General features: G+C 41.5%; 1 long non-coding RNA gene and 1 other non-coding gene across 3 annotated transcripts; one reads left to right on the top strand and one right to left on the bottom strand.

Annotated features, from left to right (window-relative positions):
• Positions 1-38,069: 38,069 nt before the first annotated feature.
• Positions 38,070-63,070, bottom strand: LOC133249281 (uncharacterized). 2 transcript variants are annotated; one of them, XR_009736897.1, is made up of 3 exons: positions 62,850-63,070; positions 50,907-51,012; positions 38,070-40,191 (listed from the first exon to the last, which is right to left on the bottom strand). It is a non-coding gene; the product is annotated as an uncharacterized LOC133249281 (long non-coding RNA). The 2 variants fall into 2 exon arrangements; XR_009736898.1 differs by lacking the exon at positions 38,070-40,191 and adding an exon at positions 50,479-50,677.
• On the top strand, positions 44,963-45,034 carry TRNAW-CCA (transfer RNA tryptophan (anticodon CCA)). Its single transcript has one exon. It is a non-coding gene; the product is annotated as a tRNA-Trp (tRNA).
• Positions 63,071-72,089: the final 9,019 nt, after the last annotated feature.

Genomic DNA, 72,089 nt, shown 5'->3' with positions numbered 1-72,089 from the left:
CGTCAATTCCTTACAGTGTCACTACAGGGAAGTGTGGTGCTGAACTAAGTAAATTTGGAAAAGAGTAGAATCTGTAAAACCAAAGGCCAAAGGAACTACACATAAGCACTGTATGCTAGTTGATAAAGCCATTCCGCACGAGTGTGTGATGAATAATTCTGATGTTACTGTAGATGTACAGTGGAATTAAACAAGTAAATGGGTGGCGCAAAGTGGGAGTCAACTTTCATTACACGTAGATCATCGTTGATAGATACGTGTATGTGCATAAGTGATGTGTGCGTAGATGGTTCTTTGCTTAGTCAACTGAGAAAGCTCTAAAGAAACAACACTCCACTCATCATAACAAGTATACCTAACGCCCAGATCTTGGTTTCTTATGCCACTTGCAATAATAGTAACCAGAGTTCCTTGGAATAATAGCTGACCTAAAGACTAGCAAAGAAATATACAAGATGAGCCTGGAGCATATCGTGACAGAAAGTGAGGGAGTACAAAAAACAAAGCAAAACAAACACAGCAAAATACCACATTCATGTCATTCTGTCCAAGGAGCACAAGAGCCAAGTGAAAGAGTTCCCATGGCCGAAGATGGAACAATTTGAGCAGCAGAGTAAAGTAGTATTGGATTATCACAAGTATAAAATAAATATCTGTGAGTCCATACTGATACATAAATGATTGAATAAATAAATAAATGGGAGAAGAGATATCTCCCATGAAGAAGAATTCCAAATAATTTAAGTCTCAAGGTCAGGGACCATAAATCCTCACTCCTTAAATGTGGGCTGTGCATATCTCCTTCCAGATATACATTATGGAAATAGAGAGAAAAAAAAACTTTACAGCTAGTAAGCTTGACAAATGCTACCTCAGTCAGGTAATCAAGATTGACATCAACTGTGATAAGTCATGTTGATGGTTGGTAGTCTTAATGTGATGTGATGTGATGAAAATGACCCTTTACCTCTGTGATCTTCCTCCAAAACCCTTGGCTCCAATTGAATCATGAGAAATACATCAAATTCCAATAGAGGGATAACCTACAAAATACCTGAGCAGTACTCAAAACTGACAAGATAATCAAAAACAGGGAAAGTCTGATGGCCAACAAACACATCAAAAGATGCTTAACATCAATCACTGTTAGAGAAGTGAAAATCAAAGCTACAATGAGGTATCAACTCACACTAGTCAGAATGGCCATCATCAAAAAATGTACAAACAATAAATGTTGAAGAGGGTGTGGAGCAGAGAGAACCCTTTTGTACTGTTGATAGGAATGTAAATTGATGCAGCCAGTATGGAGAAAAGTATGGAGGTAAAAAACTAAAAACTACCATATGACCCAGAAATCCCACTACGGGGCATGCACCCTGAGAAAACCATAGTTCAAAAAGACACATGTACCCCAATGTTCATTGCAGCACTATTTACAATAACCAGGACATGGAAATAGCCTAGATGTCCATCAACAGATGAATGGGTAAAAAAGATACGGTTCATATAGACAATGGAATATTATTCAGCCATAAAAAAGAGTGAAATTGGATCATTTGTCATTGTGTGGATGAATGTAGAGTCTGTTATACAGAAAGTGAGTCAGAAAGAGAAAAAGAAATATATATTAATGCATATATATGGAATCTAGAAAAATGGTACAAATGAACCTATTTGCAGGGCGGGAATAGAGATGCAGATATAGAGAACAAACACGTGGACACAGGGGAGGGAGTGGGAAGGGGAGGGGAGGAGGAACTGAGGGCGTAGCATGGACATATACACTGCCGTGTGTAAAATAGATTGCCAGTGGGAAGCTGCTGTAGACCACAGGGAGGCTCAGCAGGGAGGAGACATATGTATACTTACAACTGGTCCCTGTTGTTATATAGCAGAAACTAACAACATCGTAAAGCAATTATATGCCAATTAAAAAAGAAGGAAAGTCTGAGTCACTGTCACAGCCAAGAAGAGCCGAAGGAGGACATCTAGGACAGCTAAATGCAGTGTGATATCCTGGATGGGAGCCTGGAGCATAGAAAGAAATTAGGCAAAAACTAAGAAAATCTGAATACACTGTGCACTACAGTTAATAATAAAATATCAGTATTTGTTCATTAGCTGTAGCGCCGTACCCTGTAAGGTAAGTGTTAACAATAGGGAAAACTGGGTGTGCGGGTATTTGTGAACTCTCTGTACCATGTACTTAATTTTTCTGTAAATATAAAACTGTTTTAATAAAATGAAAGAATCCTGACACCATAGAGCAAACGTGCTTCTTTCTTGTGCTAAATTCCAAATGTGGGGCTTCCTTGACAGTCCAGGGGTTAAGGATCCACCTGCCAGTGCCAGAGAAGGCAATGGCACCCCACTCCAGTACTCTTGCCTGGCAAATCCCATGGATGGGGGAGCCTGGCGGGCTGCAGTCCATGGGGTCACTAAGAGTGGGACATGACTGAGCGACTTCACTTTCACTTTTCACTTTCATGCATTGGAGAAGGAAATTGCAACCCACACCAGTGTTCTTGCCTGGAGAATCCCAGGGACGGGGGAGCTTTAGTAGCCAACTAAATTTGTCACCAGAGCCCCAGCTTCACTGGTATCCATGTGCTTTCTGCTTCCACCTGTCACCTCCCTTCCGTAATTAATTTCCTTATTCCTTTCTGGTAGTCGGTGAGGGAAAATAACATGTCCTGAACTGACTTTTCAGTATGTATTTCTGAGACTCTTAATAGAAAAATTGTCAGTCCTATCTGGTTTCTTTTGTAGCTATTAACCAAAGAGTTTCCTACAACAGTTGAAAAAGTTTCCTGAGCAATTCATTTGCCAGCCTCCCCTACCATTCTACTTAATGTTGGCACCACTGGAAGGAGTCATGCTTCTGGAGGGACATGTTATAGCAGCATTTCTCTCCTGAGAAGATGATTCAATAGAGTGTTTTCTGATTCTGAATAAGATAGCATAAGGCCTCGCTTCCTGACATCATGTACTGGGCTCTTTCAGACAGCAAGACATAGAGACATGCTGGGGCTACCTCAGTTAATGGGGTTTCATTTTAAATATGGGTGGAGAAAGGGAAATAGGAAGTGTTTTCAGCAGCCACACAACCAGGATAATGAAGAAACAGCATCCTAGGGCTCCGTGTAATGGAAACTCATTTGTTCTCTGCTTCTGCGTCTACTGCTCCTACCCCTAACAACTAACTGACTGATTTTCCCGCATTCAAACTATCCAAGGGACAGGATCTAACTTGGCCTGCCTATCACAACCCAGTTTAGACTACTTTTGGTAAAAGCTCTTGTGCTAGGCTGTAACACAGTGCTCTTGCTGGCCACCCTGTAGATAGCTGGCTTTGGGTCAGATGCCCATGCGAGTCTACTCACCTGCAACCAGGAGATGGGGGCATACAGACAAAAGTACAACAATTAATTAGCTCCAACCAGTCCATCCTAAAGGAGATCAGTCTTGGGTGTTCATTGGAAGGACTGATGTTGAAGCTGAGACTCCAATACTTTGGCCACCTGATGTGAAAAGCTGACTCATTTGAAAAGACCCTGATGCTGGGAAAGATTGAGGGCAGGAGGAGAATGGGATGAGAGAGGATGAGACGGTTGGATGGCATCACAATGTCCATCACCATGGACAAGGGTTTGGTTGGACTCCAGGAATTGGTGATGGACAGGGAGGCCTGGTGTGCTGAGGTTCATGGGATCACAATTCCTTTGGAAATACCAGTTCTTAGTAATGTTCATGTATGTTTTGAAAAAAAAGAGGGGGGTGATATGTCCCAGGGTAAATCTCATTCAACAGATATTTATAAGTGATTACTAAGTACCAGGCATGGTTCTATGCACTTAAATGCTTGGAAATGCCAGGTTAAACAAAATCAATATTTTGTATATTGGAAAATCCTTACTGCTTTTCAGTTCAGTTCAGTTCAGTCGCTCAGTCGTGTCCAACTCTTTGCGACCCCATGAATCACAGCACGCCAGGCCTCCCTGTCCATCACCATCTCCCAGAGTTCACTCAAACTCATGTCCATCAAGTCAGTGATGCCATCCAGCCATCTCATCCTCTGTCATCCCCTGTTCCTCCTGCCCCCAATTCCTCCCAGCATCAGAGTCTTTTCCAATGAGTCAACTCTTCGCATGAAGTGGCCAAAGTACTGGAGTTTCAGCTTTAGCATCATTCCTTCCAAAGAATACCCAGGGCTGATCTCCTTCAGAATGGACTGGTTGGATCTCCGGCAGTCCAGGGGACTCTCAAGAGTCTTCTCCAACACCACAGTTCAAAAGCATCAATTCTTCAGCGCTCAGCTTTCTTCACAGTCCAACTCTCACATCCATACATGACCACAGGAAAAACCATAGCCTTGACTAGACGGACCTTTGTTGGCAAAGTAATGTCTCTGCTTTTCAATATGCTGTTTAGGTTGGTCATAACTTTCCTTCCAAGGAGGAAACGGGTTCTAATTTCATGGCTGCAGTCACCATCTGCTTTTAGGATTCCATTATAAACCCAAGAGAAGGGCTATCATTTGCACTGTCACCTGAAAGGCATTTCTTAAGCTACAGATAACACAAAGGATGCATCTGGAGAAATATTCAGTTTTGCCCTTGAAGATCCAGGAAATGATATTGTCTAAGGACACATGGACTGATGTAGCTAAACTCCACTGGGTGCCTCCACTCCCTTCTGAATCTTCCATCCTAGTACTCACTGCCTGTGTTGTCTCCCGCACTGAATCCGGGCTGACCCTGTGGTTTACTTTGGCTAACAGAATGTGGCTGAAGTGACTGTGTATCTGTTCCGGCTTACACCTGGCAACTTAAGGAGTCTGGCCACCTTGCCCGAAGAATTACATGGAGACACACGTGGAGAAGACCAAGGAACCCAGCCAGCAGGGGGAACCAAAGCACCAAATATCTGACCCTATGAGAGCCATTCCAGCCAATCAGTCCAATCTATCCAAGTGACTAATGTGAGTGAAGCAGGCATCCTGCATATTCCAGTCCAGTACTAGTAGTGAAATCAATAAGCCATAGATAAATCCCAATCCACAAATTATGTGAGCTCAGTCATGTCTGACTCTTTGCCACCCAATGGACTTGTGCCCACCAGGCTTCTCTGTCCATAGGATTCTTCAGGCAAGAATACCAGAATTCTTGAGAATTCTGGAAATTCTCTTTCTGAGGAAAGAATGCCATATCCTCCTCGGGAATGTGAGGCATAACAAAATGGTGGTTGTTTTAAGCCAGTAAGTTTTGAAGTAATATTTTAAAAACAATAGATAAACAAAGAAATATATTAAATGTTTTGGAAAAAGTATTGCATAATCTTAACATATTGTGCCTAAACCACATTTGTAAACACATGTTTCTGCTTCAGAAATGACCTATTTTAGAGAAATACATTATTTATTTATAAATATTTAAATAATTTCACTGTTTACTGAAGGAAAGTTACATGGCTCAGACTAGCCTGAAGTTAAAACTCCCGTCGCATTCCTCCCCTCCATTCTATGCAAAACAAAGAACTCTCTCACCCAAAGAAAAAAAATGGACATCGAGGTTGATTACGCTCAGCTCCCAGCCAGTCCAGCCTCTGGCTGATTTCCAGAATTCCTTGCCCCAGCAGTTTAAGAGATAACTACTCTGAACAACCTTGGAGAAGAACAGGCCCCCTTAAGACAGTAGATTTCCACATATATGTCTATATATACTTACTCTTTTCTTCAGTTAGTGCATCAGCTCACTAATCTGACTGCTGCCCCTTCTTGCCTCATTAAAGGCGATCTGTTCCTGTAAAGTGCAAGTCTCATTCTTTTTCTGAACCTCGCCTTCTCTAATTCCTTTACCCTACATTTACTACAATCATTTGCTTTCACTTCCTTTTGAAGGGGCTTCCCAGGTGGCGCTAGTGGTAAAAGAACCCACCAGCTAATGCAGGAGACATAAGAGATGCAGGTTCCATCCCTGAGTCAGGAAGATCCGCCAGGAGGAGGGCATGGCAACCCACTCCAGTATTCTTACCTGGAAAATCCCATGGACAGAGGAGCCTGGTGGGCTACAGTGCATGGAGTCGCAAAGAATCGGACATGACCGAAGTGACTTAGCACGCACGAACTTTTGAAAATAACCACTTTATCAGTAAAAATCACAAGTCAAATACATAAAGGAAGTTATAAAATATTTAATCACAGAGAAGCCAATTTAATTGTGCATATTTCTTATAGAAAACAAAATTAAAATACTTCCATACTATAAGGAACCAAGAAAATTGGATTGAACCTGAGACATCCATTAGTCTTTAATAGGCAAATCTAATTTAAAAGCGTGTGTGCTTATTTTAGGCTGCAACAAATATCAATAGCAATTAGGAAATTATAAATTCATAACATAAATCAAGGTCCTAATTTCAGAGATAGAACATTATCCTGTTATTTACAGGCTTGGGGATACTCAGAATTTGCCCTAAGAATATAAAGTGCTAACCACAGTTAAATACAGTTCTCTTTCTTTCCTCCTCCTCCTCTCCCCTTTCCTTCTGCCCAGCCTTCCCTCGTCCCTAATCCTTTTCTCCCCTGATGTCCAGAATACTAGGTAGGTCACACTAATCTGAGTCTTTGTAAGGTGGTGTTCTGAGAAACACATAGATTCATTTCACGTAAGGTAGTCAGAAGACCAGAAGCTGTGTTGTGTGTGTATGTGTGTGTGTGTTAGTCAGTCAGTTATGTCCGACTTTTGCGACCCCATGGACTGTCAGGCTCCTCTGTCCACGGAATTTTCCATGCAAGAATATTGGATTGGTTTGCCATTTCCTTCTCCAGGGGATCTTCCTGACCCAGGGATTGAACCATTGAACCATGTCTCCTGTATCTTCTGTATTAATTCTTTACCACTGGGCCACCTGGGAAGAGCCTGAACTTTATCCTGCTGGTGCCTTAATCTTGGACTTACCAGCCTCCAGAACCATGAGAGAGAAATGTCTGTTTATCAGCCACTCAGTCTGAGGCATTTTATTACAACCAACTGAACAGACCAAGATGGTACATATGTCTATAGTTTCTCCAGGGCACTCATTTATGTCTCATTTTGTAATTTATGCAGAAAAACAACTCAAGAACTAGATTCTTAATATATCTAGGTACCGTACAGTACCTTTAACAAAAATATTTCCCCCAAAGTACATTAGATTTAAATTAGTGATAATGATCTGTCTACATCAATACAACAGCTGCTCTTAAGTACAGTGGAAACTGATTTATGATTAGAAGAAGAAGGACAGGTAAAACTAGGCACTGAAAGCTAAAAGATGAAACAAAGTGAGGTACTATTGTGATTTGATAGTGCTCATAAATTCTTACAGAAGACAGAGAGTTGCAAGTCTGCCTGAACTTACGTTACTCCTCTATTAAACATGTGTGTACACCCCAGCATTTAACCTGTAATAGTCAGATGTAGGGGAAAAATGGAAAGGTCAAACCTGTAGAGACCTATAGGTTAAAAAGAAACAAAATTAATGCAACTAACTCATATGCTGACCTCCAAACACTGGGAAGCAAGAAACAGCAAAATATTTCTCTGTTGCTTTCAAGAGTAAATCTAGATAAAGCAAAAAATACAGAAAAATATATGCAAGTATGTTCTCTCTCATCAAATCATAAAAAGGTCTCCAAGGGAGAGTTTTACCTAATGAAAATAAAAATAAATGCAAGAAAAGTGTAAGGACTATGGAAATGACAACTAGGTGTCAGAGAAATGTACTAGCAGAGCAACTGGTCCAAGAATCATATTACTGAGATTTTACAGTTGACTCCCTTCATGTGCTTTTTCTGGTTTTCCACTAACACTCTTTCCATGTCTAGACAGCTTCCTGCCTTTTGATCCACCTCCATGTGGCAGAAGTCAGAAGACTCACTCCCTTGGCTCACTCACAACTAGGCTGCAGGCATGGAACCTAGGCTTCCCAAGCACACACAACCACAGGAGACATTAAAGCATACATGAGCTATGTGGCAAGGCAGAGCTGCAGGAATTCCATTCTGGGGGCAAAGGTAGCTGCTGAGATGTCATCTCCTGTGGTCAGAAGACGGAAGTCCTGGCATCTCAAGTCCACAGTGAGTGGTGTGCCCTGTACAGTCAAGTTTCACTGAAGCCTTCACTGGCACAATGTGGTGATGTGGTTTGGGCATTGTTTCTGACTGTGTGGCCTCTCAACCTGGCTCTCTAGTCCTCCGAAGATTCTCTGAGCTATCCAACATTCCTTAGGAACTGTCCTTTTTTCTTCTTCTTAACCTATCGAGAGCAGTTTGTTTGCTTTATAAACCAAGAGCCTGAATAATGCATGCACTCCATTCCATTTGCTAGGGCTGCCATAACTAAGTACCCTAGACGGGGTGGCTTAAACAGCAAAAATGTATCTTCTCATATTTCTGGAAGTGAGAAGTTTGAGATCAACCTGTTACCAGGGATGGTTTCTTCTGAGGCTTCTCCCTCGACTTTTAGCTGGCTGTGTTTTTCCTGTGTCTTCACAGGGTCTCGCCAGTAAGTGTTCACACCCAGATTTCCTTTTCTTGTTGGATTAGGGCCCAATCCAATGACCTTCTATTACCTTAATCACCTCTTTGAAGACCTTATCTCTAAATACAGCCACATTCTGGGGTCCTGGGAGTGAGGACTTCAACATATGAATGGGACACGGGGTGGGGTGATGCAACTCAACCCACACACAGTTGTGCTGGTGAGAGGAAAGGGGACCGACAGTTGAGAGAAGAAATTGACCACTACTGAAGCTGATATACACACTCTACAAAAGAAAACGGAACACTGTAATATGTCTATACCTAAGACATGTATGTGCTAAACTTTAGCAAGAAAATAGCACAGGGCACTTCCCTGGTGGTCCAGCGGTCAAGAATCTGCCTTGTGATACAGGGGACTCAGGTTCAATCCCTGGACGGGGAACTGAGATCCCATATGCCAGGGGGCAAATAAGCCCACTCGCAGCAGCTGGAGAACCAGCACACCGCAGTGAAAGACCTCAAGTGCTGCAACCAAGATCCGATGCGGCCAAACAGATAAATAAATACTGCTTAAAAAGAGCATGACACAGATGTAAAAGGGAACACTGAGCCATTGTTAGATGAGGTGATCAGTTTAAACCCCAGATCTAGATAATAAAAATAATAAAATTTGGTCAGAATTCTTTGGATAGTTGACTAAACCTTCTACCTAACATTACATGCTGACCCCGGCTCAAGTTCTACTTATTTTAGAAGGAAGTACATAGTATGTGGGTTAAGAGTATGAACACTGGAAACAGCTTCTTGGTTTAGACAAATCAATAACGAGGGTTTGCGACTTACCAAACTCTGTAAACTTTCTGTACCTCAATTTTCTCATGCTTAAAACAGGGGTAACAGTAATTATAGGAGTCAAATATATACTACATGCAAAGCATTTATAATAGCTGGTACTCACTAAGTCCTCAACAGATGGTAACTTTTCATTATCTAAAACAAAAATCCTTCAAAAGTTGTAAATGCACAATACATTTTATTCTTTAAATTTCCCATCCAATACATTTCAAAGACTGCTACTTTTCTACTGCTTCAAAGATTTGACCCTCCGCCTTCTCACATTCTTTATTCTCTCTAAAGGGTCTTAAGCTGCTGCTGCTAAGTTGCTTCAGTCGTGTCCAACTCTGTGCGACCCCATAGACGGCAGCCCACCAGGCTCCCCCGTCCCTGGGATTCTCCAGGCAAGAACACTGCAGTGGGTTGCCATTTCCTTCTCCAATGCACGAAAGTGAAATTGAAAGTGAAGTCGCTCAGTCATGTCCAACTCTTTTCAACCCCATGGACTGCAGCCCACCAGGCTCCTCCATCCATGGGATTTTCCAGGCAAGGGTACTGGAGTGGGGTGCCATCGCCTTCTAAAGAGTCTTATGCATTTGCCATTTTCTCTGTCCATTGTCTATCCTGATTCATTGCTGTCTTTACATGTATGTATACACATCTTTAGTAACCTTCTCCTTTCTCTCCTTAATTTTAAAAACTTCTCAGTTACCTCAGAAAACTCTCTTGATCTCTGGCTCCAATTTCAAAGAGTCACTATATTTTGAAATAATATGTTTCAGTTCAGTCACTCAGTCGTGTTAGACTCTTTGCGACCCCATGAATCACAGCACGCCAGGCCTCCCTGTCCATCACCATCTCCCAGAGTTCACTCAAACTCACATCCATCAAGTCAGTGATGCCATCCAGCCATCTCATCCTCTGTTGTCCTCTTCTCCTCCTGCCTCCAATCCCTCCCAGCATCAGAGTCTTTTCCAATGAGTCAACTCTTCACATGAGGTGGCCAAAGTACTGGAGTTTCAGCTTTAGCATCATTCCTTCCAAAGAAATCCCAGGGCTGATCTCTTTCAGAATGGACTGGTTGGATCTCCTTGCAGTCCAAGGGGCTCTCAAGAGTCTTCTCCAACACCACAGTTCAAAAGCATCAATTCTTCGGCACTCAGCTTTCTTCACAGTCCAACTCTCACATCCATACATGACCACTGGAAAAACCATAGCCTTGACTAGACGGACCTTTGTTGGCAAAGTAATGTCTCTGCTTTTCAATATGCTATCTAGGTTGGTCATAACCTTCCTTCCAAGGAGTAAGCTTCTTTTAATTTCATGGCTGCAATCACCATCTGCAGTGATTTTGGAGCCCCCCAAAATAAAGTCTGACACTGTTTTCACTGTTTCCCCATCTATTTCCCATGAAGTGATGGGACCAGATTACACTAATTTTGTGGGGCCAATTCTAAAAGTGAACACTAGATGGCAACATTCCTATATTGTGCTGTTTTCCCAGGACAGTTTCTGACCATGGCAAATGTTGAGAGCCTCAAAATGGAACTGCATGATTCTTTGTTTGCCTGTTTGTTTTAAAAATCAAATAAGACTTTGGATCTTTCCATAAAGGATCTCTGTAGTGGCTCATTCTTGAAAACAGAGTATTCTTTTTTATATCTTTTATGATCACTAATCTTCACCTTTTTGAAAATTTTGTTTTTTTCCTTAAAATAACACAAATATAAATTGTCTATTTATTCATTGTATTGTATTATGCTTATGGCATATTAAATAGATTTAGTTCTTTGATATATCTAATATATATATATATATTTTTTTTACTTTCTTCATGTTTTCCTTTGGAAATTTGAGCTCAGGAACTGTAAAATAATACGTGAGAATTTCCTGATAGTGCGGATGAAGGAGAGCAGAGATATGTTTCTTTGAAAAGGGAATTATATAACTCTTCTAAATTTCCTCAGGAAATTAAAACGTTAACTGAGAAATTATCTCTGGTAAAATGAAAAATGTATTAAATAAAAATACATTTATTGTAGTTAAGACAAGGAGTTTTTAATACAAAAGATTATTTATGACTCCAAGATAAAAATAGACAAAGAATATGAAAAATGAACTAAAGAAGATGTACAGAAAGCCAATTACTATATGAGAAAGTTGAAAATCACTAGCATTAAAAAACAAAAAAGCAAAAATAACATTTTATTTTGCCAAAAACGCCATCTGGGGTTTTTTCTCCTCGATCCCTGGGTTGGGAGGATCCCATGGAGGAGGGCATGGCAACCCACTCCAGTATGCTTGCCTGGAGAGTCCTCATGGACAGAGGAGCCTGGGAGGCTTCAGTCCATGGGCTGGCAGAGTTGGACACGATGCAGCTACTAAGCACAGCACAGCACACAGTGAGCATAGTTAAAAACTTGCATTCAAATCCCAGCTAAAAAGTCTACCTACCTATGCGACCTTGGCCAAAATTTTTGACCTCTCTCTCTGTTGCAGTTTCCTATTCCATAAAATGGGGTTAATCAGTAGAATGAGACTTAAATGAGCTAATGAAAGTAAAATTCTTAAAAGAGTACTTGGTTGAAAAAATACTTTGGGTAAACTAGCTTAAAATACTTTATTAAAAATTTTAAAAAGAGTATCTGGCACATATGGGTTTAGCTAATTATTTAACAGCTGTGTTAGCACTATTTAAATGTGACTAGTATAACTGTTTGGAGAAGGCAATGGCACCCCACTCCAGTACTCTTGCCTGGCAAATCCCATGGATGGAGGAGCCTGGTGGGCTGCAGTCCATGGGGTCGCTAAGAGTCAGACACAACTGAGCGACTTCACTTTGACTTTTTACTTTCATGCATTGGAGAAGGAAATGGCAACCCACTCCAGTGTTCTTGCCTGGAGAATCCCAGGGACGGGGGAGCCTGATGGGCTGCCGTCTATAGGGTCGCACAGAGTTGGACACGACTGAAGTGACTTAGCAGCAGCAGCAGTATAACTGTTACAACTTGACTGGAGAATGGAGATTGGGTATAGAATGTTTACAGAAATAAACAATAGAATTTTAAAAATTATAATAGAATTAAAGATGAGTGGGTAAAATAAGACTAATAAGAATAACCTGATCTGAAAAAGAAGCAAAAGAATTTTTTAGAAATGCAATCATCAAAAAAAATCTAAGGCAATAAACAGGTTAAACATATGTAGAAATAAATTCAGATACATCAATAATTATCATAAACATAAATGAATTAAATTTACCAGTTAAATGACTGTACAACTGTGTTTTTGAAAATCCAGCTAAATACTGTTTGGAAGAGAGGGACATAAAGCATAAGGACATATGAAGGCTGAAAGTAAAAGTGAAAAGACATATGTGGTAGATGGTAACCAGAAGAAAGCTTGATGGCATGTTAGCATTTAAATTGGAGGGTTTTTTTTTGGTTTTGGGGGAGTAGGTGGGGTGGGGAGGGTTGTTTTGTTTTGTTGCTGCAAAAAGCTTTACTGTTTCCATTCGGTCCAAGGCTTGGAAGAGGGCTCCAGGGTGGTGAAAAAGTGGCCTAGTGCCTGCAGAGAGAGGCTTCAGGCGGAAGCCCTGACACCAGATCAGATCAGATCAGATCAGTCGCTCAGTCATGTCCGACTCTTTGCGACCCCATGAATCGCAGCATGCTAGGCCTCCCTGTCCATCACCATCTCCTTCTCAAAGGCTGCTGGGCTTCCAAGGCTCCTTCCGACTAGTCGTGCTGGATGGTGAGCCTTTGGAAGAGACACTCAGCCAGCCCAGCCTGGGGACCAGTCCACCATTGGAAGTTAGTCAGGAGATTGCCCATCTTCTCCGTGAGTTTCACTTCCTCATCTAGGAAGTGGCTCTCCAGGAAGTCACAGAGGTGGGGGTCTGCATGGGCAGATCCTAAGAGGGCCTGGTTCAGTTTCTTCTCCATGAGAATGCAGCTTCCACAGTGTCCTGGGTTTTACCCCACTCAACTTGAGATGGCTTCTGTACATCCTGGAAAAAGGTGCAGCCGCTGCCCTGGTTTTTCCTTTTCAAGAGAGGCTCAGCACCCTAATTCTTCTCAGCCAATTCCCTGAAACTGTGGCCCATGCCCTCCAGAGTTATGCTGTTGTGGTGGAAATAGAAGCCCAGTGTGGTAGGTGTAAGAGGCTGGCCAATGCAAGGTGACCAGGAAGTTGAAGGCAGCCTCGACCTTGGTGGAATAATTCTGAGGAATCTTGGAGTTCATGGTTAATCGGTAATAAGGAGCTAAGCTCAAAAATTGGTGTTGGCTGGTCCCAGAGGTCGAGGATGGCCGAGTGGCTGGTTCTAAAGTTGCACTTGGAAGAGAAGCTGGAAGGTGGTCAGAGGCTGGAGCAAGGGACATCCCAGGGTCCGTTGCATCAAACACTCTGAAGCAAGAGACAGATTGGCAGGATCACTGAGCGCACTGTCTTGAAATAGGCTTCATGACCAAAACTATAAAAGCCAAAACCAAAAAACTAAAAACATCATCAAGGAAGACTGAGTTCATCAAGAAGCTGCAGCGATTTTAATTTTGCATGCATCTGAGCAAAATCCCTCAAATTTTCTAAGTAACTGTTGTTGTCCAGTCGCTCAGTTGTATCTGACTCTTTGTGACCCCATGGACTGCAGCCCACCAGGCTTCCCTGTCCTTCACGATTTTCCAGTTTGTTCAAACTCATGTCCATTGAATCAGTGATACCATCCAACTATCTCATCCTCTGTCATCTCCTTCTCCTGCCTTCTATCTTTCCTACCATCAGGGTCTTTTCCAATGAGTTGGCTCTTCACATCAGGTGGCCAAAGTATTGGAGCTTCAGCATCAGTCCTTCCAATGAATATTCAGGACTGATTTACTTTAGAATGGACTGGTTGGATCTCCTTGCAGTCCAAGGGACTCTCAAGAGCCTTCTCCAGCACCATAGTTTGAAGGCATCAATTCTTCAGCACTCAGCCTTTTTTATTGTCCAGCTCTCACTTCTGTACATGCCTACTGGAAAAACCATAGTTTTGACTAAACAGACCTTTCTCAGCCAAGTTAATGGCTCTGCTTTTTAGTACACTGTCTAGGTTTGTTATAATTTTTCTTCCAAGGAGTAAGCATCTTTTAATTTCATGGCTGCAGTCACCATCTGCAGTGATTTTGGAGCCCCCCAAAATAAAGTATATGACTATTTCCATTGTTTCCCCATCTATTTGCCATGAAGTGATGGGACCAGATGCCATGATCTTAGTTTTTTGAATGTTGAGTTTTAAGCCAGCTTTTTCACTCTCCTCTTTTACCTTCATCAAGAGGATCTTTAGTTCCTCTTCACTTTCTGCCATAAGGGTGGTATCATCTGCGTATCTGAGATTATTGATATTTCTCCCAGCAATCTTTATTCAAGCTTGTGCTTCATCCAAAAATTACAGGAAGAAACTAATAAATGTATCATGTAATGGAAGATTTCTGTGTCATTTGCTCATTTTATTTAATAAATGTTCTCGGGTGCCTGCATGCTAGGAACTTTTCTATTCATGAAAATATGACTGTGAATGAGACATAAGAATCCTTTTGAAGTTTACTGGAAAGACAGAGTGAAATATACAAATAAATACAGTAAAATCCTGTGAAAATACACACAGGATATGATGAATTCTGAGATGATAGAACGGATGATTTGTTCCTCACCACTACCGAATCCTGCAGATGGTGCAAAACAAGAGTGACGTTCTTATTCTGGGGTTGGGGAATGGAAGATGACAGGGGGTAGAGGGAGGAGCCTGGCAGGAAAATAGCGCAAAACCCAGAAGGCAGGTGGAGTTTGACTCCTGCTAGCTCAGCGACCTCCCAACTCAATATTCCCAAACTGGGCCAACAAAACTTTTGCCATCTAGCCGGCAATTTCCTGGAATCACTGGCGCTGCCCTCAAGTCAACGGCAGACCCTGAATCCTTCCCATCAGGATAAACTGGAGAGAACAAGCGCCGCTAGATGGCGCCAGACTACAGCGGGGACCAGGATGGGTTTTGGAGAGCAGGACTGGGCAGGGTCTCCTACCCATTTTATTAATCTCACGCTGAAAGACACAAAGGAAATCAAAGACAAAAAGACTGGAACGGAAGACCTAGGACTACAATATTTCTCAAAGGATGTGATAATCTATGTAAAAAATGGAGAACTTTGCTTATTAAAAGTAATAAGAATATACCATAAGATTAATATGTAAGATTCAACTGCACTTCTGTAAAATTTAACAAGTATTCAGAAAACGCTTCTATAACAATATACACATCAGTTCAGTTCAGTTCAGTCGCTCAGTCGTGTCCGACTCTTTGCGACCCCATGAACTGCAGCGCGCCAGGCCTCCCTGTCCATCACCAACTCCCGGAGTTCACCCAAACCCATGTCCATTGAGTCGGTGATGCCATCCAGCCATCTCATCCCCTTCTCCTCCTGCCCCCAATCCCTCCAAGCATCAGAGTCTTTTCCAATGAGTCAACTCTTCTCATGAGGTGGCCAAAGTGCTGGAGTTTCAGCTTTAGCACCAGTCCTTCCAATGAACACCCAGGACTGATCTCCACATAGAAAACATAATTTAGAAAGAGATTGTATTTAAATAGCTCAAAAATAGACATCTAAATTAAACTTAATAAAAGATGTACAAGGTCTGTACAGAAAATATATAAAGCATTATTAAAAGACACTCAGAAGATCTAAGTAAATGGAGAAATATATTCATGGACACAAAGGCTGAATTTTTTAAAGTGATTCTCCCCCAGTTGATGTGCAGAATTAACATAATCTTGATCAAAATATCAAGAGAGGTTTTGTGAAACATTACAGCTGACTCTGATATTTATATGGAAAAGGAAGAAAACCCAAGGCACTTTTCAATTTTTATTGAAGGAGAAACTTGGTCAAACAGACACTGAAACAATTGAAACTAATGGTGAAACCATAGTAATTGAGACAATGTTGTTTTGATACAGAGAAGGAAAAAAGGTCACTGAACAAAAGGGAGAGCCCAAAAGACCCAAGAATATATGGAAACCTGGTACGTGACAGAGGTGACAATGCTGATCAGTGATGAACTGAGAACTGAGAGTAAATAAGTAGGTGAGTTTCTTTTGGTAATAAATAAACAGGGAAGAAGGAAAAATTCTCCCTTTTAGAGGAATCTCGTGTAGAAGGAATGAAGAGATAGCAAATGACCATTTAGCAACTATTACAGAAAAGGCAGAGGAACCAGAGATCAAATTGCCAACATCTGTTGGATCATCGAAAAAGCAAGAGAGTTCCAGAAAAACATCGACTTCTGCTTTATTGACTTTGCCAAAGTCTTTGACTGTGTGGGTCACAACAAACTCTGGAAAATTCTTAAAGAGATGAGAATACCTGACCACCTGACCTGCCTCTTGAGAAATCTGTATTCAGGTTATGAAGCAACAGTTAGAACTGGACATGGAACAACAGACTGGTTCCAAATAGGAAAAGGAGTACGTCAAGGCTGTACATTGTCACCCTGCTTATTTAACTTATATGCAGAGTACATCATGAGAAACACTGGGCTGGATGAAGCGCAAGCTGGAATCAGGATTGCTGGGAGAAATCTCAATAACCTCAGATATGTAGATGACACCACCCTTATGGCAGAAAGTGAAGAAGAACTAAAGAGCCTCTTGATGAAAGTAAAAGAGAAGGGTGAAAAAGTTGGCTTAAAGCTCAACATTCAGAAAATGAAGATCATGGCATCTGGTCCCATCGCTTCATGGGAAATAGATGGGGAAACAGTGGAAACAGTGACAGACTTTTTTTCTTTGGGCTCTAAAATCACTGCAGATGGTGACTGCAGCCATGAAATTAAAAGATGCTTGCTCCTTGGAAGAAAAGTTATGACCAACCTTGACAGCATATTAAAATGCAGAGACATTACTAGACCAACAAAGGTCAGTCTAGTCAAAGCTATGGTTTTTCCAGTGGTCATGTATGGATGTGAGAGTTGGACTATAAAGAAAGCTGAGCGCCAAAGAACTGATGCTTTTGAGCTGTGGTGTTGGAAAAGACTCTAGAGAATCCCTTGGACTGCAAGGAGATCCAACCAGTCCATACTAAAGGAAATCTCTCCTGAATATTCATTGGAAGGACTGATGCTGAAGCTGAAACTCCCAATACTTTGGCCACCTGATGTGAAGAACTGACTCATTAGAATAGACCCTGATGCTGGGAAAGATTGAAGGCAGTAGAAGGGGATGACAGAGGATGAAATGGTTGGATGGCATCACCGACTCAACGGACATGAGTTTGAGTAAACTCTGGGAGTTGGTGATGGACAGGGAGGCCTGGCGTGCTGCAGTCCATGGGGTAGCAAAGAGTCGGATACGACTGAGTGACTGAACTGAACCGACAGTAAAAATTGATTCAGACAAAAGTGTCAATGGATGTCAAAGCTATTAGGTTGAAATTTGATTAATAAGATAGCTACACAGTCTCAAAGTATCTCTCTACAAATCACTTATTAATTACAAAGGGGGAAATGGTGCTTTTAGAGATGGTAAACCTGGAAGGTATCACCATAACCAAGTAATCAAAGTTGACAGTACCAAAAATAGAGAATAATGACACAGTATGCTTCCTGAGCGTTATGTGGAAAAGGACACACCCTCACTCATAATATTCCTGCTAAAAAAGTTATTAACTAAGTCTAATTGTGAAGAAACATTCTGTGAAAAAAATCACGAAGAAACACCACATTGATGGAGAGTCTACAAAATAATCAACCTGAACTGTTTGAGTATGTCAGGGTCAAAAAACACAAAGACTGACTGGGGAAGTGAGACTGAAGAGATAATTCCGCTGAGTACAATATGTGATCCTGGACTGGGGCGATCCTGGACTAGATCCTATGGTGGGAAGATGGGCTTGGGGGTGGAGTAGTGAAATGGAGCAGAACCCTATGGTCCTTGTCCCCCACCCCGTGTCCTCTGCGTGCCTTTTGTCTGTGGAAAACTAGTCAAAGAATAAGTTTAATCAGAGAAATGAGAAACACAGGAAAAAAAGGGAAACAGTCAGTTCAGTTCAGTCACTCAGTCGTGTCCCACTCCTTGCGACCCCATGAATCACAGCACGCCAGGCCTCCCTGTCCATCACCAACTCCCGGAGTTCACTCAAACTCACGTCCATTGAGTCGGTGATGCCATCCAGCCATCTCATCCTCTGTCGTCCCCTTTTCCTTCTGCCCCCAATCCCTCCCAACATCTGAGTCTTTTCCAATGACTCAACTCTTCGCATAAGGTGGCCAAAGTACTGGAGTTTCAGCTTTAGCATCATTCCCTCCAAAGAAATCCCAGGGCTGATCTTCAGAATGGACTCGTTGGATCCCCTTGCAGTCCAAGGGACTCTCAAGAGTCTTCTCCAACACCACAGTTCAAAAGCATCAATTCTTCGGTGCTCAGCCTTCTTCACATTCCAACTCTCACATCCATACATGACCACAGGAAAAACCATAGCCTTGATTAGACGGACCTTTGTTGGCAAAGTAATATCTCTGCTTTTGAATATTCTATCTAGGTTGGTCATAACTTTCCTTCCAAGGAGTAAGCATCTTTTAAACAGTCAAAGGAGACCAAATAATAATCACGTAGTCATTAAGCATAGTCAGGAACCTTTAGTTCTGTCCCAAGGACTGTAGATAATATTCTGAGCCATATCCTGTGAGCTGTCATAGATACCAAAACACCGAGTGGAAGAAGTTAACTATTTGATGACCAGACTGTATCCACGACAGAAGCTGCCACAATTCTGAGAATCGGCCTCAAAGAAATGGGAACAAATGCACCCTGGAACTGAAGATTAACTGTATCTGAAATAGTCGAGATGACGCTGGTCAGACCACTGATGACCAGTTGGAGGATGACTGTCAGAGCTGACTGTGCTGTTTCTGCATGTAGCCCTCCCCGCTCTTTGGTCTAAGCATCTCTTGCCCCAGGGGGCAGGGCGGGGGAGAGTTAGTCTTTGGACAGATGTTCGCCACCATCCTCCCCAGTTGCTGGCATCTGAAATAAAGCAATTTTTCCTTTCCACCAACTTGGCCTGTTTATTGCTTTTGAGTGATGAGCAGTCAGACCCCACAGACTCCTCTTTTGATAACAGCAGAGTGGCTTGTTGTTGTTTAGTCACGAAGTCGTGTCCGACTTTTTTGTGACCACGAGGATTGTAGCCTACCAGTGAATTGTAGCTCAGTTGGTAAAGAATCTGCCTGCAATGCAGGAGACCTGGGTTTGATTCCTGGGTTGGGAAGATCCCCTGGAGAAGGAAATGGCCATCCACTCCAGTATTCTTGCCTGGAGAATCCCATGGACAGAGGAGCCTGGCAGGCTACAATCCATGGGGTCGCAAAAGTCAGACACAAATTAACAACTAAACCACCACCGTCAGGATTCTCTGTCCATGGGATTCCCCAAGCAAGAATACTGGAGAGGGTGGCCATTTCCTTCTCCAGGGGATCTTCCCAACATCTCCTGCATTGGCAGACAGATTCTTTATCACTGAAGCACCAGGGTAGTCCAGGATGGCTACAAAGGATATTTATTAGAATAACTGGTGAAAGTTGAAAATGGGCTATAGGTTAAACATAGCAATGCATCAGTGTTAAATTTTCCAGTTTTGATAACTGGATGTCCTTGTTTTAGAAAATATATACCCAAGTATTTAGAGGCAAAAAGGTATAATATCTACTAACTTATTCTCAAATGGTTCGGAAATGACAACAATAACCATGTGCACAGAGACACAAAATGAGAAAACAAATGTGGTAAATGATGACTGTTGAGTTTAGTGAAGGGTATGCAGAAATGTCTGGCAATATTCTTTAATCTTCTCTGTGTTTTAAATTATTTTTAAATAAAATGTTTAAAAATAGCAAGGAAAAAGTAAGTAGAAAACTGGAAACAGTGGTAGCGTTTGTGAGTAGTGAGAGAGGCCTGAGGGTGGGGAAGGGAGGAACACATAGGTAGATGCAACAGTACTGTTGATGTGCTAGTCCCCAAACTAGATGATGAGCTTGTGGACAACCATTTTATTATGTACCTTTAACGATCATGTATACATATGTATATTGTATACTTTGGCCACCTAAGGCGAAGAGCTGATTAATTTGAAAAGACCCTGATGCTGGGAAAGATTGGGGGCAGGAGGAGAAGGGGATGACAGAGGATGAGATGGTTGAATGGCATCACCGACTCAACGGACATGAGTTTGAGTGAGCTCCGGGAGTTGGCAATGGACAAGGAGGCCTGGTATGCTGCAGTCCATGGGGTTGCCAAGAGTCTGACATGACTGAGCGACTGAACTGAACTGATACATTATGTACTTTTGTACATGTAAAATATTATACTTTAAAAGATGATAAAAGAAAGAACAAAGAAAAAGATAGTAAGGCACGAATCATGCAACCTGATGAGCTGTGTCCTCAAGTATGTTTCTTTTCCTCTCTGAGGTTGTCCTCACCTACAGAAAGGGAATAAAAGATCTACTGTGTAGCTGTGTTGTAAAGCACTTGGCAGTGAGCGCTCATTAAGTGGCAGCTGCTGTTGTTATTTTCTCTGATAGAGATAAGGGGCATACACCTACAGAGATAAAGCCTGATTAAAGTAATAGAAGTTTGAAATAATCTTTGGGATCAGTTGGTGAGGAAGTTATCCAGGGAGTAAAACTGAGCTAATGTTGGAAATCATTAAGTAGTTTTAGAGCCAATGAGCTTTGTCTATTTTTTCCAAGCTGTACTCCATGATCAGGAAGACTTGGAGAAAAACGTATTTATGCTGGAAGGTGTAGAGGAAGGTCAACAAAGCAGAAAGGCTGCTGAGAGTGAGGCAGATAGCATCCTGCCTAGGCTATAAGTTAAGTTACTTCAGTCGTGTCTGACTCTGTGCGACCCCATAGACGGCAGCCCACCAGGCTCCCCCGTCCCTGGGATTCTCCAGGCAAGAATACTGGAGTGGGTTGCCATTTCCTTTTCCAATTCATGAAAGTGAAAAGTGAAAGTGAAGTCGCTCAGTCGTGCCTGACTCTTAGTGACCCCATGGACTGCAGCCTACCAGGCTCCTCCATCCATGGGATTTTCCAGGCAAGAGTACTAGAGTGGGTTGCCATTGCCTTCTCCATCCTGCCTAGGCTATAGCCTTCTATTATATAAAGTTTTAGAAAACAAGACACAATTTAGAAGAACTAGAAGATATAAAGTGAGCTGATAATTTACTAGATTAACTGGAGACTATACGAAGAATTCCTAGCAGAATAATGATTTTCCAGTCCAGAATAAGGACATCCATTTCTATCTTTTATGTATCAAATAAAAAATCATTCTAACATGATATATGTACACTAAGTTAGACAGATGCCCTCATAGTTTACCTACATTTGATATACGAGAGCCCTTAACAAATTGCAACAAAAGAAAAAAGGGAGCAAATATGTACTGAGCTCCCACTTCATTCAAAGATAGCTCTGCTGTAAGGGTTATAATTGAGGATTTGGTATTAGCTAGTGCATGATTGATTGAAATTTTCATTTTTCCGTATTATTTGCTTTCTGAGTATATACACACAGGTAATTTTGGCATATCATGCATGAAACTAAACTCAAAAAGTATGAACACTAGAGCAAATTTAATGATGCTTATACACTGAAAGTGTGAAAGTGGAAATTGCTCAGTCATGCCTGACTCTTTACAGTCCATGCAGTTCTCCAGGCCAGAATACTGGAGTGGGTGGGTGTTCCCTTCTCCAGAGCATCTTCCCAACCCAGGGATCGAACCCAGGTCTCCTGCATTGCAGGTGGATTCTTTACCAGCTGAGCCACCAGGGCATTACTAACAGTCAATTCAGTGAAGAAAAGAAATAATATCAGTAGTCTGGCATCTCAAATGTCAAATGTTTTTCCATATAGATAGTATACAGAAAAATCTGTCACCCTAAGTACTAGAAATGCTGCTGAAGAACCACTATACTAGCTGTTGGTGTATGGGAAATACTTTTGTTTTCTTCCTTCAGTGTTTATTTCTTAAATATGAATTATTTATATTATATATCAACTACTATCACCTTATTTTATATAAACATAATATATATTAATGGCACCCCACTCCAGTACTCTTGCCTGGAAAATCCCATGGATGGAGGAGCCTGGTAGGCTGCAGTCCGTGGGGTCGCTAGAGTCGGACACGACTGAGCGACTTCACTTTCACTTTTCACTTTCATGCATTGGAGAAGGAAATGGCAACCCACTCCAGTGTTCTTGCCTGGAGAATCCCAGGGACGGGGGAGCCTGGTGGGCTGCCGTCTATGGGGTCGCACAGAGTTGGACACGACTGAAGCGACTTAGCAGTAGCAGCAGCAGCATTATTATCTATTATTTATTCTTTCCTTTATTGCTTCCTATACTAAATGCACAGACAATTTCAGAGATGAAGGCAGGTATATGTGGTATTAAGTTAGAGATTTTAAAAGAAATTTATTATAAAATTTTGGAGTTATATGTATAAAAATAGGTAACCCCAACCATTGTCTTGTTCTGACTTTGACAGTTTCACATCACGAAGTCACTATATTCTCCAAAAATAGAATTACATAGAGAAGTTATAACAATTAATGTGAGCTTCCTGAGAAATGCACTTTTAGAGGAACTGAAGAATATGGGGAGGAATGATACTTGCAAACCTAGGAATGTTGTATTTGAGTCAATATAACAAACTAGTTATGAGGAGGCACCAGTGAAATGAAAAGATCTTAAAGAGAATGATCTTTCTGGTCCAGGAAGATCCCACATGCCTCAGGGGCAAGTAAGTTCACAACTACAAGAGGAGACACCGCAATGAGAAGCCTGCACACCTGAGCAGAGAGCAGCCTCTGCGCGCAACAACTGGAGAAAGCCCTTGCACAGCAATAAAGACCCAGTGCAGCCAATAATAAATAAATAGTTTTTCCAAAAAAAAAAAAAAGAGTGGGATGACTCGATTCATGACATATTTCTGCCAAAACTATCTTTGAAAAAATAAGTTTCATAAAGAATAAGAGAAAATAATACACTACTATCACAGGCTTTAAAATATAAATGGGGATTTCTGATTCCATATGACAAATTGAATGGATGTATCACTTCCATTCTCTCCTGAATTCCTATTAAAATGATAGCAACAGGTTTTGTAGGATGGAAAGCTGATGAATTGGGAGAGTAGAGAAAATTGAACCTAATTTCTTCCAAAAAGGAGGAAAAACCAAACTCAGGAACTTGGTTGTACAGAAAGACAGTGAGGCACAGATCTGGAATTCAGAGAATCGTTTGAAAGTCTATACACGAGGCAGTTAGACCCCAAAAAGCCTCTTCCAAAACCTCAGACATGAGATTAATTCCTTCAGAACATGAATCAAAAAGGTTCTGAGCTTGAGGAGAGAAAGGTTCAGAAAAGCTCAAGGGGAGCCAAGGGGCTGAAAATAGGTGGATTAAGTGGAAGTTTGTGTATGTATGGGAGAAACACACAATCACCCTTTCACCAGCCCTGTTTCCCCTTCCAGATCCTCAAATCCCTGTAGCCAGGCACAAGACTTGAGGGTCTCTACATAGAAACTGAGTGACCCCTGAGAATATTCTGCAAATTCAAGGCCGTCGTCAGGCGTGAGAGTCTCAAACAAACATACACATCATGAACTATGACTAGAAAGCAACCATTCAAGATTGGAGCAGGAGAACAAAAGTTTTGGGAAACAAATTCAAAATGGAACTCAGATTATTTGACAAGTATTGGGCCATATTTAGAAAAATTATTTGGAAGACTACCAAATGAATAACTGATACAACTGTTGACTCCAGGGGAAATGAAAAGAAGCATAATCATGGTACACTGCTAGTTTCAGCAGTGAAATATGCGTAGACAGTCAAAATAATGTAAACACATAATAAAATCTAGCCAAATCTGTGATCTGATTATATTGGGAGGTTGGAGGGGAAAAAAAGTAAGTTGATCATATAAGAGAGCTAAACCCTTACTTACCAATGTGTAAAGTCAATAGACCATGTATTGCTATTGCTAAATTGCTAAGTTGCTTCAGTCGTGTCCAACTCTGTGCGATCCCATAGATTGCAGCCCACCAGGCTCCCCCGTCCCTGGGATTCTCCAGGCAAGAACACTGGAGTGGGTTGCCATTTCCTTCTCCAATGCATGAAAGCAAAAAGTGAAAGTGAAGTCGTTCAGTCGTGTCCAAGTCCTAGAAACCCCATGGACTGCAGTCCACCAGGCTCCTCCATCCATGGGATTTTCCAGGCAAGGGTACTGGAGTGAGGTGCCAAGACCATGTATAAATAGATATAATAAATTATATCAGCATAAACATGTAATTCTCATGTATAAAAATAAATACCACAAGACACAGGGGAGATTAGAAATAGGGAGTGAGACTGGCCACAGGAAGAGTTTTTAAAAATTATAAAAAATAGCAACCCACTCCAGTACTCTTGCCTGGAAAATCCCATGGCCGGAGGAACCTGGTAGGCTACAGTCCATGGGGTCGCAAAGAGTCAGACACGACTGAACAACTTCACTTTCACTTTTCACTTTCATGCATTGGAGAAGGAACTGGCAACCCACTCCAGTGTTCTTGCCTGGAGAATCCCAGGAACGGAGGTGCCTAGTGGGCTGCCGTCTATGGGGTCCCACAAAGTCAGACACGATTGAAGAGACTTACCAGCAGCAGCAGCAGCATAACTATCTATTGTAGCCCATTATTTTGATTATACTATCAAATAGTAGCTTATACATGAGCTTATATTCTGTGTTTTTCAACAATGTTTAATCCATGATTTCATTTGATAAGCAAACAAAAACCATGTATTGTTTTTAATATTATTTGGAGATTGAAATGAAGCAAACTTTGTGGCTAAAAACAATTTAAAGCAATAAGACAAAAATAAAGTTCATAGGTTAATATAAAAAAATAAAGCAATGAGACAAAATACTGTTTTGTTTTCAAACTGCACATACTCCTTGCCTCTTCCACAGAATGGGATAAGAACATGCCTCCCAATCCTGGTAAAAATAACAGTTGTTCACTCTTTTTCATTTCCTGGCTAAGGATCTTAAAGTTTCTCCTTATTTCAATCAATCCAATTTAATGTATTCAATCCAAACTCATTGTTTCCTGGCTTTCAAAGCCTGTCCTCCTCTCCCCTAGAGGCTAGATTTCTACCTATCTAGCCTTATTTTCCATTTCATCACAATAAGCACCTTCTGTTTGAGTTATATAGATGTCTCAGAACCCTGTCCACTCTGGGCCATGCCTGCTGTCATCTTTTGGGTCAAGCTATGACTTCAATACCTGGGCCTATTTCCTCTGTACCTGACCAAGGCCTTCTTATCCTTCAAAACCTGCTTCAAGATTGGCAAAGATATTTTTCATCATAATTCTACTATTTTATCATCCTTGAACTTTGGTTTTTTATCATTACAACTTGAAAATACTATTTACTGAAGACAACAATTTGAAAATTTTGTTTATGACCTTCTCAGACAAAGGAAAATTTAAACAAATGAACGTTTGTCTAAATTCAAGACAAATGTGCTGAATCTATTGGGTTGGCACCATACCAATAATTTCCACAATGTGATGTACCAGTGATTTTTTTTTTTTTTTTTTAGCATTGTGGCATTTGCTATTAAAAGACCATCTCTTTAAGGCACCCAGTCCCAACAACAAGAACACACACAAAATTTTTCAATGCCTATCTGAAGGGACAAACAGTAAATCAAGATTAGATTAAGATACCAATAAATCTGATAAGAATTAATTTTTATATTGATGGTTCCTGTTAATTATTTTAAAGGCTATAGTTTTTTTTATATTTATTGTAGGAACCACATAATAGTAACAGAAAACAAAATAAAAAGCAGGGGGGTGGGGGATTGTCTATACTTTTACCACCCAAAGGAACAGTTTTTCTTTTTTTTATTTCTCATCCCCATAAATACATAATTTTACATATAAAGTGTTATACTTTTTACCTTGGTATTGTATTATAAACATTTTCATGTTATAAGACCTTCTTCATACTTATTTTAATACTTAATAATCCACCTATAAATATCTGTATAGTAATTCATCTATAGTAGTACCATAATTCAGAGAAGGCAATGGCACCCCACTCCAGTACTCTTGCCTGGAAAATCCCATGGATGGAGGAGCCTGGTGGGCTGCAGTCCATGGGATCGCTAAGAGTTGGACACGACTGAGCGACTTCACTTTCACTTTTCACTTTCATGCATTGGAGAAGGAAATGGCAACCCACTCCAGTGTTCCTGCCTGGAAAATCCCAGGGAAGGGGAGCCTGGTGGGCTGCCGTCTATGGGGTCGCTAGGAGTCGGACACGACTGAAGCAACTTAGCAGCAGCAGCAGCAGCACCACCATAATTATTTGTTTCTCTGTCATTAGTCATTTACAGTTCCTTCCAATTTTTTTTAGTAGACTGTGGACAAATAGGGACTCATATGCACGGACAATACTTGTCAAATTTAAAACGTACATCCTCTGACCTAGGAAATCTGTCTCTTGGATTCTATCCTTGAGAGATAATTACAGAACTGTGTAAGCATATATATGCTCTTTGCTGCATTATCTAATAGTAAAAATTCAAAGTAATCTAAAGGTTTGCCCATAGGGTGATAGCTAAATAAACTTTAGTAGACCTATACATCATATATGGTCATTGAAAAAATGAGTTAGGTCTGTCTGGGTTGACTTGGAGGACATTCATAAACCCAGTGAATGGTAGTGGAGTTAGGGAGGGTATGAGTTTTAGATAAATAGAGCTCATGACTGTGGGAAAAAATGCTATACATGTGCATTTATAACACATTTTACAGATGTGCTTTCTATATTTACAAATTTCCAAAAATTGTAAAGCATTTAGTTCACTTCAGTTCACTTCAGTTCACTTCAGTCACTCAGTCGTGTCCGACTCTTTGTGACACCATGAATCGCAGCATGCCAGGCCTCCCTGTCCATCACCAACTCCCGGAGTTCACTCAGACTCACGTTCATCGAGTCAGTGATGCCATCCAGCCATCTCATCCTCTGTCGTCCCCTTCTCCTCCTGCCCCCAACCCCTCCCAGCATCAGAGTCTTTTTCAATGAGTCAACTCTTTGCATGAGGTGGCCAAAGTACTGGAGTTTCAGCTTTAGCATCATTCCTTCCAAAGAACACCCAGGACTGATCTCCTTTAGAATGGACTGGTTGGATCTCCTTGCAATCCAAGGGACTCTCAAGAGTCTTCTCCAACACCACACTTCAAAAGCATCAATTCTTTGGCACTCAGCTTTCTTCACAGTCCAACTCTCACATCCATACATGACCGCTGGAAAAACCATAGCCTTGACTAGAAGTAGTTCACTTAGTTTATACAAATACATTGAAAGGTATGAGGGAAAACACAGAATGAAGCATAATTCATGTACACAGGCTAATTCAAAGTTTAGCTTTTCTGGTGGCTTAGATGATAAAGAATCTGCCTGCAATGCAGGAGACCCAGGTTCGATCCATGGGTTAGGAAGCTTCCCTGGAGCAGGGCATGGCAACCCACTCCAGTATTCTTGCCTGGTGGGCCATAGTCCATGTATTGCAAAGAGTCAGACATAATTGAGCAACTAACACTCACACTCACCTCAAAACCCATGGGTAGATTTTCTTTTAATTTAAATTTATTTTTAATTGGAGGATAATTGCTTTATAATATTGTCATGGGTAGATAGTGACCAAACCATTAGGTAGTTCAATTCAATTTAAGTGTTATAATCTTAACAAGAAATATTAAGGTTGTTATTCTATTTAAGATTAAAAAATTAAATTTTGGAATTGATTATTTACTAGATAGTGAAATTATGATCATGCATGGTAATAAAATTAGAATGAATTCTAGCAATCAGAATCCAACAACACATTAAAAAGATCATACACCATGACCAAGTGGGCTTTATCCCAGGGATGCAAGGATTCTTCAATATCTGCAAATCAATCAATGTTATACACCACATTAACAAATTGAAAAACAAAAACCATATGATTATCTCAATAGATGCAGAGAAAGCCTTTGACAAAATTCAACATCCATTTATGATAAGAACTCTCCAGAAAGCAGGAATAGAAGGAACATACCTCAACATAATAAAAGCTATCTATGACAAACCCACAGCAAACATTATCCTCAGTGGTGAAAAATTGAAAGCATTTCCTCTAAAGTCAGGAACAAGACAAGGGTGCCCACTTTCACCATTACTATTCAACATAGTTTTGGAAGTTTTGGCCACAGCAATCAGAGCAGAAAAAGAAATAAAAGGAATCCAAATTGGAAAAGAAGAAGTAAAACTCTCACTATTTGCAGATGACATGATCCTTTACATAGAAAACCCTAAAGACTCCACCAGAAAATTACTAGAACTAATCAATGATTATAGTAAAGTTGCAGGATATAAAATCAACACACAGAAATCCCTTGCATTCCTATACACTAATAATGAGAAAACTGAAAGAGAAATTAAGGAAACAATTCCATTCACCATTGCAACGGAAAGAATAAAATACTTAGGAATATATCTACCTAAAGAAACTAAAGATCTATATATAGAAAACTATAAAACACTGGTGAAAGAAATCAAAGAGGACACTAATAGATGGAGAAATATACCATGTTCTTGGATTGGAAGAATCAATATAGTGAAAATGAGTATACTACCCAAAGCAATTTATAGATTCAATGCAATCGCTATCAAGCTACCAACGGTATTCTTCACAGAGCTAGAACAAATAATTTCACAATTTGTACGGAAATACAAAAAACCTCGAATAGCCAAAGCTATCTTGAGAAAGAAGAATGGAACTGGAGGAATCAACCTACCTGACTTCAGGCTCTATTACAAAGCCACAGTTATCAAGACAGTATGGTACTGGCAGAAAGACAGAAATATTGATCAATGGAACAAAATAGAAAGCCCAGAGATAAATCCACACACATATGGACACCTTATCTTTGACAAAGAAGGCAAGAATATACAATGGATTAAAGACAATCTCTTTAACAAGTGGTGCTGGGAAAACTGGTCAACCACTTGTAAAAGAATGAAACTAGGACACTTTCTAACACCATACACAAAAATAAACTCAAAATGGATTAAAGATCTAAATGTAAGACCAGAAACTATAAAACTCCTAGAGGAGAACATAGGCAAAACACTCTCCGACATACATCACAGCAGGATCCTCTATGACCCACCTCCCAGAATATTGGAAATAAAAGCAAAAATAAACAAATGGGACCTAATTAAACCTAAAAGCTTCTGCACAACAAAGGAAACTATTAGCAAGGTGAAAAGGCAGCCTTCAGAATGGGAGAAAATAATAGTAAATGAAGCAACGGACAAACAACTAATCTCAAAAATATACAAGCAACTCCTACAGCTCAACTCCAGAAAAATAAATGACCCAATCAAAAAATGGGCCAAAGAACTAAATAGACATTTCTCCAAAGAAGACATACAGATGGCTAACAAACACATGAAAAGATGCTCAACATCACTCATTATCAGAGAAATGCAAATCAAAACCACTATGAGGTACCATTTCACGCCAGTCAGAATGGCTGCGATCCAAAAGTCTACAAGCAATAAATGCTGGAAAGGGTGTGGAGAAAAGGGAACCCTCTTACACTGTTGGTGGGAATGCAAACTAGTACAGCCACTATGGAGAACAGTGTGGAGATTCCTTAAAAAACTGGAAATAGAACTGCCTTATGATCCAGCAATCCCACTGCTGGGCATACACACTGAGGAAACCAGAAGGGAAAGAGATACGTGTACCCCAATGTTCATCGCAGCACTGTTTATAGTAGACAGGACATGGAAGCAACCTAGATGCTCATCAGCAGATGAATGGATAAGAAAGCTGTGGTACATATACACAATGGAGTATTACTCAGCCATCAAAAAGAATACATTTGAATCAGTTCTAATGAGATGGATGAAACTGGAACCTATTATACAGAGTGAAGTAAGCCAGAAAGAAAAACACCAATACAGTATACTAACGCATATGTATGGAATTTAGAAAGATGGTAACAATAACCCTGTGTACGAGACAGCAAAAGAGACACCGATGTATAGATCAGTCTTATAGACTCTGTGGGAGAGGGAGAGGGTGGGGAGATTTGGGAGAATAGCATTGAAACATGTATAATACCATGTATGAAATGAGTCGCCAGTCCAGGTTTGATGCACGGAACTGGATGCTTGGGGCTGGTGCACTGGGACGACCCAGAGGGAGGGGAGGGGAGGGAGGAGGGAGGAGGGAGGAGGGTTCAGGATGGGGAACGTGGGTATACCTGTGGCGGATTCATTTCCATATTTGGCAAAACTAATACAATATTGTAAAGTTTAAAAATAAAATAAAATTTAAAAAAATAAAATAAAATAAAATTGAAAAAAAAATTAGAATGACAATAATGTAATAAAGTGTAAATATAAATTCAAAACTGGTAATTATCCTGCTAATTTAACTAAGTCTAATCTATATAGTCTGAGTGTTAGCTAAGATTTTTCCTTAAAAAATAGTCGATTTTTCTCTTACTTTGTACCTGATAAATTTAGTACAAAGGTACTTGTTTATAATTTGAAGAAACCTATTTTTCATGATTTTCCAGTAATGCTACTTTCTATAGAACAAATATTTTCTCAAAATGTTGTGCTCTATTGATAGCATATTTTTATCCACTAAGTAAGCATTTTCTTGTTTATATTCTTGTGTGGCATCCTTCTTTTTAAAACTACTATAATTATCCATCTACTTATCTTACAAGTGGAAACATAATGTTTCATTTACTATGGAAAGAATACAATATTTTACTACAAAAGGACATCAAAAAGCCCTGTAATTCTGGTGCTTCTTATCCTTGAGTCATAAAAACAGGCTAGGCTTATGGAAGAAAAGAGATTAGAAGGCAGTGTTTATAATCATAGGCAAAACTATACCCTAAACAAGCTACAAAAATAAGTCTTTTTAAAAACATCACACTCAGAACTATCATTTTAAACCCTTTAATTTAACTTTGCCTTGCCTTTGAAGGGAAAATCTCCTTGAACTTTAAATAACTTTTAAATTTTAACTGCACTCTCTCACTGAATTTTTCAAGTCCCAAAGTCACTATTTGTTGAATGACAAATAGCATTTGTAAAAGAGGCCTTCAATAACTATGCACATGTACTTGTCAGCTACCATTTCTAGAGCTAATTTCCATACCAGTTACCAAATAAGCCCAGGGGCTAAAACAACAGCTTAGAAAGCAAAACTCTGTAACCTACGAGATCTCTTACTTTCTCATATTGAATTTTTAAATGTACTGAATAAAAGTGGGAAGGAGGAGAAGGTAGAGAAACTGTTTTTTTCTTGGCTTAAAAAAGAAAAGATTGGGCAAATGCCTACATTAAATCTCATAGGCAGCCTAAGTTATTAAATATAAATGATTGCAAAATGAAAACCTGCAATCAGGTAAAGGTTAAAATAAATTCCCAAAATCTCTGACCTGTGTAAGTGGTTCTCAACCCCAGTACACATTAGAATCACCTGGAAACCTTTTAAATAATACAAAATTAAGTACTGAATTGGCCTGAATGAGCCTGGCCCACTGCTCAGGCTCAGTGGGGCCTGAGCACTGGCTTTTTTAAAATCACCAAGATGGTTTAATATGCTGGAAGGCTGATAATACAGATCCACATATTATCAAATAAAATACATAGGCAGATTTTTAACCAAAGGAAATGGTTACTTTAGCGCGAATAAGAGTCCCATGGAGAGCAAGGAAATCAAATTAGTCAGTCCTAAAGGAAATCAACACTGAACATTCATTGAAAGGACTGATGCTGAAGCTCCAATACTTTGGCCACCTGATACGAAGAACTGACTCACTGGAAAAGACCATGATGCTAGCAAAGACTGAGGGCAGGAGGAGAAGGGGACATCAGAGAATGAGATAGTTGGATGGCATCAGTGATTCAATGGACTTGAGTCTGAGCAAACTTCAGGAGATAGTGAAGGACAGGGAAGCCTGACTTGCTGCAGTCCTTGGGTCACAAGGAGTTGGACACGACTGAGTGACTGAACAGCAACAAACCCTCACCAAGGGCCTGCAAGGATCACGCTCTGTGTTAGGCTTTGAGGATACAAAAGTATTTGAAAATTAAGGACTTCATGACATACCTGCAGTTCAAATTCTTTAAAAAGTATTATTTTTAAAAATCCTCCATCATTTTTTTTTCCTGTAAAAGGAATATGCACCAACACATATTTCATGAAGCAAACTCTTTAAATACATCAGGCTTGACTTGCAAGTAAACTATAATTTTAAAAGTAGGAACATAAATGGCAATACAAAATATTTACTAATAAGAAATGAGGATTCATGGCTCTACAATATAGATGAACACTAGAATCGGGATTTCCAAGTAGATGATCCAAAGACTCTTTTTCAGATTTACACACAGTTTTAGTGAAAATCCTGAGAGTAGCAATATCTATCACTTAATAATGAATAAGCCAGAGACTTTTCAAAACATGGAGATGGAAGTCACAAAATCTGAAAAGCAAGGGGAAACAAAACAAAACAAAACAAATCAGGCCAGTGCTTTGTGGTAGTCAGAGGGAGGAAACTGCTTACAGCCAGCAGAAAAGCTAAGGTTAGATGAATGAGTAAAAGTAAGGAAGTTGAAAACATCTCAGCCAGAAATTTAATATGGCTTTATTTCTCTTAATATATAAATTCTAAGGAATCAGAACAGTTCATATTCAACTGTTAAAGGAAAAACATATTCCAAAGTGAAGTGAAATTATCTGTAGGTTTTTAACAAACAAATTTAAAATCTTAAGAATTAGAGTTCCCAATTGGATGGGTTTGGGGATTGGGGAGGCATTTTCACAAGAACTGAGAGCTTGACCTGGGACTGTCTTTGAATAACCATCTATTGGTGCCAGCATTATGACCACTAGTAACATATATGATTTTAAAAGTAGATCTAATTATTATGATTCATGAGAAAAATCTGGAGAGTACATAATCACCTATGGTAAGAAGATACTGCTTAAGATACATAGTTTTTCTCAGATTTAAAATGAATCTCTGTCTGAAGGCCCCCTGTAAAAAAGGGTGTAGGATTTATTTTTAGTCTCCTTGTACTTGGTTTCCTGAGAACTGCAATGTTCTTCAATTATGCAGTATCTGAAAAAGTTCTTATCATTTAATGTCTTTGGAATAGTCAACTACTCCTATATATAAGTCGTTACTGTCAGCATATCCCCTAGTAATAAAAATGAATATGATGATGAGACAATTCACCGGACCCTATTATATGCCAGGTCCTTAATGTATACTAAGCATTTTTATATATTATCTCATTTAATCCACTCAATTAACTGATTTATTCACATTTTAAGAACAAGAGGACTGAGGCTAAGCAATATTTAAAAATTTGCCCAAGGTCACAGAATTAGGAAGTGGTAGGTTTAATGGCAACCCACTCCAGTACTCTTGCCTGGAAAATCCTATGGATGGAGGAGACTGGTGGGCTGCAGTCCATGGGGTTGCTAGGAGTTGGGCACGACTGAGTGACTTCACTTTCACTTTTCACCTTCATGCATTGGAGAAGGAAATGGCAACCCACTCCAGTGTTCTTGCCTGGAGAATCCCAGGGACAGAGGAGCCTAGTGGGCTGCCGTCTATGGGGTTGCACAGAGTCGGACATGACTGAATCGACTTAGCAGGAGAAGCAGCAGCAGCAGAACTAAAACCAAAGTTCTTTAGTTGGTTTTTTTTTTCCCCAGTTTGGGAATCCAACACATTCTAATAATAAATGTTCACTGAACAAAAATTATAGAATATAGAAAAATCAAAAAGTTACAAGGGCTTAGACCTGAAGCATAGCTGTTGCAGAATTTTCAGTGTATTTCCTTTCCATCTTTTTGCCATGCCTTGTAAATTAGTGCTTGTAATCTGAAGTACCAAGCTCAGGTAACCCCTCTATGCTTCCTTCTGTGTGTGTTCAAAATCTGGCCCTTTACAGACTCCCTGGTCATTCTGTCCCCCATATATACACTCCGGTCAGAAATACACATAAATGCACAGGAAGTTAGACTTCCTACCTCCCCCTTGGCTATCGTTCTCTCTGCCCTGTCTACCCCTTATGAAAAAAAAGTTGGCAAAAGGGAAGACCCAAAACCCAGATGACCAGACAAACCAAGGATTTCTTCAAAACACACCGAAGTAACATAATGAATCACTAGAAATGATGCCTCAGGTCAGAGTGTAGAGACTGATGTCATTAACCCAGGTCTCTGGAGAAAGAATAGCGTGCAAGATGGAATCATACAATAAGGAAGTATGCCTTAATCTCTAACACTCACACACACACACACAGCTTATAGCTGTCTCCCAAGTGACTGTGTTCTTCTTTAAAAATTTTTTTTAGTTCATTTACAATATTATATTAGTTTCAGGTGTTCAACTTTGTGATTCATTATTCTTATACATTATACTTACTTAGTCATTATAAAATATTGGCTACATTCTCTGTGCTATACAATATACCCATCTAGCTTATTTAGGGAGAAGGCAATGGCACCCCACTCCAGTACTCTTGCCTGGAAAATCCCATGGACGGAGGAGCCTGGTGGGCTGCAGTCCATGGGGTCACTAAGAGTAGGACATGACTGAGCGACTTCACTTTCACTTTTCACTTTCATGCATTGGAGAAGGAAATGGCAACCCACTCCAGTGTTCTTGCCTGGAGAATCCCATGGACGGAGAAGCCTGGTGAGCTGCAGTCCATGGGGTCGCACAGAGTTGGACACGACTGAAGTGACTTAGCAGCAGCAGCAGCAGCTTATTTATTTTATACATAGTAGTTTGTACTTCTTAACTGCCTGCCACTATCTTGTCCCTCCTCTCATCCCTCTCCCTACTGATAACGACCAGTTTGTTCTCCATATCAATGAATCTGTTTCTATTTTGCTATATTCATGCTTGCTTTGGTTTTTAGATTCTAATCTAAGTGAGAGCATACAGTATTTGTCTTTCTCTGTCTGACTTACCTCACCCTCCAGGTCCATCCATTTTGTTGCAAATGGCACAATTTTATTCTGTTTTATGACTGAGCGGCATTCCGTTGCCTTTATCTATCTACCTATATGCATGCGTGCGTGCTAAGTCACTTTAGAAAGTGAAGTCCCTCAGTTGTGTCCGACTCTTTGCGACCCCATGGACTGTAGCCTACCAGGCTTCTCAGTCTATGGGATTTTCCAGGCAAGAATACTGGAGTGGGTTGCCATTTCCTTCTCCAGGGGACCTTCCCGACCCAGGGATCGAACCCGGGGCCTCCCGCCTTGTAGGCAAATGCTTTACTGTCTGAGCTATGATGCTATGGACTGGAGCCCACCAGGCTCCTCTGTCCACCGGATTCTCCAGGCAAGAATACTGGAGTGGGTTGCCATGCCCTTCTCCAAGGGATTTTCCCCATCCAGGGATTAGACCCACATCTCTTACCTCTCCTGCATTGGCAGGCGGGTTCTTTACCACAGCACCACCTGGGAAAGCCCCAGCAAACCTTGAATATGTTTAAATGACACTGTATACCTCCTATCGTTTTTGCTGCTCCTTCTCGGTTTTTGGAGGTGGGGCTAGTTGTCCCTCATCAGCCATCCCTCTAAAGGTACAGAGTTCACTCCTTGGGTTATTTCTGTTTTCTGTATCACTCACTCCCTAGGTAATCTCATCCAGTCTTGTGGTACTAAATAGCGAAATAAAAAATATTTACATTCATACAAAAGAAATAGGGTTTCCCTGGTGGCTCGGTGGTAAAGAATTCGCCTGCCAATGCAGGAGACACAGGTTTGTCACCGGTCTGGGAAGATCCCACCTGCTGTGGAGCAATTAAGCACCTGCACCACAACTCTTGAGCCTGTGCTCCAGAGCTTGGGAGCTGCAACTCCTGAGCCGGTGAGCCCTAGAGCCTGTGCTCCCTGGCGAGAGAAGCCCCCGCAATGAGAGGCCCGCCCAACTTTAGAGTACACCCTGGCTCGCTGCAAGTAGAGAGAAGCCAGCGTGGCAACGAACACCCAGCACGGCCAAATAAAGTCAATAGCAGCTATACTGATGACTTCCAAACAAATATTGGTAGTCTGGATCTCTTTTGTGAACTTTAGACCCGCATTTTACTGATCACTTAACACCTCCATTGGCATCTAATAGGCATCACAACCTCAGTATTCAAAACTGAGTTTTGAATATTTCCCTCCAAACCCTCCTACTGTCGTTCCAGTCTTAATCAACAACAACACTATTTTGCCAAACTCCTCAAGGGAAAAAAACCTTTATGTTAACCTCGACTCCTTTTTTTTGATCTCTCCCACACCTCGTTTCCAGTTCCCTGGCAAACCTCCTTGGATCTGCCTTCAAAACATTCAGAATGCAGCAGCTTCTTCTCCCATTGCCTTGTCTATACCACTATTTTGTCTCATTTAGTTGCCTGCTGCTGCCAAGCCGCTTCAGTCATGTCCGACTCTGTGCAACTCCATGGACTGCAGCCTACCAGGCTTCTCTGTTCATGGGATTCTCCAGGCAAGAACACTGGAGTGGGTTGCCATTTCCTTCTCCAATGCATGAAAGTGGAAAGTGAAAGTGAAGTCACTCAGTTGTATCTGACTCTTAGCGACCCCATGGACTGCAGCCCACCAGGCTCTTCCATCCATGGGATTTTCCGGGCAACAGTACTGGAGTGGGGTGCCATTGCCTTCTCCCTTTAGTTGCCTATGATCACCTAAATAGCCAGTCAGGATTTCAAGTCTCCCTTCCTTGCTTTATATTTTATTTTTTTCTCCTTAACATTTATTTCTAACAAACTATGTATTATATTTCCTTATTCTTTATTGCCCATTTGTGCTCAAGGGGAGCGAAGACTTTGGTCTCTGGTTCACTGATGTATGGCCAGAATTTAGAACGCAGCCTGCATTTAAAGCCTACCTTTCAGTAAATATTAGTTGCAAGAATGAACGACTCTTGTTTCTTCTCCATAGTTTAGGTGTTTTGCTTACCTACATGGTTGAGACCTGGTCCAAGCATGGTCCATGTTTGACTCCTGGAGATGGGAAAGAGCATAGAGGAATTCACATGTCGTGTTGCACAGTCTGAACCAGGAAACGGCACACATCACTTCCGGTTACATTCTGTTAGGCAGACCTGAAATTCATGGCCGTAACTAGCCATCAGGAAGTTTGGAAATGGCATTCCTAGCCTGTTAGCCATGGCCTTACCTGGAAGTCTATAGTTTAAAATGTGGAACAGGATCTAGTAGACAGTTGGCAGTCTCCACCTTACCTGTTATTTACACAGCTCATTTTATCCAGAATGACAACACACTCAAAATACTTCAGAGTTCCAGAAGTAAATTACAGACTGAAGGTAGACCAAACTGTTCAATGGTGTGAAAATATGAGAGTACTTTATATGCCATTGATCACAGCTTTGTTCTTTAAAGCAGAACTGAGGCAAATCCCACTTGAAAGGCTCTGCCAAGTCTCAGAGAGTCTTACTAATTCTTTAGATGTAAACTGCCTAGGACATATGGACCATATCTCGAGACTTTTATTATTTTATTGCTTAGTACAACTTATAGAAGTTGTGCAAAAATAATATTGAGAACTGAGGGCAAAAAGAAGTGTGGGCGAAAACACAAGGAAAGAAGCTTACTACTTCTATTGCTATCACCTCAGTTACTAGAACTACTGAAATAAAAAAAACAATTGACTAATTTTCCTTCTTCTAAGAGACTCTAGCAATCTATGGCATGAACCACAGAGAACTGGACGATGTAGAAGCACAGGATGTAGAAATTCTACGATCCAAAGTCCAACCATAGGTCTTGTGGGAAACATAACCTTAGGTGTTAGAATTAATCAGTAGGGTAAAAATAACATTTTTGTGCTTTATCTAAAATGTTTAAAAATGCAATAAGCAAAGTAGCTCAGTCGTGTCCAGTTCTTTGCAATCCCATGGACTGTAACCTACCAGGCTCCTCTGTCCATGGGATTTTCCAGACAAGAGTACTGGAGTGGGTTGCCATTTCCTTCTCCAGGGGATCTTCCCGACCCAGGGATCGAACCTGGGTCTCCAGCATTGCAGACAGACGTTTTACTGTCTGAGCCACCAGGGAAGGCACAATAAACCCTTTCAAATCTTTCAAGGTAATTGAAGTTAACTCCCACAGTTAGATAGAGCTTATATTCTTATGCATCAGTATATCAACATAATATCAAAAAGCATTTGTTAATAAGGCCTTTCTTTCAGCAAATAAAATGTATCAAGTACCTTAAAATAAACATTTTGTTGTTCAGTCACTCAGTCCTGTCCAGCTCTTTGCAACCCCATGAGCTGCAGCACGTCAGGTTTCCCTGTCCTTCACTATCTCCTGGAATTTGTTCAAAACTTATGTCCGTTGAGTTGATGATGCCATCCAACCATCTCATCCTCTGTCGTCCCCTTCTCCTCCTGCCTTCAGTCTTTCCCAGCATCAGGGTCTTTTCAAATCGGCTCTTCACATCAGGTGGCCAAAATATTAGAGCTTCAGCTTCAGCAACAGTCCTTTCAATAAACATGCAGGGTTGATTTCCTTTAGGATTGACTTGTTTGATCTCCTTTCAATTCAAGGGACTCTCAAGAGTCTTCTGGAACACCACAGTTCAAAAGCATCAATTCTTCAGTGCTCATCCTTCTTTATGGTCCAACTCTCACATTTATATTTTTATTTTTCTTTATTTTTCTGGGCTCCAAAATCACTGCAGATGGTGATTGCAGCCATGAAATTAAAAGACACTTTCTCTTTGGAAGGAAAGTTATGACCAACCTAGACACCATATTAAAAAGCAGAGACATTACTTTGCCAACAAAGGTCTGTGTAGTCAAGGCTATAGTTTTTCCAGTGGTCATGTATGGATGTGAGAGTTGGACTATATATGTGAGAGGATGAGATGGTTGGATGGCATCACCGACTCGATGGACATGGGTTTGGGTGGACTCTGGGAGTTGGTGATGGACAGGGAGGCCTGGTGTGCTGCAGTTCATGGGGTCGCAAAGAGTTGGACACGACTGAGTGAACTGAACTGAACTGAACTCACATCCATACATGACCACTGGAAAAACCATAGCTTTGAATATATGTACCTTTGTCAGCAAAGTGATGTCTCTGCTTTTTGATACATTATCTAGGTTTGTCATAGCTTTTCTTCCAAGGAGCAAGCATCTTTTAATTTCATGGCTGTGGTCATAGTCTGCAGTGATTTTGGAGTCCAGGAAAATAGCCTGTCACTGTTTTCATGCAAATAACCACGGTTGAGTTAAAAAAGTTTTATTATTGCTTCATGGCAAGAATTTGTGATATTTTTGGCAGTGAGTTTGTTCCTCTGCCAAGGAATCCAAAGAAACTATTTCAAATGATGACCTTTTCCTCCATTTTTCACACTGTCACATGAAGAGTATTCAGATAAAGGCAGCTGGTAGGAGCAAGGCAAGAGGATGGGGCCTCTCAACTGTGCGTGTAAATTGCTGTAACTCCCAAATAGCTCAGGATCTAGATGTTTGCTCCTTTTAAAATAATTTAACAGAACTTCTCTGGTGGGCCAACGGCTAAGACTTCATGCATCCACTGTAGAGGGCACAGGTTTGATCCCTGGTCAGGGAAGGTACTGCATACTGTGCAGTGCTGCCAAAAAATAAAGTAAAATTTAAAATAAATAACAGAGTTTTAGACTTCATCTGACTTATTTATTAACGTAAGTGAAATATATAGGATATGCAAAGTTATTTTTACTTACGATTTCAGAAGCCTTTCTTTTTTTATTAAAAATTTTTTACATTTATTTATTTTTTTCTCTCTTTTAATTTTTTTTTATTTTTTTATTTTATTTTTTATAACTGAAGGAAGATTGCTTTACAATGTTGTGTTGGTTTCTGCCATACAACAATGTGAATCGGCCATAATTACATGTGTAGCCCCTCCCTGTCGAGCCTCCCTCTCGTCCCCCACCCCACTCCTCTAGGTGAGCACAGAGTGCCAGGCTGGACTCCCTATCTTATATAGCAACCTCCCACCAGCCATCTATTTTACACATAATAGTGTATATACGTCAATCATCCCACAGTCTCCTTCCCCGACCGGGACCACGAGTCTTTTCTCTACATCTGTGTCTCCATTCCTTCCCTGCAAATAGGTTCATCTGAAGTTTCTTTTTTTGTTAATAGCTGTATTAGAAACTCTCAGTTTACTGAAGAAGTTATGTACCTTGTACTCTCAGCATTTACTTGTTTTTACTTTCTTTTATTAAAGTACAGTATTATATGCTATCGGTATACAATAATAGTGATTCACAATTTTAATGGCTATACTCCATTTATAGCTATTATAAAATATCAGCTACATTCCCTGTATTGTACAATATGCCCTAACAGCTTATTGATTGATTGCAGACTTGATCAACTTCATTTTACTCAGTAATAACATACATATAGTAAAGTGCATAAAATGTACTAATTGTAAGCGTTATAGTTTGAATTTTTACATATGTATATATCTTAATAACCACCACTGAGATAAAACAATAGAATATTTCCTATAAAAGTCTCGTGCACTTTTCTCTCTTTTGCCTGATGGGTTGATCACTATTCTGACTTCTAAAAACATCTCTTAGTTTTGCTTGTTCTTAAACTGTATATAAATACAATCACATACTAGACCTCTTCTGTATCCGGCTTCTTTCACACAATAGAATGTCTGTGAGATTTCTCCTTGTGTTAGAACTATTTTGGTTTTAATTGATGGGTAGTATTCCATTACATAAATTATCACAATTTATTTATCTGTTTGTGTGATAAGCACTTGCATTCTTTTATCTTTGGGATATTATGAATAAAGCTGCCATGAATATAATTTACAAATAAGAGAGTATATACATTCATTTCTTTGGAGGATAAAAGGTAGAATTGCTGTATCATGAAACATAACCCTAGTTGAAACTAACAAATGGTTTTTCAAAGAGATTATATCATTTTGCAACCCCCACCACCTTGTAGCTTATTTTGTACCTAATAGTTTTAATCAGAGAAGGCAATGGCACCCCACTCCAGTACTCTTGCCTGGAAAATCCCATGGACGGAGGAGCCTGGTAGGCTGCAGTCCATGGGGTCGCTAGGAGTCAGACACGATTGAGCGACTTCACTTTCATGCATTGGAGAAGGAAATGGCAACCCACTCCAGTGTTCTTGCCTGGAGAATCCCAGGGACGGCAGAGCCTGGTGGGCTGCCACCTATGGGGTCACACAGAGTCGGACACGACTAAAGTGACTTAGCTTAGCTTAGCTTAGCTTAGTTTTTAACTTGTTACTCTCCTACTCCTATTTTGCCCCCTTTTCCCTCTCCCCACTGGCAACCACTAGTTTGTCTCTATTCCTATGAATCTGCTTCTGTTTTGCTCTATTCACTAGTTTATTGTATTTTTTGTATATCACATATTAGTGATATAAGTTTTTGTCTTTCTCTGTCTGACTCATTACACTTAGCATAATACCCTCTAAGTTTATCCATGTTGCTACAATGGGAAAATGTCATTTTTTAAATGGCTGACTAGTATTCCATTTTACGTGTGTATGTATTAATATATGGTGTATATATATATATATATAGCGGAGAAGGCAGTGGCACCCCACTCCAGTACTCTTGCTTGGAAAATCCCATGGATGGAGGAGCCTGGTGGGCTGCAGTCCATGGGGTCGCTAAGAGTCGGACACGACTGAGCAACTTCACTTTCAGTTTTCACTTTCATGCATTGGAGAAGGAAATGGCACCCCACTCCAGTGTTCTCGACTGGAGAATCCCAGGGACAGAGGAGCCTGGTGGGCTGCCATCTATGGGTCACACAGAGTCAGACACGACTGAAGTGACTTAGCAGCAGCAGCAGCAGCAGCATATATATATACACCACATCTTCTTTATCTATTTCATTCGTTGATGACAACATAGGTTGCTTCCATATCTTGTCTATTTGTAAATAATGCTGCCATGAAACTTGGGATGCATGTATCTTTTTGAATTAGTGTTTCTGAGGGTAATTTTTCCTTGGCCGTATACCCAGGAGTGGAATTGTGGGTCATACGGTGCTATGCTTAGTCATTCAGCTGTGTCCAACTCTTTGAGACTCATTGGTCTTTAGCACACCAGAATCCTCAGTCCGTGGGATTTTTCAGGCAAGAATACTGGAGTGGGTTGTCATTTTCTTCTCCAGGGGATCTTCCCGACCCAGGGATCGCACCCACATCTCCTGTGTCTCCTGATGGGAAGCCTGGGTCATACGGTAGTTCTATTTTTTAGTTTGTTGTGTGTTTTTTTTTTTTTTGGTCATGCCACATGGCTTGCAGGATCTCAGTTCCCTGACTGGGGTGGAACCTGGGCCACGGCAGTGAAAGCCAGAATCCTAAACACTAGGTCCCCAGGAAACTCCTTATCTTTAGTTTTTTGACGAACCTCTATACTGTTTTCCACAGTGGCTGCATCAATTCACATTCCCACCAACGGTGTACTAGGGTTCCCTTTTCTCTACACCCTAACCAACATTTGTTAGTTGTAGCCTTTATGATGATAGTGATTCTGGCAGTTACAAGGCAACATCTCATTGTGGTTTTTATTTACATCTCCCTAGTGATTAGCAATATAATTAGCCATTGTATATCTTCCTTGGAAAAATGTCCATTCAGGTCTCCTGCCCACTTTTTAATCAAATTGTTTCTTTTTTTGGCATTAAGTTATGTGAGTTGTTTACATATTTTGTATATTAACCCCTTATTGGTCATATCACTTGCAAATACTATCTCCTATTCAGTAGACTGTCTTTTCATTTTGTTGATGATTTCCTTTGCTGTACAAAAGTTTTTAAGTTTAATTAGGTCTCAGTTGTTTATTTTTGCTTCTATTTCCTTTATTTGAAGAGATAGATTATGCCAAACGATTTATGTCAGTGTTCTGCCCATGTTTTCTTCTAGGAGTTTTATGGTTTCCAGTCTTGCATTTAGGTATTTAATACATTTTGAGTTTATTTTTTACATGGTGTTGTAGAATATTCTAATTTCATTCTTTTACATGTAGTTGTCAGTTTTCTCAGCTCTGCTTATTGAAGAGACTGTCTGTTTTCCATTGTATGTCTCTCACCTCCTTTGTTGTAGATTAACTAGCCACAAGAGCGTGGGTTTATTTCTGGGCTCTCTAGTCTGTTCCATTGATTTAGGTGTTTATTTTTGTGCCAGTACCATATTGTTTTGATTACTGTCATTTTGTAGTATAGTCTGAATATCCAGGGTGCCTGATTCTTTTAGCTCTCTTCCTTTTTCTCAAGATTGTTTGGGTATTCAGGGTCTTTTGTGTTTCCATATAGATTTTAAAATTATTTTTCTACTTCTGTGAAAAATACCTTTGGTGTTTTTGAAAGTAATTGCACTGAATCTATAGATTGCCTTGGGTGGTACGGTCATTTTGACAACATTGATTTCTCCAATTCAGAAACACAGTATATCTGTCCATCTGTTTATTTGTTCTTTAGTTTCTTTCATAAGCATCCTACAGTTTTGGAATAAAAGTCTTCTGCCTCTTTACATAGGCTTATTTCTAGGTATTCTATTCTTTTCGATGCAATGGTAAATGGAATTGTTTCCTTGAATTCTCTTTCTGATAGTTCGTTATTAGTATATAGAAATGCAACTGATTTCTGTATATTAATTTTGTATCCTGCGACTTCACTGAATTCACTGATGAGCTCTAGTAGCTTTCTGGGGCATCTTTGGGATTTTCTGTGTATAGTATCATGTCATCTGCAAACAGGACAGTTCTTTTCTTGATTATAGCTATATCAGGAACACCCAGTTTATTGAAGAAGTTATGTAGCTTGTGTTCCTAGCATTTATTTGTTTTTATTTTTAGGAACATCACAACTTGTTGTTGGGAGGTTATAAAGTGTGAGATATTAAAATACAGAAATTGCATAACATTTTCTTTCTTTATTTCTTTTTTGGCCATACCATGCGTGGCTTGCAGAATCTTAGTTCCTTGACCAAGGATTGAGCCTGGGCCCCTGCAGTGAAAGTGCTGAGTCCTAACCTTTGGACTGCCAGGGAATTCCCAACATTTTCTATTTTAATAATGCTCTGGTGTACTTTGGACTTCCCAGGTGTTGCTAGTGGGAAAGAACTCGCCTGCCAACAAAGGAGACATAAGAGATGTGGGTTCGATCCTTGGGTCGGGAAGATACCCTGAAGTAGGGCATGGCAACCCACTCCAGTATCCTTGCCTGGAGAATCCCATAGACAGAGGAGCCTTGCAGGCTACAGTCCATAGGGTCACACAGAGTCATACACGACTGAAGTGACTTAGTGTGTAACACCAGAAAAAGCACTAACACATATTGTAAAATTAGAACTCTATATACAATTCTTCCCTGGTGGCTCAGAGGTTAAAGTGTCTGCCTCCAATGCAGGAGACCCGGGTTCGATCCCTGGGTCGGGAAGATCCCCTGGAGAAGGAAATGGTAACCCACTCCAGTATTCTTGCCTGGAGAATCCCATGGACGGAGAAGCCTGGTAGGCTACAGTCCATGGGGTTGCAAAGAGTCAGACACGACTGAGCAACTTCACTTCATACAATTCTAAATAAAACAGTGATTAGCATGGTCAAATCATTTCCTTCTTTATTAGCACTTCTCAAATATTATTTAATAAATCTTTAGAACAACGCTTTTTAGGGATCATTCCTTAAATATTAGCATGCTACCTAAATGGGTCCTTAAGTTTCTTGACAACTAGGTAACTGTAAAGAAAAGTTGTTTTGAAACAATTATTGAACCTAGGTCTCCTGCATTGCAGGTGAATTCTTGACCTACTGACCCAGCAGGGAAGCCCAAAACACAGTAAAGCATTTGAAATCATTTGTGCTCTGAATGGCAATCAGACTTTTACCCTCTCACCTCCATGCCATTTTCACAGCTGAGTAGTGCTCGTTTCCCTTGTGCTCTAGGATGGAATCCTCTGGATTTTTGAAATGAGAATCAATGGGCAATAGAGAACCAGCATTAGTAATGATGAAGTTTTTATGGAACACTGAGTCTCTTTTCATCTCGTTTCTATCACATTTTATGGTCAGACAGTCTAGTTCAGCTGGCTATATCCAGTCTCACTGTTCAAGACAGACTAGCTAGGGGATAAAAATGACCGGGCTGTGCTCTCTAGAAGGCCAGCTTCATAGTTCTATTGCAAATAGGACTTGAGAAATATTTGTTCAAACCTCATACTATTCAATGTTGTCGATCCATTGGATCTGCCAATGGTTTTAGAATCATTTTTTTTTCATGGTCATACTTCTAGCAGTCAAGATTATTATTATCTTCTATTTTTCTTAAGATTAAGCAAGTGAAACAGAGGAAAGGAAAGCTATTTTTCTATGAATTAAGGCATATAATGGGATAAGTATTAATTCAGATTTACTGGTTTAGGAATGGAGACTTGGCCATCTATTGGGCAGAATTCATATATACTGTGAATTCCTATCATATTTTTGTTTTCATTCTGTCTTTTGAAACAGTTGTCCATTGCCTCTCCAACTCATTCAGATTCATTTCAAAACAATCATGGTTGAGATCTGTATTTACTTAAAGCCAAAAATTCATTACTCTTCTAACCTGATATATCTGTAGACAATAGATTATATATAATCCATCTGGTAGCCTATGAATAATGCTTTTAAGTGACAACTTTTATTAATATTTGCTGGTTGAACTCATAGAAACATAACTTGAAATGATAATGCTTTCCTCTACTAATCCATAATGTTTTATCTGGTTCATTGGGGTTGTAGGTTTCAACACATAACTGCATATGCTTCCCATTCACCAGTTTTAAGAGAAAAGTCACTTCCCCAAGTGAAATGCAAAACATGCTAAATTAGGGACTTAAAATAAACATCTCATAAGATACACGCTCCTTGTTAAAATCTTAATCAAAAGCAAAATCCCAATGGATAAGTAATAAGGTCCTACTTTAGAGCACAGAGAATTTTATTCAATATCCTATGATAAACTGTAGTGGAAAAGAACATAAAAAAGAATGCAGATATAATGTATTACTGAATCACTTTGCTGTACAGCAGAAATGAGCATGACATTGTAAATCAATTACACTTCAATAAGAAAAATATTGATTAAAAAAAAAAAAAATCCCGGCCCAAGCTTTGCAAATGTGGGCAGCACCAGAGGTATTTCTTCTCACTGTCAGAGATTTTGCAGCTTGGTATTTTCTATTTCCCTTTCCAAAGAAACATACAAGAAAAAAATTTTTTTTCAAGCTTAAGAGAAGAGTCCTGAGAGTGAGTTATTTAAACTCCCCTCCTATCTCCTAAACTGAGGGGCAGGAGAGAGCGCTTACGAGGAGAGGTTCTAGCAGGGCAGGATGTCGAGTGAACAACTGCTTGCAGACTCAGATTCGGAAGGGACCCTGGTGTTCACGGCTTCTGCCTTCCTGGATGTCTGCACGTGTGCTCATGGTATTTGAGGTTTGGGGGACGTCAAGTCAACATGAAGTATTTTCCTGCGTGATTGCATTCCTTTTCCACAACCTCGATAAAGCTCTATCACAGTCACTGATAATCTATAAAATGTGTTATGAAATGCGACCCTGTCTCACTGACATTTCACCCAAGGTCACACTTCCATCCTGGTTCACTTTCAAGAACCACTGCTGAGAAGCATCATTCTTCAGGTTAACATCTGGGGTACACCCCATCATATCTTCTTACAGCAGGTCACCAACAAACACACTCCATCCTTAGGATGTTCCACAAAAGTCCTGAATGCTGTGGATCCTGCCTATCTCCCACTTCAACTCATACCCATCTCTGACTCACACATCCCATGACAACCACCCCGGCTTGCTTTTAGTTCCGCAAAGAGTCAAGCTTCCCCCATGAGACCTTTGCTGCTCCTTCAGCCCACGACATTTCCCAATGTCCCCAGCACTCACACTCTTCACACACACAGGCACATGTACACACGCACAGACTCTGCTAACTCCAAGTCCAGCCTTCAGCTATCAGCTGAATGTCATTTACTCAAAGTAGGGCCTTCCTTAGCCCCAAATCTAAACTAGGTTCTCCTATAACAAGGCCTCACAAAGTATCCTATACTTCTTTTGTTAGACATATCACTGTTTGAAAATATATATTTAATCTGGTGGCTTGGTTTGAAAATTGCCCTCTTGCTGGATAATAGTAGGTTCCATCAAGGTAGGATGGATCTCTCATTTACCAGTGTAGTTCTGGTAACTAGCATGTAGCAAAGACTACATGCTAGTTCAAATATTAGTTGAAAAAATGAACTATACTTCTACATTACATGCCCAGAGGAAAGGTCTCAGAACATTTGGCCAACCATTTTCCAGATTCTCCATCCCTGACCTTTGATGAGTTTTTTAAAAGGGCCAGAATGTCCCTTCTAATTGTCACTGAGCCAGGTGATGCCCAGAGATTGTTATCCAGCCCTGGTCACTCAGCCATTCTTCAGAAAAACAACTAGCTTGTTCTCTGCCTGGTTCTAGCAAAAGAAGGCTAAGTACAGGTGACCACAAACTCCCTGTGCGTGATAGGCAGAAGCTATCTGTATGCTTCCCTCTGTTCTCCATACAGATTGTACAACTTGCTCCACCTTCTTCTGGACATCTTCCTCTGCTTGCGCAGTGAGAAGGCATTAAAGAACTCCTGTACCTGTTTCTATGTGTTACGATAACTCCACTGTTGTTAGGTGGTGTTAAGGAATGTTATCTTTCAAAATGCCTCAAATCAAATCGTCACATATTGTTAAGCCTGAACTGTAAGGGGACCACATCATGTACATGCCTATTCCAATCCTTTGTCTACAGACTTCTCTAACTAGGAGAACTTAATGTGCATGCTAACTACTTTGTTGCAGGGTAGCTGTTGACTCGAGTCCTCTTTACGCAGCTAAGGGACAAGCTACGGCTGCAGCATGCCCAAACGAGCAGTGCCACTGGCCCTGATATTGACCAACACAGTCCTATCTCATGCTTTTCTGAAATTTCTGCACACGACATGAGACCACTGCTCAGCTATCAAGGATAGTCTCATGAGAGGAACTCGGTGGCCTTCTGTGGGCAGTCATCTGTGGACATTATCGTGGCCCTGGAGCCACTTGCAAAAACAAACCCTAGCCCTAGGCAGGGTTTAGGTTATATGTGTCCCATCCACAGCTGGCATCTGACCCATGGCTGTAGCCACACCAGAGATCCCTCTTAGCATCCTCCAAGACCATAAGCATGACTAGTAACAGCTAGAAATGAATTATTGTTAGAAATTCTTACTCTAAGCCAGCTGACTTTACAGTTCTAGGGCCATTTATTTTAAGTGTAGTTCCCTTGAAGTTCTTAATAGTTCTTGGCTATACATAATTTATGGCTTCTATTTTTAAAGTGCTATCAGAAATCAATAAGAATACAAACACATGAGCTGTTTCAAATGTCCTCACAGTGACTGTCAACCCATGCCATGGTCTTTTCACCAAAGTGACTAGAACAATTGATGCCTTTTTAATGTCAGTTGTTTCACTCAGGTTGAGCCACAACTGAAAAAAAATATTAACTAGTATGAAGGAAGAACACTCTACCCTGGGACTTCTAACTCAGGATGAATCATTTTAAAACATAGGTAGCACTCAGCAGCACTAGAGCACCATGGAGGTTTCAGTATACAGATTTATACTGTATAAATTATATTGATACTTACAATATATTATAATTATATTGGATATTTTTCCAAGTAGAAAATTTCATTTAAGTTACTGCCATGCAAGAAGCTTTCCAGTATTTTTTGAAGTCTTCAACTATATTTAGTAGTTTAACACTACAATGTGAAAATTGCTTTATTAATGTATGACCAATACCTTCATTGAGTCATTCGACAAACGTTTATTAAATGCCTCCTATATGGCAGTCACCATACCACAGATTGGTGCTACCATGATGAATACGTCTCCATCTCTGCCTTCAAAGTGTCTTCAGTCTACTCCATGTCCGTGTTTAAACTCCTCCTAAACTCTGGAGGATAGGCAATAGGCTCACTCATCCCTACATCCTCAGTGTCCTGTCTAGAGCCTCGCACGAAGTAGTATACAACAAATGCTTCCTGAACAAATTAATAAATGCATAGATGAATGAATGAAGAAATAGAAACTACTGAACAAATATTTAAAGAGCCAAGCTGCCCAGAGACCACCAAACCAAGAAGTAATATTCACTTTTCTCTCTCTTTGGGTTTAGAAAACAGATGAGATATAGTCTTTGCCACCATTCCTCCCATTTGGATTCCAAGTACTCTTGCCTGGAAAACCCCATGGGCGGAGGAGCCTGGTGGGCTCCAGTCCATGGGGTCGCTAAGAGTCGGGCACGACTGAGCGACTTCACTTTCAATTTTCACTTTCATGCATTGGAGAAGAAATGGCAACCCACTCCAGTATTCTTGCCTGGAGAATCCCAGGGACGGCGGAGCCTGGTGGGCTGCCCTCTATGGGGTCGCACAGAGTCGGACACGACTGAGGCGACTTAGCAGCAGCAGCAGCAGCAGCAGCAGCTTCCGGTACCTGCCATTTTCTCATGAACGTAGTATTTCCCCTTGCTCTTCCATTTGTTCTATATAAGAAAATCACCTAGAGTAGCGCAAGGTCCAGGATGCTTAATTTAATAAGCAGGTAACAGCTGGGGCTGTCTCCCTTTCCATTTCCCAAAGCAGGTTACATGGTCAGTTGCTGTTAGATTTTGATTTGAGATTCTTCTAATATGTGCATGTCCCTCTGTGCATTTATTAGACCAAGCCTGTGCTCCATGAGTTCCAAAAATTAGGCATCTCATGGGAAGCAGAATGTAACATAAAGGCCAGCTAATTTCTTGTGTTCCGAAATGCACTATTTAAATGAACGCCGGGTTTGAATGGGGCAACGGATTTGTCAGTACTTCTCTAGTGTCAGTGGCCCAGAGTCCCCCTTGTCCTTCCTAGTCTAGGAAGAGCCTGAGTCAGTGACCACTCAGCAGGTTCCCTGAAGACACCAAGGCTCTATGCATTGAGCACCACACCCTGGATACTTCCACGAAAAGACCTAGGAAGAAATAGGGCTTTCTCAATTTAAACTGTGGGAAAGTTCTAAATAACGAAAGAGACTGGTTAGCATATCGTCACTGCTCTAATGCAGATCATTAGCCTAAGTGTTTTTGTTTCTGTGTGTGAAGCAATCACAGTTCACGAATATTATAACAACTGTGTAGATCAGAAAAATCTCCAAGGGTTCTCTAACAAAAAATTATTCATTGATTTCACTAAAAACTTACCCACAAGGTGACAGGCAGCAGATTAGACAATGAAGACGAGTGTGGACCAGCTCCTTCTGGAGGGGCTCACAATCAAGAAAGGGAACAACTCCATATGGATTCAGTGCTGTGGAAGAAATGACACAAACCATTCTCAGGACGCAGAGGAAGAGCAGCCTCCTGAGTTTCAGACAAAGGAGGCTGTGTAGCTCAGCACTTCAGAGGACAAGCCCTGGTGACAGACTGCCCTGCCCCACAGCTCACCAGCGAGACTCAGAGGGTATGAGGATTAAGCAAGACAGTGCAGGTCAGGCAAATGGGAAACACGTAACAGCTGTAGATCCTCTCCCCGAACGAAGATGCCCAGCTCATTCTGTGGGCTTTCCAGGTGGCGCTAGTGGTAAAGAACCCACCTGCCCATACATGAGACATGAGACACGGGTTCCATCCCTGGGTGGAGACACAGGTAATCAAGTTAAAATGAGATCATGAGTGTGGTCCCTAATCCAACATGATCCCCTGGAGGAGGAAATGGCAACCCACTCCAGTATTCTTGCCTGGAGAATTCCATGGACAGAGGAGCCTGGCGGGCTACAGTCCATAGTTTGGCAAAGAGTCGAACATGACTGAAACGACCTAGCGTGCACACAGCTTGTTCTACCCATTGCTAATTTTGAAATTCATTAAAAAAATTTTATTTGGAGGATAATTGCTTTACAGTGTTGTGTTGGTTTCTCCCGTACAACAACATGGATCAGCCATACGTGGACATACACCCCCTCTCTCTTGAGCCTCCCTCCCACACCACCCATTGCTATTTGAAATGTTATCTTTGCCTCATGTATATCTCTGCCTCATGCATATCTCCACTTCTCCCCTCATTATTGAATATTCATTCCCTTTCTTCAAATCTTTATCAAAAATCTAAATATATATTGTGTACTAACTGCTAATAGCTGTTTCTAAGACTACTGAGAATATTTTCTCCTCAACCTCCCAAAAAGATTAGGCTTGAAAGAACTTTGTTCCCGAGGGCATAGCCAACTGAAACTGGCCCCAGATGCAACACCAGGGAGTCCTTAAGTCCCCCGGCACCTAGGCAACCAGTGTTCTCAGTACATACAGGTATGCCCTTTGAGCCCCAGGAGAGATGGAGGGACTCCAACTGACAAATTTTAGGGCAGGATCCCAAGCAATTCCAAAGACCTATTTACTCCCAAAGTCCTCTTTGGACTACAGTTTGGAGATGCGAGTGGAAATGGAAAGGTTTTCTTCCTTCTTCGTTTTCCATAGAGAAGGAGGGAGATCTCTCAGTTCCAGATGTAGGAGCACGCTGGACTTCCTTGATCCCCTCTCGCTCTTCCCCAAGCAAGGAGGAACGATGTCTCTGATTGGCGACATAGGGAAGAAGTATCAGAATTTATCTTCCGTCCCTTTTCCTCTATTTTAGAGGCTCTGGTCTCAGGATGTTACAGGTGGCACTCTGTCCTCCGAAAAAAGTTGTGTTGAAGTCCTGACCCCCCAGTACCCCAGAATGGGACCTTATTTGGAAACAGGGTTTTTACACAGTTAATCAAGATAAAATGAGGTCATGAGTGTGGTCCCTAGTCCAACATGACTGAAGTCTTTATAAAAAGGGAAAATGTAGACATAGACAGGGACACACACAGAGGGAAGGCCGTGTGAATAGACGGGGAGAATACTGTACGATGAGGAAGGCAGAGGTCGGGGTATGCTTCCACAAGCCTAGGAACACTCGGGGCTAGAGAAACAGGAACACGCAAGGCAAGAGCCTTTCCCTACCTGTCTCAGAGGGAACATGGTCCTTGATACCTTGATTTCAGACTTCTGGCCTCCAGAACTGTTGGACAGTAAATTGCTGTCATTCTGAGCCACCTAGTTTGTGGCACTTTGTTATAGCAGCCCTAACAAACTGATGCACAAGACAAACACTTACTTTGTCCACTCTGCTGTATATGACCTGCTGCTGCTGCTGCTGCTGCTGCTAAGTCACCTCAGTCGTGTCCAACTCTGTGCGACCCCATAGATGGCAGCCCACCAGGCTCCCCCATCCCTGGGATTCTCCAGGCAAGAATACTGGAGTGGGCTGCCATTTCCTTCTCCAATGCATGAAAGTGAAAAGTGAAAGTGAAGTCGCTCAGTCGTGCCCGACTCTTAGCGACCCCATGGACTGCAGCTTACCAGGCTTCTCCGTCCATGGGATTTTCCAGGCAAGAGTACTGGAGTGGGGTGCCATTGCCTTCTCCGTATATGACCTAATCCTACGAAAAACAGCCTGCATCCATCTCCACCTGCGATGGAGAAGCTGGAATCAAATGGGAGTGAAGCAGGTGAGGCAGGGAGGTGGTGAAACATACTAACAGACCTAATAACGAGCTGCCTCTAAACAGCCGTTGTTGGTGGCAAAGCCAACATTTTAATGTCCTCTCCTTGCTAATTTTTTTTCTGAATTTGAAGCAGGGAGAACAGTCTGATTTTCTGACCAAAACTCCAAATTTAGGCTGAGATACAGGTGCCACTAGTGGTAAAGAACCAGTCTGCCAATACAGGAGATGTAAGAGATGGGGGTTTGATCCCTGGGTCTGGAAGATCCCCTGGAGGAGGGCATGGCACCCACTCCAGTATTTTTGCCTAGAGAATCCCAGGGACGGAGGAGCCTGGCAGGCTGCAGTCCATGGAATCACAGAGTCAGACACGATTGAAGCAATTTAGTACGCACACACACATAGTTTATATGTACATTAACTCATTTAACTTTCACAGTAGCCCTATAAGAGAGGATGTCCTGCTATTATGCCCAATTTACAAATGAGACAGCTCAAGTCGAGTAACCTGTTCAGGTCAAGTAACTTACCCAAGGACAATGAATGCTAAGGGTTGCTTGTAGGCAGCTTGGGGCCACAATCTGTCCTGGCTGCCTCTGCAAAGGTTACATTGCAAGGAGCAAGTCCTTAAATGGTCCCATGAAAAGAATCCCATGGCTAAATACGTGAGGAGAACCCTCCGTGAACAAAAGTAAACTTTTCTTTAAATTTTCCTGATCTTCTCAGAGCCTTTACAATACCACTGTGCCATGTGACTCGATCAGGATACAGAGTAGTGTTTGACCACAGAGCACTTTTCAGGGAACATCTCCTGGGACGAATGCTCTGAGGATCACCAGTTTGGGAAACACTGAGAGAATATGTAAGGTGGGAGGTACTCTTTTGTTTGGATACAGCTCTAGGATTTTAAAATAATTTCTATATGCAATTCAAATACTCATAAATTCCTTCCTTTAAATTTTACAGAGAGAGAGAGAGAAAGAGAGAGGTTTATATAGTAAGGCTGGGCCATGAGTTCTGGGAGCCGAAGCTGACACAGACCCAGGCCATTGCAACACCCAACACTCTGCTGTAACAGAGCTACAAAGCAGAGCTGGCAGAAGGCAAGGCTCCGTCTCAGAGGGAGAAAGGGGGTGATTTCACAGAGGCTTGAAGGCGAGGAGGGACCTCAGGCAGTCATTCTGGATTAACTCCTTTAGGCCTAACTGCTTTGATTCTGCTCCAGGAGGGTGTTAGAAACCCCTGTGGCTCTAGAGGGCATTCTGGTCTCACTTTGTCAGGGGCATTATTCCCACAGCTAAGCAGAGATCACAGATTGGTAGCCCCTAGGAAAGATGTGCGGATAAGGCGATGGCACCCCGCTCCAGTACTCTTGACTGGAAAATCCCATGGGCGGAGGAGCCTGGTGGGCTGCAGTCCATGGGGTCGCTAGAGTCAGACACAACTGAGCGACTTCCCTTTCACTTTTCACTTTTATGCATTGGAGAAGGCAATGGCAACCCACTCCAGTGTTCTTGCCTGGAGAATCCCAGGGATGGCAGAGCCTGGTGGGCTGCCATCTATGGGGTCGCACAGAGTCAGACACGACTGAGGCAACGCAGCAGCAGCAGCAGCAGGAAAGATGTGAGCAGCAGATGCCTGTTTGGCCAGCACAGTATGGCTGGCGGGTGTATATATGTGTGTGTGTGTGTGTGTGTCTATGTGTGTGTGTGCTCAGTCACTTCAGTCGTATCCAACTCTTTGTGACCCTGTGGACTGTAGCCTACCAGGCTCTTCTGTCCATGAGATTCTCCAGGCGTAGGCGTAGGCTGCTGTGCCCTCCTCCAGGGGATCTTCCCGACCCAGGGATCGAACCCATGTCTGTCTCCCGCATTAGCAGGGGGGTTCTTTATCACTAGTGCCACCTGGGAAGCCCGTGTACGTGTAGTGTGGGTTTTAATTTAACCCATGTTCTCTTGGGCCTCACTTTCACACGCGTTTTACTCACCGGTCTGGTCCCTGAAGACATCTGAGTCTCCTCTAGGCTGACGTAGCCATGACACACCTGAAAGGTATGGCGCCTTTTCTCTTCTGTCGACATTTCAATAGACAGTGTCATGGAAAACATCAGGGAGTTAGGTCCCTGATGGGGAAAACCTGAAATACCAGTTTGGAAATGGTCGTCTGATGCTTCCCAAGTTAGTTACGGCAACCTCCCTCCAAAACGGATTCCCACTCCAAGGCAGTGGCATACGTCTCTGCCTCTAATATTTGAGTTCAGTAACTTTTATAATGGATTATCTTAAATATTACATTAAACCTGGCAAATCTGTCATCCTCTTAAATATGCTGCAAAAGAAGAAACATAGGATACCAAATAATTTAAAATATAATCTTTAAAAATCTTTAGATGGTGATCTACAGGCCATTTTCCTGAGGGCCTTTTTATGTTTGTTTTAAAAATCCCTCATAGCTCTGGTTGTTCTTCTGTACTCGTGTGGTTGTTTCATTAATGTTCAGAAAGTAAACGCTGTATGTTTGCATTATATTATGGTTATAGCCACTTGAGTGCAATAAAATGTATCCCTACTTACAGCCCCCTTAGTAGAGGTGTGACCATGAGAACTAGCCTGTGCCTCTTTGTAATTATGGTATACAGGGTCTCCCTGGAGTAGGAAATGGCAACCCACTCCAGTATTCTTGCCTGGAGAATTCCATGGACAGAGGAGCCTGGCGGGCTAGGTCATTGGGGTCACTGAGAGTCGGACACGACTAAGTAGCTAACGCTTTCACTTTTGTACAGGGTCTGGGTAAAGATACCAACAGAAAGCGTTTCACCTTCTCTTCTCAAGGGGGGCAGAAGTAGGAAATCATTCTCTTGATCTCCCCAAATCAAATTCAGACCCCAAGGCTCTAAGATATGCTGCAAACAGAACTGGGTGTTTTCTTCCTCCTTAGTCTGAGACATCACAGAATTCTGGAAAGCAGCGCTGCAACAATGCCCTAACAGCATGCTTCCCTGCTTCTCTTCTGGGCTTTCCTGTCTGCCTACAGGCTGGGTGGTGATAAGATGCCAGCAGAGCATGTGCCATTCAGCTTTGCACACGGGCTGGTGAGACACTGCTCTCCATTGGCAAAAATCCTGTCTATGCCCTCCCCTCCCAGGGCAGGAAACTTTGTTCAAGCTCCTGGGTTGAGAGAAACCATGGTTTAAATGTTTATAGGTGAATGGAAAGCAATGTGTTGGAAAGGGGGTGGGGGGCAAGAGACTCCACTTTTCTTTATAAAGCCTGCACTGTTTGATTTGGTAACTAAATATTCTCACTCGAAACATATTTAGATTCAGGGACTTTCCTGATGGTCCAATGGTTAGGACTCCATGCTTCCACTGCAGGGGGTACTGGTTTGATCCCTGGCTGGGGAGCTAAGATCTTACGTGGTGCAGGAAAAAAAAATTTTTTTTGATTCACCCTTGAATGAGTTGCTACCCCATTGCGTTGCTCCCTTCTGCCAGCAAAGCTTCCTGAAAGACCTGTCCGTATTTCCTATCTCTTCTTTTAAACCTCCTGTACAATGCATTTTATGTATTTTTAAATTGAGGTATAGTTGATTCATGATATTATATGTTTCAGACGTATGACATAGAAATTCACGATTTTTAAAGGTTATATTGAATTTATAGTTACTACAAAATATTGGCTATGTTCTGCTGTATAACACAACCTTGTGATTTGTTTATTTTATACACAGTAGTTTGTATCTTGTAACCCCTACCCTATCTTTTCCCACTCCCCCCTCTCCTCTGTCCACTGATAACTACCAGTTTATTCTACACATCTGTGAATCTTTTTTTGTTATACTAACTAGTTTGTTTTATTCTTTTAGATTTCACATATACAAGTGATGTCTGAGTGCCAAAGAATTGATGCTTTTGAACTGTGGTGTTGGAGAAGACTCTTGAGAGTCTCTTGGACTGCAAGGAGATCCAACCAGTCCATCCTAAAGGAAATCAGTCCTGAATATTCATTGGAAGGACTGATGCTGAAGATGAAGCTCCAATACTTTGGCCAACTGATGCGAAGAACTGACTCCCTTGAAAAGACCCTGATGCTGGGAAAGATTGAAGACGGGAGGAAAAGGGGAAAACAGAGGATGAGATGGTCGGATGGCATCACCGACTTGATGGACATTAGTTTGAGCAAGCTCTGGGAGTTGGTGATGGCCAGGGAAGCCTGGTGTGCTGCAGTCCATGGGGTCGCAAAGAGTCGGACACAACTGAACAGACTGACAGCACTTGTCCTATGTGTATATATACATATATATATATATATATACACACACACACACAAACACGTGTGTGTGTATTAGTCACTCAGTTGTGTCCAACTTTTTGTGACCCTGTGGATTGGGGCCCACCAGGCTCCTCCGTCCATGGGATTTTCCAGGCAAGAATACTGGAGTGGGTTGACATTCCCTTCTCCAGGGGATCTTCCTGACCCAGGGATCGAACCCAGGTCCCCCATATTGCATGCAGACTCTTTACCTTCTGACCCACTGGGGAAGACTATATATATATATTTTTTTTTTTAATTGAAGTATATATACCATGTATTTTGAAAAGTTACTTGTGTCAGTTTTATCCAGTATATGCAAACAAGTCTTAAATATTCAACTGGCACTCCCACCCCACTCCCAGTGGAACCCACTTTCAACTTCTTTGCTATTTTTACTAGTAATTATTGACATATTTTTATAGGATAGTAATGCTGTTTCTATGGAATGAGGTTCGTGACATTGTACAGGAGACAGGTATCAAGACCATCCCCATGGAAAAGAAATGCAAAAAAGCAAAATGGCTGTCTGGGGAGGCCTTACAAATAGCTGTGAAAAAAAGAGACGTGAAAAGCAAAGGGGAAAAGGAAAGATATAAGCATCTGAATGCAGAGTTCCAAAAAATAGCAAGAAGAGATAAGAAAGCCTTCCTCAGCGATCAATGCAAAGAAATAGAGGAAAACAACAGAATGGGAAAGACTAGAGATCTCTTCAAGAAAATTAGAGATACCAAGGGAACATTTCATGCAAAGATGGGCTCGATAAAGGACAGAAATGGTATGGACCTAACAGAAGCAGAAGATATTAAAAAGAGATGGCAAGAATACACAGAAGAACTGTACAAAAAAGATCTTCACAACCTAGATAATCACGATGGTGTGATCACTCATCTAGAGCCAGACATCCTGGAATGTGAAGTCAAGTGGGCCTTAGAAAGCATCTCTATGAACAAAGCTAGTGGAGGTGATGGAATTCCAGTTGCGCTATTTCAAATCCTGAAAGATGATGCTGTGAAAATGCTGCACTCCATATGCCAGCAAATTTGGAAAACTCAGCAGTAGCCACAGGACTGGAAAAGGTCAGTTTTCATTCCAATCCCAAAGAAAGGCAATGCCAAAGAATGCTCAAACTACTGCACAATTGCACTCATCTCACACACTAGTAAAGTAATGCTCAAAATTCTTCAAGCCAGGCTTCAGCAATACATGAACTGTGAACTTCCAGATGTTCAAGCTGGTTTTAGAAAAGGCAGAGGAACCAGAGATCAAATTGTCAACATCTGCTGAATCATGGAAAAAGCAAGAGAGTTCCAGAAAAACATCTATTTCTGCTTTATTGACTATGCCAAAGCCTTTGACTGTGTGGATCACAATAAACTATGGAAAATTCTGAAAGAGATGGGAATACCAGACCACCTGACCTGCCTCTTGAGAAATCTATATGCAGGTCAGGAAGCAACAGTTAGAACTGGACATGGAACAACAGACTGGTTCCAAATAGGAAAAGGAGTACGTCAAGGCTGCATATTATCACCCTGCTTATTTAACTTATATGCAGAGTACATCATGAGAAACGCTGGACTGGAAGAAACACAAGTTGAAATCAAGATTGCTGAGAGAAATATCAATAACCTCAGATATGCAGATGACACCACCCTTATGGCAGAAAGTGAAGAGGAACTAAAAAGCCTCTTGATGAAGGTGAAAGAGGAGAGTGAAAAAGTTGGCTTAAAGCTCAACATTCAGAAAACAAAGATCATGGCATCCGTTCCCATCACTTCATGGGAAATAGATGGGGAAACAGTGGAAACAGTGTCAGGCTTTAATTTGGGGGGCTCCAAAATCACTGCAGATGGTGACTGCAGCCATGAAATTAAAAGACGCTTACTCCTTGGAAGGAAAGTTATGACCAACCTAGATAGCATATTCAAAAGCAAAGACATTACTTTGCCAACAAAGGTCCATCTAGTCAAGGCTATGGTTTTTCCTGTGGTCATGTATGGATGCGAGAGTTGGACTATGAAGAAAGCTGAGCACCAAAGAATTGATGCTTTTGAACTGTGGTGTTGGAGAAGACTCTTGAGAGTCTCTTGGACTGCAAGGAGATCCAACCAGTCCGTTCTGAAGGAGATCAGCCCTGGGATTTCTTTGGAAGGAATGATGCTAAAACTGGAACTCCAGTACTTTGGCCACCTCATGCGAAGAGTTGACTCATTGGAAAAGACTCTGATGCTGGAAGGGATTGGAGGCAGGAGGAGAAGGGGACGACAGAGGATGAGATGGCTGGATGGCATCACTGACTCGATGAACGTGAGTCTGAGTGAACTCCGGGAGTTGGTGATGGACAGGGAGGCCTGGCGTGCTGTGATTCATGGGGTTGCAAAGAGTCGGACACGACTGAGCAACTGAACTGAACTGAATGCTATTTCTTAATATACTTTAAACATTTTCTAAACACCTCCTGTTACAGAAGGTAAAGTATGTCATGTCTCTCTCTCACACACACACAACTTCCCTTTCCTGCTTCATCCCCTCCATGTAAACTTATTATAATTTTTTACTAAATCGGCTCTTGTTTACATTGCTATGTCCAGTAAAGATTCTCTGTTTAACCCAGATGCATGAATATTTCCTTTTCATACAACATTTTGTTTTTCCTGGAGTTGAAATTGCCTTTGCTTAGCTTCCCATGTGTTTACCATTTATTGTTCCTCTGAATGTTTCAATAGACTTGCTGAATCTTTACCAATAATTTTCCCCAGATGTTCCAACAAATCGGTTTCATTTTTCATTTGGCGCCCTCCCTCTGAAAGCCTCTCTCTTCTTTTCTAGGCAGGAGAGGTTGGTTGTCCTCTAGAAAAGTCTAGTGCATGGCTGTCTTTTCACTCCTCTCCTCTGTTGAAATCCCTTACATTAATCGAAGTGGGATAACTGCCATTAAAACCAGATCCCAAACGTATAAAAAGGCACACTACCAATGGTTATTTCCTGTTCAGGGATATGAACTGAACTGTGACCCCCTCTCTCACTAAATTCATGTGTTGGAGCTCTAACTCCAATATGACTGTATTTGGACATAGGGTTTTTAGGAGGTAATTGTGATTAAATGAGATGATTGGAGGCGTTATAAGAAGAGGAAGAGAGAATTCTCTCTGTCTCCACCATGTGAGAACACAGCTGTCTGCAAGACAGAAAGAGGGCACTCCCGAACACCGTACCTTCCAGTGATCTTGGGCTTCCCAGCCTACAGAACTGTGAGAAATGTCTATGGTGTTTCGTTATAGCAGCCTGAGCAGACTAAGACAGTGCCTTTTTACTGGATGATTCTGGAGATACCAGTCTCTGTCAGTCTTTTCTCGTGTGTAATTTAGATTCTTCAAAGAAAGTCCGCCAATATACTTTACAATCTGTGGACAGAATTCCAGGAGCACAGCCCGAGAAAGGAGTCTAAAAATTATAATTCAGTATGAAAATTTTCACTTAATTCCCACCTTTATAACTCCATGTCTTGTTCTATCCTTATCTCTGTGTCCCAAAGTCTAGTCTCTCTCTCTTAATCCAGTTTCTCCAGAGAATAAAACTCTTTGGGCAGGCTGGAGGTGCATGGAGTTGTAGTCCTCTGGGCAGGTCATATAAGGGAAGGAATCAGTTAGATCAATTATTCTATAAAATTTTTCAACCGCTACCCCTGTTTCTATCCCGGAAGATTAACTTTACCTTCTGTAGTACCTTCTAGACCCAATTACAAAACGTCTGAAGAGTTCTACATAGCAAATGGACTTGTTCATCATCAAAGCACCCCAATTCTTCCACTGCCGCCCAGTCACATAGGCGTGTACCCACCTCGTCTACTAAGTCAAGTCAAGTTCTACTTTTTCAGGTGCTTCTTATCTTCCAAAAATTGTTGGCATTGCTGATCTGCTGCTGTCTCTTTTCCTATAGTCCTGACCCTGTGAGTTATTATTTCTTGTTATCCTTTGCTCTTATTCGGTGGAGCTATATTTAAGTACAACCCACTCCCTGGAGAAGAAAATGGCAATCTACCCCAGTATTCCTGCCTGGAAAATTCCATGGACTTCTAGAGGAGCTTGGTGGGCTACAATCCAAAGAGTTGGACACGACTGAGTGACTAAGCATGCATGCACACACACACATTGAAGTACATGCTAAGTCGCTTTAGTCATGTCTGACACTGTGCGACCCTATGGACTGCAGCCTGCCGGGCTCCTCTGTTCATGGGATTCTCCAGGCAAGAATACTGGAGGGAGTTGCCATGCCCTCCTCCAGGGGATCTTCCCAAGCCAGGGACAGAACCCTCGTCATATACATGCATTGGCAGGTGGGTTCTTTACCACTAGTGCTACCTGGAAAGTCGTATTTAAGCACAGTCCTCAAGTAGTATCCTCAAGCCATTTTGGCAATCCATCTCAGCTTCAATCTTCCCAGAAACTGTTCTTACCAAGGTTGGCAAAGATCTCCATTGTTGCCAATTTAATGGAAGCTTTTCTAGCCTTATCTTACCCAACTACACAGCAGGAGATGAGATTATTGACCCCTCTCTCCTTCACACAATACCACCCCTACCCCAAGTATCTCCTAGTTTTTCTCCTACATTACTGGTTCTAAATATCTTTTTTTTTTTTTAATTGGTTTCTCCATCTCTGCATGATGTCAAAATGTGGACATTTCCCAGGTCTTAATATTGGAACCTCTCTTTCCTGGTCATGTCTTTACCTTGGGTAGCTTCATCCACTCTCATAGTTTTAACTAATTCATCATGATGAATATTTCCAGACCTCACCTCTCCTTAGGTCTATGCTCATCTATCCAACCATCTTTTTGATATTTCTTAGACAACAGATAATTATTTCTACTCATTCAATCAATAAGTATTGGGTACTTAGTATGTGCCATAGAATATTCTAGGTTCTTGGGCTATACTAGTATCAAATTACTGTCCTTCATCCTGCTTACATTCTAGTGAGAGGAAAAGAATATTAACAACTGACCATATAAAAAAGAAATAACCTGGTGGGACTGTGGTTAGGACTCTGCACTCTCACTGCTGAGGGCCTGGGTTCAGTCCCTGGTTAGGAAACTAAGATCCCACATGCTGTGCAGGGTGCCCACCCCCACCCCAAAAATGGGGGTGATGAAATAAATGTGCTATGCAAGAAGACAAAGTAGAGTGCTGGGTATGGAAGAACAGTCGTGGTTTTAAATAGGGTGATCAGCATAGACCTTAACCAAGATGCCAAAATTCAGGCTAAGGTTTGGAGGAGGTGAGGTCAGGAAGATAGTTAACTTACCTGTAGGAAGAGCATTCCCCAAAAAAGGAAAATACACTGCAAAGATCCTGAAATGGGAATGTACCTGGTATGTCCAAGGGATAGCAGGAGAACAGCGCAGCCGGAAGGGAAGGAGTGAGGATGTGTGCAGGAGACAAGGTCATGACTTTGGCTTTTCCTTGTAGCTAGAGGTGGAGTCGTTGGATGGCTTACATCCAACGTTGAGTTACAGTTTAAGAGGCTCCTCTTGCTGCTGCCCAGTGAGCAGATACCGTAATGGAGTATGAGGGAGACCAGGTAGGACCCTCATTCAGAAATTTCAAACTTAACACGTGCAAAATTGAATTTAACAATTTTCTTCCCGAAATCTCTTCTTACTCACAGCCTTCCTTATGTCAATAACTGACCCCACCCAGAAGCTAAAGCTACACACCTAGGAGTCATGCCTGTTTCTTCCTTACCTATTAACTTCTCCTTAAATCCATTAACAAATCCTATCCCTAACCTGAGCTCCTCCCCATCAGCAAGCCATTATTTCTGGTCAACAACAGTTTTCTCCTGTCTCTAACAAACGACAGCAGCCAAGTCAAATAAAGTTCTTGCCTTTGTGACAATTACGGGGGTCTCCAGCTCTGGAGCTGCCAGCTGCTGCCGGGACACATCTTCTGATGATGAGGGGCATCCCCTCAAGTCATCATTCTCCCCTCATTCTCCAAAAAGTAAAACGTTTTCCATTTTATTCAATTTTCAGTTGAATAAAATAAATAAAAATTTATTCAATTTTTTGTTCTGTTTTATTAAAAGGGAAAAAATACAGAGATGATCTTCTAAAACAAGTCATTGTGGTAGAAACCATCAAAACAATTCAGAAAAATCAGAAGAAACAGTAATACAATTTTCCATTTGGGGAAGGGAGATAAACACAACTACTAAAGCATTCCTTTGCTTCTTTCTCTCTGCTACCCAAGTTCTATTTGTACTTAACAAGGCCAAACTAAGGTTTTTGTTTTCTTTTTTGGCCTTCTTAGGAAATGCAAGGATTTTTCCGTTCTTTTTTCCCAGGTCACTGTAGTCCTCTACAATATAGCTGGCTGACTTTAATTTTTCACCATAATCCCACTGGATTTCCCTCCCTATTTTCTCTAGAGAATGTCATTTGAGTACATACTGCAGTGCTAAAAAGGAAATTTTAGTTGAAAATTTTTTTTAATCACTGATAACTACTCAGTGAAGCTGAGACACTGGAAGACAGAAAATGATTTTTTTTTTTGCTTCCAGACATGTTTTCATTTGTGGCAACTATGCATCTACCCTACTGTGGGCACTGTGAAGGCTTCATGAGAGGCTGTCAGAAGATAACTAACAAATTGCCTTGCGAAAAGAGGTCTCGATTTGCTTTGCTTTATTGACTACTTCATCTGTTTCCTTAACATTTCTGCAACTTGAAGCATTTTTGCTTATGCAAAGGAAGAACTGCCTAACAATTAAGAGCGCTGCAGCTCTGAAGCCAGTTGCTTAGGTTTAAATCCCAACCTGACTATTTCTTTACTGTGTGATCATATGCAGATCACTTTTATCTCAGTTTCCCCATGTTAGTAACAGAAGGTTGAGATATGCCCAGCACATCCTAAGTGCAATGTAAGTGTTAGCTATGTTTAAGGGCTAGGTACGCATTTATTGCTAGGGATCAAATGAGAGGCAAGACTGATACCATCTTGCCCTATGGAGATTTCTAGCTGTAGGACTTAAGCAAATGACTTAGCATGAGCCTCAGTCTAATTATTTGTAATCAAGTGTTTTTCTCACAGGATTGTTATGGGAATCACATGAGATAGGCCAAGGAAAATGTTTAATAGGGTGGGTGAGTATTAAACACTGGATGTGAGCTAATACTGTACAGCAAGACAGGCAGATAATTAAACATCCTAAAAGATGCAATAGCTTATGATGAGAGAAATTTAGGGTGCTATAGGAGTGCCCACTAGGATATCTAAATTGAGTCCTGAAAAATAAGGAATTCGTGAGAAAAAGAAGAGGAAAAGGGTTCCCAGAAGAGGAAGCCAGAGAGCTTACTGGTGTAAACAAACTAGATGTTTAATGTAGTGGAGAATGGAAACTGGGAGTTGCAGGCAGAAATAATCATTAATTGAGATTTTCAGCTGTACTCAGAGCTGACATTATTCTGAGAAATGAGAGAAACGAGAAGTCATATAATGGGCTCTACTTGGGGCTGATACAACCAGAATGTTGTTTATTTATTCACTTATTATTAATATTTATTGTATTATTTATGTATATATAAATATATATTTTTTATTATATATTTACATATTTGCATGTATTTATAGTTATATATAAAATATATATAGTTTATAATTATACTTATATGATATATAAGTATATTATGTATTTATTATATTATTTATGTGTATTATATTATTCATATATTTATTTAATATATATATTATTATTAGGTATAATAACACCATTATTATAAATGGTGTTATTCATTTACTTTTTAATTTTGTTTATTTATTTGGCTACACCAGGCCTTGGTTATGGCACGTGGTCCTCATTGCAGCATGTGGGACATTTAGTTGAGTCGTGTGAACTCTTAGCTGCAGCGTGTGGGATCTAGTTCCCCAACCAGGGATTGAACCCGGATACCTGTGTGGGAAGCACAGAGTCTTAGCCACTGCCCCACCAGGGAAGTCCTCAGAACGGCGTTTTAGAAAGAGCCTGATGGCTGCAGACTGTGGAATGGAGTGGAGGACCGGGTCTGGAGGCAGGATGCCTACTGGGGAGCTGCCTCAGGTTCTAGGTGGTGGGAGGCACCTGGGACAGGGTAGTAACAATGGGGCAGAGAGACCTGGTCCTCCTCAGTCCTGCTGCTCTGGGGAGAACTCCGTCTTCAGCCTAAAGTCTTCTTTCCTATGTTGATTCCGTTGTGACTGTTTTTTTTTGGCTCAGCTGTTGCAGTGAGGAGTACTACTTGTCCTCCAGAAACTTCCTCCAACATCCTGCCACAGCAACAGGCACTGGAGGAGAGTTTACCAGCATAGCTGGTTTGGCTGTTGATTGTCTCCCACAAAGAAAACAAATATTACCTGAGGCTCCGTGTCGTTTGTTTTACACACTGCCACCTGGAGCTGCCCCCAGATATGTCTTATGACCATAGGGCTGCCAAGGTGATTAGGACTGCAGTTTTCCATCTAGAAAGTTAATGTTTACCTCGCCAGGAGGAGAAATGCAACTGCTTCTTCATATAATAAAATAATGATTTACAAACTTCTTCACCACCTGACCATACTCCATCCAACTATTTATAAACCATTCCTTGGAAATGACTTAGATGTTGGGCAGTGGGGAGGATAAATTAGCTCTGTCATGGAAGCCCGACCCACCCTAATCACCTAATCCGCCATCAGAGTTCAATGTGATCCCATACAGAGGTTGAGAGTTGTGATAAGATGACACTTCATGTGTGCATGCTCAGTTGTGTCCAACTCTTTGCGAGTCCATGGACATAACCTGACAGGGTCTTCTGTCCATGAGATTCTGCAGGCAAGAGTACTGGGGTGGGTTGCCATTTCCTCCTCCAGGGGATCTTCCCAACCCAGGAATCGAACTCTGGTCTCCTGTGTGGACAGGTGGATTCTTTACCATTGAGTTACCTGAGAAGCCTAAGATAAGTGAGCAGTAAATATCTAATCAAATGAAGAAGAAGTGCCATTTTAGAGGTCATTGGCATCACTGTTTCTCCTGAAGTATTATGGTACTTGAGTAAGAGGTTAGTTTTATGGTTTGTTTTTGTTTCTGTTGTTATCTTTGCTAACTAGAAGCCCTGGCTGGAATAGCCTCAAGCAAAATTGGGATTTCAGTGGTAAAGAACCCAACTGCCAGTGCAGGAGACAAACAGGCAACCCACTTCAATGTTCTTGCTTGGGAGATCCCATGGGCACAGGAGCCTTGTAGGCTGGAGTCCATGGGGTCACAAAAAAAATCAGACATGACCTAGCAACTAAACAATAAGCACAATTGTAAGAGTGGTGAATTTTCCACTTTTTACCACTCTTTGCGTTCCTAATCTTCAATGCCTTCATCTGACACTCTCTTGAAAGCAAGAAAATGGATTAACTAATTTACAATAAGACTTTAGTATGTATGTCTTAGTGTAAGGTGAACCCAATCCCAGGGAAGCAAAGGTGGTCTCAGACTAAGGGAGCCTGAGAAATTTGCTGAAAAACGTGAATTTAGGGTCATGAGGATATAGAAGGAAGTGTAAGCCTGAATCAGTTCAATTGAATTGTTTTTATTCCGTTGCTAAATCATGTCTGGCTCTTTGCAACCCCATGAACAGTGGCACAGAAGCCAGGCTCCTCCGTCCTTCACCACCTCCTGGAGTTTGCTCAAATGCACGTCCAAGTTCAGTTGAGATCAGTGTCCAATCTGAGAGCCATGAACCTCAAGTCTTCCTCCCCTCCTCCCTTCTGGTCATGCCCTGTGCAACTTTAACTTCTAACTTCACAAACTATCCAACTCCCTAACTTCAAATCTTTAACCACTATAATGAAACAGGAGGGAAGCAGGCAGGGCACAACCTTTGAAAGAATGACATAGCCCAAGGACACCACACAAACTGATGGGAACCAAATAGGTCCAAGATGGCGGACGAGTCAACTTCATTAGACATTGAGGCTCAGTTCAGTTAGTTCAGTTGCTCAGTTATGTCCGACTCTTTGCGAGCCCACGGACTGCAGCATGCCAGGCCTCCCTGTCCATTACCAACTCCCAGAGTTTATTCAAACTCATGTCCATTGAGTCGGTGATGCCATCCAACCGTCTCATCCTCGTTATAACACATCAGCAAGCTAAGCAACACACCCACAGGCTGGCACCATGACAGTTCCAAGGCTGACCATCAAAGACCAAAAGGTGGGTAATGGCCCAATTCCTGGAAATCTTCGCCACTCCCCCCAAATAGTTATTAGCCAATGAAATTACCCAGCCTATAAAAGCTAGCCACCCTGCATTTCAAGGCCACTCTTGCCTTCTGAGATGGCCCATGCTCTGTCTGTAGAGTGTGCTGTTGTTGTGTAGTCACTAAGTTGTATCCAACTCTTTAGTGACCCCATGGACTTTAGCCCAACCAGGCTCCCTGGTTCATGGAATTTTGTAGGCAAGAATATTGGAGTGGGTTGCCATGCCCTCCTCCAGGGCATCTTCCTGACCCAGGGACTGAACGTGTGTCGCCTGCCTTGAAGGCGAATTCTTTACCACTGTGCCACCTGGGAAGTCTTCTCTCTAAATAAATCCACTTCTTATCTATTACTTTGCCTCTCACAGAATTCTTCCTGTGATGAGACATCAAAACCTGAGCTTCATTGGGTCTTGAAACCAGGTGTGTTTTCTCGGTTGGAAGACCATGGGTTTTGGTCGGATTCAAGCCCCAATCTGAGGTGAATGGTTTCAATAGCATGCTTCACACCATGGTACTTATGCAGAAAAGTTCCTTGGCCAGAAATACTTTAATCTATTGCTTGGACTGTGCCCACTCCAAAATAATAAGCATATATAAAAATCCCTCTCTGAGAACAGAGGCCTCAAACCTGCATTTCAAGTTCATGGAAACTTCAGTCTTGATCCCTTGTCCCGGCCCCAGCCCTTCCTAGCTTTGTGCATGCATACTTAGTCACTTCATCATGTATAACTCTTTGCGACCCCATGAACTGTAGCCTGCCAGGCTCTTTTGTCTATGGGGATTCTCCAGGCAAGAATACTAGAGTGGGTTGCCATTTCCTCCTCCAGGGCTTCTTCCTGATCCAGGGATCAAACCCACATCTCCTGCACTGGCAGGCAGATTCCTTATAACTGAGCCACCTGGGAAGCCTAGCTTTAGAACCTCTCTAATATAACCTGAATTCCATTCACTGAACCGAATTTATTAGGTTTCTCCTTTATGCTAGACAGTATTCTAGACCAGATGTTGTCATTTTTGACTGTAGACTGGAATCATTCATAGACCTTTAAAAATACCATGTTTGGAAGCCACCGAAAGATTCCAATTTAACTGGTTCAAGGTGCATCAGGAATTTCTGGAGCTCTCCAGGTGATTCCAATCCACAGATAAGCACCTTTGATCCAAGTACAGGAGATACAGAGATGAACAAGACAAATAAGATAGAACTCTAGCAAGTTCAAATTCTATCCCTCCTTCGATTATCAGCTGCCAAAACTCTCTTGCTAGCTTATCTTTTCTACTATTCTTGCTCTTCCAGATCCTGGTCCTAGATAAAGCCATCTAACACTATCTCTTCTCAAGTACCCAGGTGTCCTGGTGCAGCTGTGTGAAACACAACTCTGCTGATTAGCTTCATCACAGATTTATGGCTCCATTCTCAGTCCGGCTCTCAACATTGGCAAATTTTTACTTATCTTTTGGCAGTCTCATTTCTGATAGCGGATATTTCAAATCTTTATTTTCCTCGTAAAACCCCACATCAGAATCCTATCTCTTTCACCCTCAGCAGGTGATTCAACCTCTTTTTTAACCAAGAAAATAGTAGCCAGAGTAGTGAACTCCCTCAGCATCCCTCCTTCCCATCTTAACAGTGCATTCCTTTTCGCCAGATCCTTCTCTGTTATCTATGAATGTCCTCAAGCATCTGCCTACTAATCCTCCTTAGAATCAGTCTATTTGCTCTCTCTCCGTTCGTTCACTGACCTGTATGTCAGTGAAAGAAATTCTCTGCGCTCACAGCCTCCACCTCCATTTCTCCACTTCATCCTCCTGAACCGCAATGTGACGTCCACTTCTATCACTGTTCTATCACTTGGGGCTTCCCTTGTAGCTCAATCAGTAAAGAATCTGCCTACAGTGCAGGAAACCGGGTTCTGACCCCTGGGTTGGGAAGATCCCCCGGAGAAGGAAATGGCAACCCACTCCAGTATCCTTGCCTGGAAAATCTCATGGACCGAGGACGGAGGAGCCTGGTGGGCTGCAGTCCATTGGCTCACAAAGAGTCAGGCACGACTGACTAACACTTAATCTATCACTCTATGGCAGTGCTTTCCAAACTTTTCCATGTCATGGCAACCAGAGAAAATTCCCATATTTGTTTGGTATCCTGAGCACAGCATCATGATCACTCTAGCTCCTCCTGGCCTCGTCAGGCACTTACGGGGCTTGGTTTTCAGCTCAACTGCATTGTTCTTGCCTCACTAACCTACCTTAGCATACCAGACGGGAGATTCTGCTCCACTGAAACTGCTTTGGCAAAGGACACCAGTGACCTCACTGACAAATGCAGGGTCCGCTTCTCTGTCCTCATCTGCTCCATAGCAGTTTATTAATCATGGTGATTCTATTTAAAATGACCAAGATAGTGTGGGATTGGAGGCCAGGAAGTAGGTTGGAGATGAGAAGAGCAGGCTGCTTTCCTTTCACTGCTTTCTTGATCAAAGCCCAGTTGTTTAGGAGAATCAACAGGCAATGCTTGGACCACAACTAGAGAGTGTGGTCCTACTCGCCGCAACTAGAGAAAGCCTGCGTGCAGCAACAAAGACCCAGCACAGCCAAAAATAAAAAAATAAATAAAATTATTTTTAAAAAAAGCAGGCAGTGCTTTGGAATCCAAGGTCAGATTATGTGCTGTGTGGCATGCAGATCTCAGTTCCCCACCCAGGGATTAAACCTGTGCCCCCTGCAATGAAAACGTGGGGTCTTAACACTGGACCATCAGGGAAGTCCTTGGGACCCCAGAGTCTTAACTGAGTAAGCAATTGGTAAACTGAGGCGCTCAAGAATCATTTTGTGTATTACTGTACCCCTAGGATGCTTTTATAAATCAATTCTAATTAATCAAGATCCTGAGCAGGGACTATCTGCATCTTTCTGAGGAGAGGTCATTTAGGGAGTCCTTGCATTACAAACCTTAGGGTGGTTTCTGTTGTGTGTGTGGTTTAACTTGGGATTGTCCATGGCATCCATGCATAACTGCTTAAAGTACCTTCATGCTGGCTCATCTTATACCAGTTGGTCCTTACTTTTAAGGTAAAGTTTGGCCTGACAAAAGAGCATGTCCCCCCCCCAGAGAAGCAGGGGTAAAATGTGAACAACTTGGCTACATTTAAGCTGTATGGTAGTTGGTGTGGTGGGAGGGCTTTGGGAGACCGACTGGTTAAGTCAGATTCTCAGGTCATTTGTTTCTTCAGTTTGCCCAGTTATGCCTCTTTCCAACCAGGTGCAGGATGCTGGAGTTCGAAATAGCTTATCATAAACCCTGCGCAGACTCCCAGAGCTTTGTAGGGATTTGTGCTTACTATTCTCTATTTGCCTTCCCAGATCCACTCTGACTCATCTCAGCTCTGTTGGGAGCCACTGGACACTAAACCCTTCCCAACAGCATCGTCTGGCTTCATCACCCTGCAGCTTTGGGTTGGGGTCAGTCACGGGCAGGTCATCTGAGGAAGGGAGCAGGAAGAGATCAGGATCGTTGATCTCGCTTTTCCCCCTCTGAGTGGTTACCTTCCTCCCCTGAAGGCCCTGGCTCCCTCCAGTCAGCCCCTTTCACACAGCTGCCTTTTCTCTGGTGCTGGAAACATCTTTCCTTTTCTTCCCCCTTCAGCCCTAGAGTTGGTAAGGATTTCCCAGAGTCCCTCGGGGCTTCATCATGTCTTGCTCTATCTTTGTACTGGCCTCTCTGACTATGGGAAGATCCCCTGGTGGCTCAGACGGTAAAAAAAAAAAAAAAAAAAATCCACCTGCAATGCGGGAGACCTGGGTTCGATCCCTGGATTGAAAAGACCCCTGGAAAGGAGAACGGCCACCCACTCTAGAATTCTTGCCTGGAGAATTCCATGGATTGTATAGTCCATGGGGTCACAAAAAGTCAGACACAACTAAGCGAATTTCACATTTTTCTTTTTCTTTCTCTGACTATACCATCTCTAACTAGTCCCCTCATTAAACTCTTTGTAGTTAAACACTTTGCGGTACATCACCTTTTTCCTGCCAAGATCCTGCCAACTACAAATTGGTGCTTGCCAAGGGTATTTGCCATCTGCCTCTGCAGCAATTGAATCCTGTGCCGCTGCAGCTGCTCACCTTCTACACGCCCTGAAAAGGAGTTCAGGGTGGAGAGTGAGGCACTCTGTGTGCCAGGGAAACTGGTGGAACAGGTCCTTAGATGGTTAGGTATTTTCAGGAACTGATTTCATAACCCAATCCTTGCATCTCCTCATGTCTAGAAAAGCACTAAA

This window comes from Bos javanicus, chromosome 6 (assembly GCF_032452875.1).
Source record: "Bos javanicus breed banteng chromosome 6, ARS-OSU_banteng_1.0, whole genome shotgun sequence".
NCBI classification, from domain to species: Eukaryota; Metazoa; Chordata; class Mammalia; order Artiodactyla; family Bovidae; genus Bos; species Bos javanicus.
Note: the sequence above shows the minus strand (reverse complement) of the source record. Positions and strands in the feature narration are given on the sequence as shown.